This window comes from Quercus lobata, chromosome 2 (assembly GCF_001633185.2).
Source record: "Quercus lobata isolate SW786 chromosome 2, ValleyOak3.0 Primary Assembly, whole genome shotgun sequence".
Classification (NCBI taxonomy): domain Eukaryota; kingdom Viridiplantae; phylum Streptophyta; class Magnoliopsida; order Fagales; family Fagaceae; genus Quercus; species Quercus lobata.
This window is the reverse complement of record NC_044905.1, coordinates 92,532,669-92,604,757: the sequence shown is the minus strand read 5'-3', so window position 1 is coordinate 92,604,757 and position 72,089 is coordinate 92,532,669. Positions and strand designations below refer to the sequence as shown.

Below are 72,089 nucleotides of genomic sequence, written 5' to 3'. Positions count from 1 at the left end.
CGATACATTTCAACATCATATTTCAAAACCCTAGCTTACCTGCACCCACACAGCCTCGGACTCATTTCTAACCCTTATTCAACGAAAATATAGGCACCATTTTAGATGTCATGTGTAATAGCAAAGTCCTGCTTAGAGCCCAGGTTTCTTTAAAGTGATTGGTTTCCCCATAGGTTTAAGTCCGAGGACCATACGATACCTTGGTTCTGTCCAAAACTTGATTTCGATATTGATAAGTAGTTGGTTTCCCCATAGGCTTGAGTCCGAGGACCATGCAATGCCTTGATTCTATCCAAAACTTGATTTCGATATTGATAAGTAGTTGGTTTCCCCATAAGCTTGAGTCCGAGGACCATGCAATGCCTTGGTTCTGTCCAAAACTTGATTTCGATATTGATAAGTATTTGGTTTCCCCATAAGTTTGAGTCCGAGGACCATACAATACCTTGATTCTGTCCAAAACTTAGTTTTCTCATCCAAGTGGTTGGTTTCCCCATAGGTTTGAGTCCGAGGACCATACAATACCTTGGTTCTGTCCAAAACTCAGTTTTCTCATCTAAGTAGTTGGTTTCCCCATAGGTTTGAGTCCAAGGACCATACAATACCTTGGTTCTGTCCAAAACTCAGTTTTCTCATCTAAGTAGTTAGTTTCCCCATAGGTTTGAGTCCGAGAACCATACAATACCTTGGTTCTGTCCAAAACTCAGTTTTCTCATCTAAGTAGTTGGTTTCCCCATAGGTTTGAGTCCGAGGACCATACAATACATTGGTTCTGTCCAAAACTCAGTTTTCTCATCTAAGTAGTTGGTTTCCCCATAGGTTTGAGTCCGAGGACCATACAATACCTTGGTTCTGTCCAAAACTCAGTTTTCTCATCTAAGTAGTTGGTTTCCCCATAGGTTTGAGTCCGAGGACCATACAATACCTTGGTTCTGTCCAAAACTCAGTTTTTTTTGGCATGGGACCTTGGCTTTAGGGGAATTAGCTCCTTGGCCAAGCCTCTAGAACTATCCATGCGATTGACGCTACCAAGCGTAGCCCCTAGTCAAGAATCATAGCCCCTAGCGGAACTTTACACTAGAACTCTATAACCAACTATTAGAAATGATAAAGGAACTCTCTCGACCTACTGCCTATGCCAACACACAAGCCTTCCCACAGACGGCGCCAATTGTAAGGACACGATTTTGTAACGAACCGTAACAGTGTTGGGTTCGCACGTAAAAAGGCCCAAACAATATCATTTGTAGACAATACCTTGGTTCTGTCCAAAACTCAGTTTTCTAATCTAAGTAGTTAGTTTCCCCATAGGTTTGAGTCCGAGGACCATACAATACCTTGGTTCTGTCCAAAACTCAGTTTTTTTTTTGCATGGGACCTTGGCTTTAGGGGAATTAGCTCCTCGGCCAAGCCCCTAGAACTATCCATGCGATTGACGCTACCAAGCGTAGCCCCTAGTCAAGAATCATAACCCCTAGCGGAATTTTACACTAGAACTCTATAACCAACTGTTAGAAATGACAAAGGAACTCTCTCGACCTACTGCCTATGCCAACACACAAGCCTTCCCACAGACAGCGCCAATTATAAGGACACGATTTTGTAACGAACCGTAACAGTGTTGGGTTCGCACGTAAAAAGGCCCAAACAATATCATTTGTAGAGCATGGGTTTGAAAGGCTAGGCCTTGGTCACCAGGCGGTGGGTTTTTCGTGATATCCATACATGGTTAAGTCGTCTTCGCCCATGGAGTCTTTCTCCTGGAGGTGGGCTGGGAGGCTCTGGTTTTTGGCCATTTTTCCCAGCCCCTTTTTGGCGCACTAACTTTTACATTATATAGTCCTTCTTGGTTGATCCTATCCCTCCACTTGTTGGTCAGACAGGTGCTTACTTCTGTACCTGTCCCATCAGCTATCCCCTCTTACTTTTTTGTTTAGTCGCGCGGATCGAAGTTACACCGTCCAAGCGTCTTTTCTCATTAACATGATCAGGACGTTAGCCGGTGCATTTAATGCGGAGGGGACGTATTTTCTCTAAACCTTATTTCGCACCGTACCTCCATGTGGGCCCTATTCCACTCACATCCCCTTCAGGGGACGATTTGGGGATAGCCTTCACTAAGACGTTGCTCTTCTCATCAAAGCCTTGGAGTGCTGAGGACAGGGTTGTCCTCAGCTGTTCCCCTTAACCCCTCGGCCTTTGATCACTCGACCTCGGCACACTACCTCCTCGGCACGGGCCCTGAGCCCGGATAGAGCGTGGGCCGGATCATAAGCTTCCCGGCCCTACAGTGCCTATTTTATTAGATCCAAAAAACAAAAACACTAAAATGTTAATTGTCAAGTGAAATAGAAAAATTAAGTATGCAATTGCATATTGTAAAATAAGGGAAAAGTTAACGATGCTTGAAGGTTTGAATTAAAAAATAATTTTAGAAACTTTTTATGGAAAAAAAAAAGTAATTGATTTTTTTTTAATAACTTTTTGTATATATATTTTTTCCATGAAAGTGGCATCAAATTTTTTTTAAAACATTCAATTAACAAATGTCCTAAGAGCACAAATTAATTACAAATAAATTTTTATTCAACATGTTCAATATTGTTCATTGAATTGATAATTTGACTAGCACTCTACTAAAAAAAATACGAATCGTTTGGTTTGAGGAAGAAAAAAAATCAAGTAAAATCACAATGAGAAATTCGTATTAGTGGTTTTGAAGGTTTCATAATTTCCTTGAGATTTTGGGTTCGAAATTTTTTACTGACATCTTGAAGCCACCCTAAGGCTCCGTTTGGGAGGAGGGAATGGAATGGAATGGAATGGAATAAAAGGAATATTTTTAAAATATTCTTCCCTCCTCTTGTTTGGGAGTTTTAACGAAGGGAATGGAATGTCCATTCCCTCGTTTGGGAGTTTAAGTGGGAGAGAATGGAATGGTTAAGAGGGAATGCTCATTCCTCCATTTTCCCTCAAAACCTCAAATTTTTGTTCCCCCCAAAATTGGGAGGAATGGGAGGGAATGAATTTAGGTTTAATGAAATTTTTGTTAAAATCCCTAAAATACCCCTTTAATACAACCTTTTTTTTCTCATTCAGCCATAAGAAAAATAAAGCTATAATTCTTGCACAATATTGTCCGTCCTCTACAAAGTGAAGCTGCTGCCGCTGGTCTTTTTTTTTTTTTTTTTTTTTTTTGCTGCAATTTTCAGATATTGCTCAAACCAAGTATGTCTATTTTTTTTTTTCTTTTCGGTTGTTTGCTAGTCTTTTTTTTTTTTTTTTTTATAATTTTTATGAACTATTTGCTAGTGATTCATGAGAGTGATATATAGTGTTTTTGTACACCTAAAAACCAAAACAAACTACATTCTGTACAACTAAAAACCTTGAAAGTGAAAAGAAACGAAAAAACCTTGAAAGTGAAAAGAAACGAAAACTGCTGTTACCTGTACAGCTAAAAAAAAAATTGTATTTAGAAATTTGAAAGTGAGAATTGCTGGAAACTGCTGTGAATTTGAAACTGAGAACCGCTAGAGAACTCAAATTTGCTTTTTACTCTGTTTCCTCTTTGATTCTTCTGTTATTTACGAAGCAAGTGGTGTGTTACGTACACTTGCAGTTTTAAGTCAACCATCCAATTAGTTAATAGCTCCAAGGCTTCACCACGTGTATGGTTAAGAGGAAATGTCTACTGTAAGAACCAAGTACGAGGCCTATGGGCCTTGGATTACTATGGGCTCACAATCTATTTGTAGTGGGCTTGAAGGTTTCCTACTATGGGTCGTTCTCGGCAGAGACTCAAAGCAACGCCCAGTTTGATGTTCACTCTGTCACTCTTTTCTCTCCAAGTTTCTGAACCCCTTCCTCTCCCATCTTTCTTCTATTTATAGCCTAGGTTAGTGGGAAGATCATGATTACAGCCACCGTTTGTGCTATTGAAGGTCCAATATCATTTGATTTAAGTGGATGTTTAGGTGAGAGGGCGGTGCTGCATTTATGATCTTGGAACTTGATTCCATCTGGACCGATAATGCTCGGCAGCTCCGTCTCCCGTGCATACCACATTTTCCCGGGAATGACTCACGTACATGACCGGGAACGTTTGACCGAGTCCACCTTGGAACTTAATACCCTACACTTGTTTGTTATTTATGAATTCCCGGGAATGGCGTAAGACGACTGGACCTTTCGGCTGGGCCTGTGGCCAAAACTAGTACGGTACAAGGCCCAGGGCCTGTATGGGCCTGGGATCACCGTACTGTACAATTGGGGCAGGGCCCGGGGTCTGTTTGGGCCTAAGATCTCGGTGCCGTACACTTCTCATGGTGCTTTCGTTGGCCTTCTTAAAAAACCTGCCAAACAAGAGCCTTGCCTTCTAAACTGCTTACTATGTTACCTATTGGTATAGTTGGTCTGCTGGACCATCGGAATTTTCTTTTTTGAAAAAGGCTTTCGGAAATTTTCAAGCCTAGCTACTACCTTCACCATATAGAGTCTAATCTAATCCAAAATTACTGTGGACAAAACAGGGGATGAAAATTATTGAAGCATCCAGAGAATTACTCTCATCCAGAACTACCCTCAGTTGTACGTCTTTTCTCTTTCTTATACCCACATGTTATGTGCGACTTGAGTATAAAAGTGAAACTCCTCTCTATCTGTCTTTCACATGATAATATCACTAGTTGGGACCTATGAAACTTGTATTATCCCTTGGAAGTTTCCATCAATACAATAACTCTTTTGAGCCTCAGCCTAAGTGGGGACAAATCAGTTATGGCAGCGATTCCTAATCATGTGATGCAGGGAAGGGCTCTACTAGTCCATTTATGTGATAAATTGGACAAGATTAATAGAGATTTTCTTTGGAGCAGCACCAATGAAAAAAGAAAGATGCATTTGGTTGGATGGAGTAAGATTATAACAGATAAGGAAAATGGAGGATTGGGAATTCAAGCAGCAAGGGCGAGGAATATTGCCCTTTTAGCCAAGCTGAACTGGAGAATGAACAAAGAAAAAGAGGCTTTATGGTCTAGAGTGATTTTGGGGAAGTATTGTTCTGCAGATAGGAGAAGGTCGAGAAATCCGGATAAGTTGCCGGCATCTCCTAATTGGGCAGCCGTGAAACTGGGCTTTAAAACCTTTGAAGAAGGTATATGTTGGGGTGTAGGCAATGGTGAAAAAATAAATGTGTGGACTGACTGTTGGGTTAAGGGGCAATCCTTAAGGGAGTAGGTGCAAGGGCCACTGACTCGGCCAGAGAGTGAAATGGTTGTTGCAGATTTTATGTATAGTGGAGGTCGTGGTTGGAATTGGGAAGCTATCTCATTTGATCTCCCTCAAGGTATTAAAGACAAGATCCGAGCCATTCCTTGCCAACAAGCTAGAAGAGCTAAAGATATTATAATTTGGAAATTTTCAAAGGATGGTAATTTCTCCACAAAGTCAGCTTATGATCTTGCTAACTTGGAGCAGGAACAAAATCCCTCCTTCCAAGAGCAATGGATTTGGAAGTTGGACATGCTTCCAAAGATTATCAACTTCCTTTGGCTCATCATACATAACAGCATGCCTGTGAGGGATGTGCTTGCCTCAAGAGGGATTGATTGTGAAAGAAAATGCCCTCTGTGCAAGAATCATAATGAGTCAATCATTCACGTGTTGAGGGAGTGTGTTTTTGCTCGTGATTTCTGGCATAAAATCCGTGCACCTGTAGCTTTGATTGGATCATTTAACATTGATCTTTTGGACTAGCTTAGGGTCAATTGTCTTAGTAGAGTTACTCACCACTCTAATACTCCCTGGTCATACATCTTTCTTTTGCCTTGTGGTGTCTCTGGAAGCATAGGAACCGAGTGGCTTTTGAAAATGTTGCTCTAAACCCCAATCTGCAGAAACAATGCATAACTCAAGCGGTGGAGTATTTTTCTTGTGTGGGGAAAATAAAAATGCAAAGAACAAGGTGGTTGTAAATGTTAGGTGGAATAAGCCCCCAGTTGGGTGGTTTAAGCTAAATACTGATGGAGCTTCAATGGGGAACCCGGGCAAGGCTGGGGGAGGAGGACTTATAAGAGACAGTGTTGGTTTTTGGGTTAAAGGCTTCTCAAGATCCCTAGGAACTGGTACCAGCATGTTAGCAGAGTGTTGGGCTCTTAGGGATGGGCTGTTTTTAGCTATCCAACTTGGCATCCAAAATCTAGAAGTTGAATTGGATGCAAAAGTTATTGTGGATTTGATTAACTCTAACTCCCAAACTAATGCAGTGTATACTACTCTTCTGGTGGATTGCAGGTTGCTGCTAAGCCAAATTCCTCAAGCCAGGGTGAGCCATGTGTTTCGGGAAGCAAACCGTAGTGCTGATGCGTTTGCAAGGAATGGTAGCATGATGGAGGAAGAATTTTGTATTTTTGATTCAGCCCCAAACTTTATTAAGGAGTTTTTATGCTCTGATGTTAGAGCATTAGCATTGGGGAATGCTAATGTCAAATCTAAGGAAAATTTGGAATTTTAAGCCCCAAAACCATCTGCATTGGGGAATGCTAAATAGCAGTATTGCAAATATTTTTGTAATACTACTACAGTGTAATTCTAAACATAGAATTGCACTGTAACAAGTATTATAAAAAAAAAATAATATTTTATCTGACTCTCTCTCCTCTGTCTCTCATCTCTCGTCTCTGTCTCTCCATCGCTGAACCCAAAAACTATATCATGGCGAAACAGCTAGCACCATATCACGCCAACCCAAAAACCAACACCACGGCAAAATAGCCACCCAGCACCATATCACGTCAACTCAAAAACCGAAACAGCCACCCACAACCCAGCACCACAGAGCACAGCCAACCCAGCACCATATCACGCCATCGAGCATGGCGAAACCAACACGGTGACGCCATATCACGAATTCGCGATCCACGGATCATAACCATCAAGCATGGCGAAACCCACCGGATCACAACCATCGAGCACGGCGAAACCCATATCACGAATTTGTGATCCACGACCCACGATCCACAACTGGAGCAATGCAAGTATGAGCTCGTCATGGAGCGAATAAAGTTTTGGGTTTTATTGAAGCCGAGTTGTGAAATTTAGGATTTTTTGTTTGTGGGTTTTGTTGATTAATGCATTTTTGGTTGATCTATATGAAGTTTAGGGTGTTTGAGTTGATGGGTTATTGTTGGACTATTTCACCACCTCGTCGGAAATGAAGGCTCCGACAGAAGTTACAGATGGAAGAGAGCTGAAAATGAGAGAAAGGAAAGAAATGGGAGAGAAAAGATATAATTTTGAGATATATTATTTTATTATGTAGATATATTATTTTAATAAGTAAAAGACGAAAATAGAAGTTTGGGATGTAGAGGTATTGTAAAATAGTATGGTATAATGATAAAGTGACTTTTTAGAATCGTAAAATAGAGTAGCATTGAAATTTTCCAATACAAATGCTCTTAATGGGGTTAACTATTGTAGGCTATCAGCCACGAACTTAGCCATTTTGGCTTTCTAGTTGTTTTATTTATGTTCTTTTTAGAATTGTAAAATAGAGTAACATTAGAATTTTTCAATACAAATGTTCTTAACGGGGTTAACTATTGTAGGCTATCAGCTACGATCTTAGTCATTTTGGCTTCCTAGTTGTTTTATTTATGTCCTTTTAACCAAAAAAAAAAAAAAAAAACAAGCGCTACTTTCATCAATCCCAAAATTCCAAATCTCCAGCTGCCGTTGATTTGATTGAGCTAAATGAAAGAGAAATGGAATTCCGAATTGCAATTCAAAACTCAAATGCCAAAAATACACTTCAAAATCGGTAAAGAAAAATAGAAAACGTAGAAGCAAAACACACATAGGCACAAACATAATAAATAAAATCTGCATTTCATTCAAAATGTTCATCATTTTCCCTCATTTTCTCGCTAGCCAAACAGGAAAGAACAAAAAATAAACGATGCTAGATCTAAAAAAACAAAGAGAGAGAGAAAGGGGGAAATGGGTGAGGCTCAGATTGGGCTCTCCGATCAGGCGAGCGAAAGAGACACCGTCATGGCTGCAACAAAAACCGGTTGCCTAGATGTGATAAAAAAATTCACAACGAGACCATCCGGGTCGCCCCGCCAAACAAAACGGATCCTTTCAACAGTACCCGAATCTTCCACACTCTTAACATCAACAAAGCCATCGTCACAGCCCCTTTCATTACATGTGTCCCCAGAGAGAGAGAGAGAGAAAGAGAGAGTCATGAATCTGAAAAAAAAAGAAAAAAGAAAAAGAAACAGATACAAACACGAACACCAACAAAGCAGCAGAGAGAGAGAGAGAGAGAGATATGCTATTTATTAATTATTATTATTGTTGTTGTTGTTGTTTTGATATTGATCTTTGGGTTTAGGGTTTAGGAGAGAAGGGTCATGGGTGGTTGATTTGAAGGGCTAAGTAAGTTGATAGAAATCATTGGGCTCAGAGAGGGGCAACCACCCAACCATACACACTCTGAACCCTCTTTCTGAAACTGTTGAGAGTGTGAAGAAGAAGAAGGAGAGAAGCAAAGCCCTCTGATTCCATTCACTCAGGGCCTCGGTGTGTTATTTATTTACAGGGACTAGGCACATGAACTGAGTCATTTCCGTTTTTGGCCTTTGTTTCTGTTAGAGATATATATTAGACATATTACTTTCAAACGTTTGTGGTCGGATGTTAATTTGGGAAAAAAAAGGTGGGTGTTGTCGTCTTTTGCGTTTCTTCTCCTGAAAGTTGAAGCTACCAACAAATGTTACTATGCGTAATTGCCAATCAACATCATTCATTTCATCATTTGTATTAGTTGTTTCGCACTTATGCTAATGTTAATTAATACGACTTTTCCCATTAAAAACAAAAATTAATACGATTTTATTCTTTTTACAAACAAAGTTATCCAACATCTTCGAGTATCTTACTCCTTTTTGGGTCTATACATTCCTCCCAGTTCACATTTATCGAATAATTATATAAAGGAATCTCTTAGGATCTGTTTGGGAGTTTATAAAGGAATGGAATGGAATGGAATGGAATGATCATTAAAGGAATGGAATGGAATGGAATAGAATAGAATAAAATGGATTTAGTAAGGAAAGGAATGGAATGGAATGGAATATGATTTAAAAATCTTGTTTGGATGTTATAAAATAAAGGAATGGAATGGAATGGAAAGTAAGTAACACTGTTTGGGAGTAACATTGGAAGGAATGGAATGAAATCATTTTATAATAACATTACTATTATACCCCTCATTTTAAAGAACATAAAAAATAATCAATGAGAACTTATAATTGCTTTGAAATGCTTAGTATTTAGTGGATGATGTGAAATTAGTTAGCCACAATTGGGTCTGTGTTAGATTATTGAATCACAATATTGTTTTGTCAAGGTGAATAGATTGTATCACGCTAATCAATAATTTAACAGATGAAGATAATGGCATGAAAAATTAACAATAGTACAATTTCTTTATTTCAATTTGCAAATTTTTTTTAGGGGCTGCTAGTTTTAGATTGGATCTTTTTTGGCTGGTATGCTTTACAATGGATTTGATAATTTAATACATCTCCATCTCCCAATTTCATTAAGGAAAAAAAAAATTATTGTAGCTAAAAAACAAGTTATGTATATTTCTATGTTGTAAAGCAATTCACGCATCACATATTTATTCTCAACAAAATAAATATTGTCTAACAATGCAAACAAATATCTTTAAAAAAAAAAAAACTCCGGTAATGAGTCATGCCAAAACAAAACAAAATAACATAATCCATTCCAAAACTAAGGTTGGCCAAAAAATCCCACACTTTTTTTAATTTTTAGGCCTAGACATCAGTGTCAATAAGACACATTTAAGCTCATGATCTGGGCAACCAAAGAACATCTCTTTATATGTTGGATTTTCCATCAAAAATATGTAGGCCTCAGGCATAAAAAAAATTTATATTAAAAATAATCTACTCCAACTTATTAAAGTTCTAAACTACTATTATTTTAATTAAAATACTTTTCATTTTATTTTCTTCTCATTTTAAATTTTTTTTACTCTTGTTTTTTTCTTAACCACACACCTGTCCTTGTACACTAGCTTTAACATCTTAATAAATTGTAAACAAATGCATAAAATATATTATGTATATATTTTGTTTAGACAGAAAGGGAATTGACGTTGATAAATTATAACATAGATTGATGGATAGAAAAGGGAACTATCTTGGTCTGATATTGGTTTTGTTATTTGCATTGCAAGAATTCTGTTGTGATTTCATGAATAAGTAGTGGGCAATAAATTTGTTTGAATTATTTTTGGCTAAGAATATATTCAATGAAATGCCTTGATTTGAATTTGGGCAGAGTCATGTTACTCGGTCCTAGGCTGAATCATTTTCATGTTCAGCATTAATAGTAAAAAAATAAATTTCTATGCTAACTCAGTGTATGATTTTCTGCAACAGTGCATTACTTTCTAGTTTCTTCTCATTTAAATTTTTTTTTACTCTTGCTTTTTTTCTTAACCACACACCTGTCTTTTGTCTAAACTTGTACACTAGCTTTTGTAGATGTACGGCACCGAGATCTTAGGCCCAAACAGACCCCGGGCCCTGCCCCAATTGTACAGTACGGTGATCCCAGGCCCATACAGGCCCTGGGCCTTGTCCCGTACTAGTTTTGGCCACAGGCCCAGCCGAAAGGTCCAGTCGTCTTACGCCATTCCCGGGAATTCATAAATAACAAACAAGTGTAGGGTATTAAGTTCCAAGGTGGACTCGGTCAAACGTTCCCGGTCATGTACGTGAGTCATTCCCGGGAAAATGTGGTATGCACGGGAGACGGAGCTGCCGAGCATTATCGGTCCAGATGGAATCAAGTTCCAAGATCATAAATGCAGCACCGCCCTCTCACCTAAACATCCACTTAAATCAAATGATATTGGACCTTCAATAGCACAAACGGTGGCTGTAATCATGATCTTCCCACTAACCTAGGCTATAAATAGAAGAAAGATGGGAGAGGAAGGGGTTCAGAAACTTGGAGAGAAAAGAGTGACAGAGTGAACTTCAAACTGGGCGTTGCTTTGAGTCTCTGCCGAGAACGACCCATAGTAGGAAACCTTCAAGCCCACTACAAATAGATTGTGAGCCCATAGTAATCCAAGGCCCATAGGCCTCGTACTTGGTTCTTACAATTGGCGCCCACCGTGGGGCCCTCCTACAAAGCTGTGGTTCGACTGAGACTCAAACGAGGAGGATGTCTGAGGAGCGTGCACCAAGCGGCTCCATGGGATCTTCTCGGGGGTCAACATGGAGGGAGAGAAGGCAAAAAAGGCGGGAAGATAGGGAGCACTCAAGAAGGGAGGAAGGGTCCGGACAAGGAGAAGGATCGGCTCAGACACACTGGACGGTTTCGGACGTCTCGGCGCATCGGCGGCATGACGAAAGGGACCGAGAGCTGGAACGGTTACGCAGACTGGTAATGGACCTAGAGCTGGAAGCAAGGGTTCGGCGAGATGAAAGGAATCGCAACTCCCAGCAAAGGAAAAACCAGGGTGAGGCCTCCAGCCGGTCTAATACGCATCGGTCCCGAGACCGGTCGCGCTCCCAAGAGTCGCACCGGCAATCACGGGAACCACACAATCGGCGGAACCGCTCACGGTCGCACGGTTATGATCACCAAGGATCAGAATCACCGGAAGAACGACTACACCACAATGCCTCCATGGACGCAATGAGCCGGGCTCTACGGATGGCTGCCCGATCACCGTTTTCCGATGAAATTGAACGGGCTCCTATGCCGAGCAGATTCACACGACCACCATTCAATTCGTATGAGGGAAAGACAGACCCCGTGGAGCATGTTAGCCATTACATCCACATGATGTCGTTGCATGCGCACAACGATGCATTAATGTGTAAGGTTTTTCCCTCTAGTCTCGGTTCCACGGCGCTAAGATGGTTCAATGGTCTGCGGAAGGGCTCCATACACAGCTTTGCCGAGCTGATTCAGGAATTCGGCAGCAGGTTCGTGACATGTAGCCGGGTGCAACAGCCGGTTGACGCACTACTTTCCATGAAGATGAGGGTTGGGGAAACCCTTCGGAGTTATGCCAACCGATACTGGGAACTCTATAACGAGATCGGTGGAGGAAACGAGAAAATTGCGGCAAGCACCTTCAGAATGGGACTCCCTGAGGATTCTGAATTACGGGAGTCACTGACGAGAAGACCCCCCGAGGACATGAGGCAACTGATGAGACGCATAGAGGAGTACAAACGCCTGGAAGATGACCGGTTGCAAAGCAGGGGGAAAGCTCCTTTAGTAGGGAGATCTCGGCAAAACGTTTTGCCGGCAAAACCGAAACGAGACTTCAGAATGCAGGGACCAGAGGGGCAGATCGACGGGGTCAATGTGGTGTTTAAAGAGCCAGTGCACAAGATCCTGGAACGGATCAAAGACGAGCCATTCTTCAGGTGGCCGAACAAAATGGGGGGCGACCCATCTCGGAGGAACCAAAACTTATACTGCACCTATCACAGAGACAAGGGGCACACGACTGAACAGTGCCGGGTATTAAAAGATCATCTCGGACAGCTAGCAAGGGCCGGGTACTTAAAAGAGTTTGTAACAGATTCCGTTAACCGAGAAACCGGGCAGGGATCCCAACAGAAAAGGAATCCCCTTCCACCACCCCTGGGGGTAATCGAAGTCATCCATGCCGCACCAAGAAGGGCAGCAGCGGCTAAAAGGATACTGACTGTAGCCTGCGCGGAAGGAGAATCATCCAAGAAGAAGAAAAAAGATGGACGGCCGACCATCTCGTTCGGAGAAGATGATTTCGAGGGGACGGTCCAACCCCACGACGATGCTTTGGTGGTGACAGCCCGGATAGGCGGATTCCTGGTGAAGAGGGTAATGATTGATCAAGGAAGCGGAGCCGACGTCATGTACCCGGATCTCTTTGAAGGGCTAGGGTTAAAGAGCCAGGATTTGGCGAAGTATGACACGCCGTTGGTCTCGTTTGATGGGAGGGTTGTAATTCCCGAGGGGCAGATCTCTCTCCCAGTAAACATGGAAGGCAAGACAGTTATGGTTACATTTATAGTGGTCCGATCATTCGCACCGTACACCGCAATCCTGGGAAGGCCGTGGATTCACGCAATGGGGGCTGTCCCGTCCACCCTTCACGTAAAAGTGAAATTTCCTACCGAGAATGGAGTTGCCGTGGTGAGGGGGAATCAACAGGTGGCGAGGCAGTGCCTCGTCGCCGCGGTCCGGAGGGAGAACGAACAGCTCGGTCAAACCGAGGAGAACGAGAAAGAAAATTCATAGCAATTACAGAAACCCCAGGGGGAAGCTGGGGCGGACGTTGCCGAGGAGGTGCTGAAGGTAAGGATTCTCCCAGATGCTGACAAGTATTTCCAGATAGGTACAAGCATGAACGACCGGGAAAGGGTAGATATGTTGCTGTTCTTATTGCAAAACGTGGACGTTTTTGCGTGGAGCCCGTATGAAGTGCCCGGCGTAGATCCCGAGTTCATTGTCCACAGACTCAACGTGGATCCATTATTCCCCCCAAAGAAGCAGAAACCGAGAAGAGCGTCGAGGGAACACGTCGAGGCAGTAAACCTGGAGGTACAGCGGCTGAAGGATGCCGGAGCCATAAAGGAGATATTCTTCCCGAAGTGGTTGGCAAACACTGTCGTGGTGAAGAAGAAGAACGGGAAATGGAGAGTTTGTGTGGATTTCACAGACTTGAACAAGGCATGTCCCAAGGACCCATTCCCGATGCCCAAGATCGACCAGCTAGTAGATGCAACGTACGGGCATCCGAGGATGAGCTTCCTGGATGCCTTCCAGGGCTACCACCAAATTGCCTTGGCGCCCGAAGACCGAGAAAAGACTGCGTTTATCTCCCCGAATGCAAATTATCACTACGAGGTCATGCCGTTCGGATTAAAGAACGCCGGGGCTACGTATCAGAGAATGATGACGAGAATGTTCCGAGAAAAAATTGGATGCACGGTTGAAGTTTATATCGATGATATGGTGGTGAAAAGCAGAATTGAGTCGCAGCACACCGAAGATCTCCGGGGAGTGTTTGAGATATTACGTCGGTATAAATTGCGCTTGAATGCCGAAAAGTGCACTTTCGGAGTGGGGGCTGGTAAGTTCCTGGGGTATCTGATCTCTACTCGGGGTATAGAAGCTAACCCCGACCAGATAGAAGCCGTAAACCGCCTCAAACCACCAAGCAATCCCAAATAGGTGCAAGTGCTCACTGGAATGCTAGCGGCCCTGAACAGATTCATCTCCAAGTCTGCCGACCGTTGCCGGCCTTTTTATCAGCTTCTGAAAAAGTGGAAGGGGTTTCGATGGGACGAGAGCTGCGATGAAGCCTTTCGAGAGCTAAAGGAATATTTGGCAAAGGCGCCGAGGTTGACGGCCCCGGATCCCGGAGAGGATCTGTTTATGTATCTCGCTGTCACCGACCATGCTGTAAGTGCTGTGTTGCTAAGGGACCGGGGAGTGCAGATGCCGGTGTATTACGTGAGCAAAACCTTGGTCGATGCCGAGACAAGGTACTTGCCTCTCGAGAAGTTAGTTTTGGCTCTGGTGCACGCCACGAGAAAGTTGCCACATTACTTCCAGGCACACACAGTGTTCGTCCTCACCGAGTATCCGTTGCAGTCACTATTGAAGAGATCAGACTTCACAGGGCGGATTGCCAAGTGGGGGACTCGGTTGGGATCGTTCGACATAAGATACCGGCCTAGAAGCTCGGTGAAGGGACAGGTTCTGGCTGACTTCATCGCAGAGTTTACACCCAAGGATGAAGGCAAGATAATCTGTAGTACGGAGATTCGCCCATGGAGGTTATTTGTGGACGGTGCATCGAATGCTATGGGGGCCGGGGCTGGTATTGTCATTGTCACCCCGGAGGGTATACGACTGGAACACTCCCTCAGACTGGGGTTCAAAGCCTCGAACAACGAAGCCGAATACGAAGCCATGTTGGCCGGATTAAGGGCAGTATTACATATGGGCGCAAAGGACATAGAGATCTACTCTGATTCTCGACTGGTGGTTTATCAGATCACTGGGGACTTCGAAGCCCGGGACCCCAGAATGAAAGCTTATCTCGGCGCGGCAAAGCAGATTATCGGTCAGTTTGGAACGGTAAAGATATCCCAGGTAGCCCGGTCACAAAACAAGCACGCTGACTCTCTTGCCACGTTAGCCTCATCGGCTACCGAGGATACGCCAAGGCTCATCACGGTAGAACTTGTAAAGGAGCCAAGCATCCAGGTGAAGAATGTTCCCGACCAAGCCGGAGTAGAGATTGCGCAGGTGGCAGTAGCTGGTCCAAGTTGGATGAGCCCGATCATAGACTTCCTTGCCGAGGATAAAGTTCCGGAGAATGAGGCCGAGGCCAACAAGGTTCGGCGAATGGCTCCCAGATACTGGCTGTCTTCAGACCGGAAATTGTACCGAAGATCCTTTGCAGGCCCTTACCTCTTGTGCCTACATCCAGACAGGGTCAAAGAGCTTCTGACCGAGCTGCATGAGGGAGTGTGCGGCGGGCATGCCGGGGGACGATCTTTGGCACACCGAGCAATGACACAGGGGTTTTGGTGGCCACAGATGCAGAAGGATGCCGCCGAATACGTACGAAGTTGCGAACAATGTCAAAAGCACGCCCCAATGATCCATCAACCTGCAGGACAGCTAAATCCTGTCAGCAGCCCGTGGCCATTTGCACAGTGGGGGCTTGACATCCTTGGGCCTTTCCCCCGGGCAACGGGGAACCGCCGTTTTGTATTGGTGGCTGTAGATTACTTCACAAAGTGGGCTGAAGCAGAGGCCTTGGCTAATATCCGGGATTCTGACGTGAAAAAATTTGTATGGAAAAACATAGTTACACGGTTTGGGGTGCCGAATTCGCTAGTATCAGACAATGGGCTGCAGTTCGACAGCAATGCTTTCCGGAGCTTTTGTAGTAAGCTTGGCATCAAAAACAAGTATTCAACCCCGGCATACCCACAAAGCAACGGCCAAGCTGAAGCGGTAAACAAGACTATCTTGAACGGGCTCAAAAGAAGGTTGGACGGAGCAAAGGGAAGATGGGCGGAAGAGTTACCCAGTGTATTATGGGCGTACCGCACGACCCCTAGGAGATCCACGGGTGAAACCCCGTTCTCCCTGACTTACGGCTCGGAAGCAGTCATACCAACCGAGGTGAGCTTATGCAGTGCACGGGTCGCCGGGTTTGACCCCGTACAGAACGCCGACCTGATGATGGAGCATTTGGATTGGCTAGAAGAATGCAGGGAGGCTGCGACCATACGTCTTGCCGAGTATCAACAGAAGCTGGCCCAAAGGTACAACCGAAATGTAAAGAGCAGGGAGTTCATTGCCGGGGAACTAGTATTAAGAAGGGTAGTGGGGAACATGCGGGACTTGACTGCAGGGAAGCTCGCTCAGAGTTGGGAAGGACCATACAGAGTCACAGCTATTGCGGGTGCAGGGGCCTACTACTTGGAAGACCTTGATGAGAGGCCACTCCCCCGACCATGGAACGCCAACAACTTGAAGAAGTTCTACGCATAATCATCGGTGTAAGCCATTACTTGTATCCTATTGAAATTAAGAGCATGATGAATCCTTTTGTACAAGCTATTTATCATTCCTTAGCCGTGCGCCGGAAGAATCACCATCAAATCTAAAGACAGAAGCCTGACTCTCGGCTCGATCAAAATCGCCGAGCAGGTGGAAACCTACAAATAATAATCTAAGGACAGAAACCTGATCCTCGGTTCGATCACTATCGCCGAGCAGGTGGAAACCTACAGATAATAATCTAAGGACAGAAACCTGATCCTCGGTTCGATCACTATCGCCGAGCAGGTGGAAACCTACAAATAATAATCCAAGGACAGAAACCTGATCCTCGGTTCGATCACTATCGCCGAGCAGGTGGAAACCTACAGATAATAATCTAAGGACAGAAACCTGATCCTCGGTTCGATCACTATCGCCGAGCAGGTGGAAACCTACAAATAATAATCTAAGGACAGAAACCTGATCCTCGGTTCGATCACTATCGCCAAGCAGGTGGAAACCTACAGATAATAATCTAAGGACAGAAACCTGATCCTCGGTTCGATCACTATCGCCGAGCAGGTGGAAACCTACAGATAATAATCTAAGGACAGAAACCTGATCCTCGGTTCGATCACTATCGCCGAGCAGGCGGAAACCTACAGAATTCTCTAAGGACAGAAACCTGATCCTCGGATCGATCACTATCGCCGAGCAGGTGGAAACCTACAAATAATTCTCTAAGTACAAAAACCTGGCCCTCGGCTCGATTCCCGGTTCAGCCAAAGCCTAACCCGACCTTTTTTTTTTCAAATACTAAGTCAAAAAGCGCTCTCAAAATACGCTAAGCGCCGCGTAAAAGGTTCTCGGGGGGTACCATTACATTAAGCAGCCATAGCACTGGCGTGGTTCAAGCAAAAACACGAACAGAGATAATTTCATTCGACAAATTCAAACGGAAAAAGAAAACGGACTTCTAATTAAAGTAGAGCAATTGTTCGGTCACCACATCCCGGTGACATAGGCAAATAAAACCAACGAGATAAAACAAATGTTCGGTCACCGCATCTCGGTGACGTGAGCAAGTAAAACCAATAAAATAAAAATGAACAAGCAAAATAAAAGCAAAATTAGCGGGGAGGTTGGTTCGGCGGTATCACTTCCTGCTGGCCGGCCAAAGAAAAAGGCGGGGCCTCACCGAGAAGCTCCTGCACAGTCGGGATACTGGTGGCTTCCATTTCCTCAGGCTCAGCGTGAGCATCGATTTGCTCAACCAGCTCCCTCATACTGGCTGTCTCTTCCTCGTCAATCGCCACCGGGGTACCCTGAGCAGCAGGGGCGGGGCTCGGGAATGGGATTTGGCCGGGGTCTCTCAGATGCGAATCCTCAGGAACACCCATTGCCTGAAGGGCGGCAAACCACCCGGCCTCAAAGCCCATATTCCTAGCCCGAGCAACCACCGGCTCTACAGAGTTTTCGGCATCAGCAAAGCCGACATCATACCATTTCTGCTCCGCGGCTGCCAAGCCTGCCCTAAGGTCAGCTATCTCCTCGGCATTGGAGGTGTTTAGGCTGATGGCTTGGGCTAGCTTAAGCTCCGTCTCATTCTGCTGGGTTAGGAGCTCTGCACACCTTTTCTCGGCCAGGGACCGGTTCTTCTCGGCAGCTGCAGCCTTCTTCTCAGCAGACTCGGCGGCCTTCAGTTTTTCCTTAGCCGTTTTCACCGCCGCCTCGCGCGCCTCCTTCTCGCGCTCGCTCTCCTCAGCAAGCTCCCGTGCCCGAGCAGCCACAATGTGGGCCATTTGGGCAGCCTAGCAAGGACAAAAGTTAGAAAAAAGGCAAAAGGAAACCTGTATGAAGAACTAGAAAGACAAAAAAAAAATTACCGCAATGGCGTGCCACTCTAACCGGCGCCCTACCGACTCCTCGGATCCATCCTCGAAAGCATGCACATCCTCGGGAAGTTGGAGAGCTTCGGCCAAAGATTGGGCAATACGGCCGCCCTCGCCTTTATCCCACATCCGAATGCAGGCGGTTGACGGCAATGGTTTGCCGTCCAGAAGGATCTTCGGCTCCCACGCAGGAGCCACTTGGGAGGAGGACGCGCCCCCCGTGCCGGCTTCAGTCGGCGGCTCACGGATAACAATGCCACCTGTTGGACGGGGAGGAGTCTGGGCAGCGACCTCGACCGGGCAAGTGGAAGGTTGATCGGTGACCTTTTGCTTCTTCCGGGCACGTCCGGCCTGCGATGGGGGTGAAGGCTGCGGCACTTGACCCCGGCCCTCGGGAGGAGGGGGCTGATTGGATTGTCGGGCACCGGGCACAAACCGTTCTACCGACAGCACTTTTCTAGATACCATCTTTCCCTTAGGCCGGGCAGCTCTGGCTAAAAGGGCAGCCGCTTCTATCACTTGTTGTTGGTTCACGGCAGCAGGATTCTCGGGGATTGGCTGCTCTTGCGCTTGGTCTTGCTGTACGGCTTCGTGGGCTAACTCCCTGAGGCGCCGGGATGCTTTTTCCGCGGATTCGTCTCTCAAAGGGGCTAGCTCGTCTGCGCAAGTAAGCCGCCGGCCAAATTCCCTCGCTTCCCCGGTTGTAAGACTCGGCGGTAAAAAGTTCACGTACCGAACGTCTATATACGACAGCAGGGGGCTGTCAACTATCAGTGCCTGCTTGAACGGCTGCCAAGTAGAATAAACCGGATCCACACCGAGAATCAAATGCGAAGCCCGGAGTTGCCCGTCCCAATGCACGTATATCTCAGAGCGGAGGACGAAGTTTAAGTCTTTGGCGTGGACGACTCTGAGGTCCTGCACAAACACTTTGCCGTCTGCAAAAGATCAAATGACGCATTAGTCTCTAATCATAAAAATTCTTTTTACCGAGAGGAAGAAAATGAGAGGCGAAAGAAAGCAGTTATATGAAGGGGATGGAACGAACCCACTTCACGCGGCTTAAGGGGGCAAGGAAACTCCCCGGCAAACCAATTGCCGCTCACCCTAACGAACTCATTGGCGGAGTTCCTGTTCGAATCAGGTAGGCATGATATCAGCCGTACCCGTGCATCCCTTGTCTTTAGGTAATAACCGGTGGCTTTGCTCCCACAGAGCCTATACATTTGGTTAATGTCATGGTGGTCTAACTGTAAGTTAAAGGTGTGGTTCAACTTACTGACACAACTAACTACCCGGTAAAAGTTGGGGGGAAGTTGGTCCGGGCAAAGCCCGTAGTAAGTGAGTGTGTTTATTAAGAGGGGATCCACGGGGAACCTGACCCCACCTTCTAGAATGGACATCAAAGGAAAGAAAGCTATACCATGCCCTCGGTGGAGTTCAATATCGCTCTCATGGCAGTAGGCCACATCCACGTCATTGGGAATGTTAAATTTACTCCTAAAGGTGGCCAAAGCAGCCGGGGACTCTAGGAGGTAAGAGTAACCCATCTATAACGCCTAAAAATACAAAAGTAAACTCAAAGAAATGAAAGTTGAAAGGAAAAGGAAGGGGAAGAAAAACTTACTTTGGGTTCTAAGGAGGAAAAGAACACTGGGTAAGCAAGCGCACGGAAATGTGGTCGGCAGAGAAAAAAGAAAGCTCTAAAGATTGGCAGAGGAAAAATGGGATGCTGTTCAGAGGGAGGTTATTTATAGAGGAAAGAAAAATGAGTGGAGGAAGAAGAAGCGTCTGAATCAAGCATTAAATGGGCGCGGTCTACGAGCAGTCCAACGAACGCCAAGCACAACCAATCCGCACGTCGCTTCGGTTCTCGAACCGTCAGGCAATAATGACGACTGCGCCTGGCGCCGCGAAACGGCGCGTCTTTTGAGATAAGTATTAAATGAGAGATGACGGTCAGAAGTCCCAGGCTAAAATACTCCCGAGGTCAAAAGGTCCCATGCTGCTCCTTGATTCTTCTCGATGACCGAGTATGAATCAAGGGGGGGCTATTGTACGGCACCGAGATCTTAGGCCCAAACAGACCCCGGGCCCTGCCCCAATTGTACAGTACGGTGATCCCAGGCCCATACAGGCCCTGGGCCTTGTCCCGTACTAGTTTTGGCCACAGGCCCAGCCGAAAGGTCCAGTCGTCTTACGCCATTCCCGGGAATTCATAAATAACAAACAAGTGTAGGGTATTAAGTTCCAAGGTGGACTCGGTCAAACGTTCCCGGTCATGTACGTGAGTCATTCCCGGGAAAATGTGGTATGCACGGGAGACGGAGCTGCCGAGCATTATCGGTCCAGATGGAATCAAGTTCCAAGATCATAAATGCAGCACCGCCCTCTCACCTAAACATCCACTTAAATCAAATGATATTGGACCTTCAATAGCACAAACGGTGGCTGTAATCATGATCTTCCCACTAACCTAGGCTATAAATAGAAGAAAGATGGGAGAGGAAGGGGTTCAGAAACTTGGAGAGAAAAGAGTGACAGAGTGAACATCAAACTGGGCGTTGCTTTGAGTCTCTGCCGAGAACGACCCATAGTAGGAAACCTTCAAGCCCACTACAAATAGATTGTGAGCCCATAGTAATCCAAGGCCCATAGGCCTCGTACTTGGTTCTTACAAGAAGAAATAATGAGAAACAAACTCGATATGTTCCACATCACAGTGGAACTTCTTGGCGACCAGTGAAGAAGAAAGTTTCAACAGCTAGCGTGGTCTTCATCTTCTTCCTCCTTGTCAGTGCTTTGGTATTTCTAGGCTGGATTGATATTGTAAGTCTTTATTCTTATATATTCTTTAATCCTTACAGTAATTTGTCATCAGCCTTATAGCAACTGAACTTACACACAGATTACACAGTCGACCTACCATTCTATTTGGGTGACAAAAACTTGTAATGGAATTACAAAAAAGTTTGATAAGTCAATCACTTTTTCCTTAAGAAGCCTACGATATTGCTTTTGCAAATCCTTCTTTATAAATTATAATTTTATTTTCGTTCTTGCTATTGTTTTTTGGGGTATTTTTATCTTGTATTGCCTACACTACAATACTGGTGCTTATTTTCTTCATCTAAAAACAAATTCCATTAAAGTTTCCAAACCCCAAGATCCTAAAATTTTATATTTGAGACTTTATTCCCACAAAAACCTCGAATCCAATCTCCGAATTTACGCAAATACAAAATTTTTCAAAGAAATTAATCTTGAAGTTGGAATTTTTTAATTAGTAAGATACTCGAAAATGTTGGATAACTTTGTTTGTAAAAAGAAAAAAATCGTATTAATTTTTTTTTTTTTTTATAGGAAAAATCGTATTAATTAGCGTAATTGCGAAACAACTAATACAAATGATGAAATGAATGATGCTGATTGGCAATTAGGCATGAGTAACATTTGTTGGTGGCTTCAACTTTCAGGAGAAGAAACACAAAAGACGACAACACCCACCTTTTTTTTCCCAAATTAACATCCGACCACAAACGTTTGAAAGTAGAAACAAAGGCCAAAAACGGAAATTACTCAGTTCATGTGCCTAGTCCCTGTAAATAAATAACACACCGAGGCCCTGAGTGAATGGAATCAGAGGGCTTTGCTTCTCTCCTTCTTCTTCTTCACACTCTCAACAGTTTCAGAAAGAGGGTTCAGAGTGTGTATGGTTGGGTGGTTGCCCCTCTCTGAGCCCAATGATTTCTATCAACTTACTTAGCCCTTCAAATCAACCACCCATGACCCTTCTCTCCTAAACCCTAAACCCAAAGATCAATATCAAAACAACAACAACAACAACAATAATAATAATTAATAAATAGCATATCTCTCTCTCTCTCTGCTGCTGTGTTGGTGTTCGTGTTTGTATCTGTTTCTTTTTCTTTTATTTATATATTTTCAGATTCATGACTCTCTCTTTCTCTCTCTCTCTCTCTGGGGACACATGTAATGAAAGAGGCTGTGACGATGGCTTTGTTGATGTTAAGAGTGTGGAAGATTCGGGTACTGTTGAAAAGATCCGTTTTGTTTGGCGGGGCAACCCGGATGGTCTCTTTGTGAATTTTTTTTATCACATCTAGGCAACCGGTTTTTGTTGCAGCCATGACGGTGTCTCTTTCGCTTGCCTGATCGGAGAGCCCAATCTGAGCCTCACCCATTTCCCCCTTTCTCTCTCTCTTTGTTTTTTTTGATCTAGCGTCGTTTATTTTTTGTTCTTTCCTGTTTGGCTAGCGAGAAAATGAGGGAAAATGATGAACATTTTGAATGAAATGTAGATTTTATTTATCATGTTTGTGCCTATGTGTGTTTTGCTTCTACGTTTTCTATTTTTCTTTACCGATTTTGAAGTGTATTTTTGGCATTTGAGTTTTGAATTGCAATTCGAAATTCCATTTCTCTTTCATTTAGCTCAATCAAATCAACGGCAGCTGGAGATTTGGAATTTTGGGATTGATGAAAGTAGCGCTTTTTTTTTTTTTTTTTTTGGGTTAGAAGGACATAAATAAAACAACTAAGAAGCCAAAATGGCTAAGTTCGCGGCTGATAGCCTACAATAGGTAACCCATTAAGAGCATTTGTATTGAAAAATTCTAATACTACTCTATTATACGATTTTAAAAAGTCACTTTATCATTATATCATACTATTTTATAATATTTTTACATCTCAAACTTCTATTTTTCTCTTTTACTCATTAAAATAATATATCTCAAAATTATATATTTTCTCTTCCATCTCTCTCCTCTCTCTCATTTTCAGCTCTCTTCCATCTGTAACTTCCGTCGGAGCCTTCATTTCTGACGAGGTGGTGAAATAGTCCAACAATAACCCATCAACTCAAACACCCAAAACTTCATAGATCAACCAAAAACACATCAATCAACAAAACCCACAAACAAAAAATCCTAAATTTCACAACTCGACTTCAATAAAACCCAAAACTTCATTCGCTCCATGACGAGCTCATACTCGTACTACTCCGGTTGTGGATTGTGGGTCGTGGATCGCGAATTCGAGATATGGGTTTTGCCGTGCTTGCTGGTTGTGATCCGTGGATCGCGAATTCGTAATATGGTGTCGCCGTGCTCGATGGCGTGATATGGTGTTGGGTTGGCTATGCTCTGTGGTGCTGGGTTATGGGTGGTTGTTTCGGTTTTTGGATTGACGTGATATGATGCTGGGTGGCTATTTTGCCATGGTGTTGTTGGTTTTTGGGTTGGCGTGATATGGTGTTGGCTGTTTCGCCGTGATATAGTTTTTGGGTTCAGCGATGGAGAGACAGAGATGAGAGATGAGAGACAGAGGAGAGAGAGTCAGATAAATTTTTTTTTTTTTTTTACAATACTGCTACAATGTAATTCTATGTTTAGAATTACACTGTAGCAGTATTACAAAAAAATTTGCAATACTGCTGTTTAGCATTCCCCAATGCAGATGGTTTTGGGGCTTAAAATTCCAAATTTTTCTTAGATTTGGCATTAGCATTCCCCAATGCTAATGCTCTAACATCAGAGCATAAAAACTCCTTAATAAAGTTTAGGGCTAAATCAAAAATACAAAATTCTTCCTCCATCATGCTACTATTCCTTGCAAGCGCATCAGCACTACGATTTGCTTCTCGAAACACATGGCTCACCCTAGCATGAGGAATTTGGCTTAGCAACAACCTGCAATCCACCAGAAGAGTAGTATATGCTGCATTAGTTTGGGAGTTAGAGTTAATCAAATCCACAACAACTTTTGCATCCAATTCAACTTCTAAAGATTTTGGATACCAAGTTGGATAGCTAAAAACAGCCCATCCCTAAGAGCCCAACACTCTGCTAATATGCTAGTACCAGTTCCTAGGGATCTTGAGAAGCCTTTAACCCAAAAACCAGCACTGTCTCTTATAAGTCCTCCTCCCCCAGCCTTGCCCGGGTTCCCCATTGAAGCTCCATCAGTATTTAGCTTAAACCACCCAATTGGGGGCTTATTCCACCTAACATTTACAACCACCCTGTTTCTCTGCATTTTTATTTTCGCCACACAATAAAAAGACTCCATCGCTTGAGTTATGCATTGTTTCTGCAGATTGGGGTTTAGAGCAACATTTTCAAAAGCCACCCGGTTCCTATGCTTCCAGAGACACCACAAGGCAAAAGGAAGATGTATGACCAGGGAGTATTAGAGTGGTGAGTAACTCTACTAAGACAATTGACCCTAAGCCAGTCCAAAAGATCACTGTTAAATGATCCAATCAAAGCTACAGGTGCACGGATTTTATGCCATAAATCACGAGCAAAAACATACTCCCTCAACACGTGAATGATTGACTCATTATGATTCTTGCACAGAGGGCATTTTCTTTCACAATCAATCCCTCTTGAGGCAAGCACATCCCTCATAGGCATGCTATTATGTATGATGAGCCAAAGGAAGTTGACAATCTTTGGAAGCATGTCCAACTTCCAAATCCACTGCCCTTGGAAGGAGGGATTTTGTTCTTGCTCCAAGTTAGCAAGATCATAAGCTGACTTTGTGGAGAAATTACCATCCTTTGAAAATTTCCAAATTATAATATCTTCAGCTCTTCCAGCTTGTTGGCAAGGAATGGCTTGGATCTTGTCTTTAATACCCTGAGGGAGATCAAATGAGATAGCTTCCCAATTCCAACAACGACCTCCACTGTACATAAAATCTGCAACAACCATTTCACTCTTTGGCCGAGTTAGTGGCCCTTGCACCTACTCCCTTAAGGATTGCCCCTTAACCCAACAGTCAGACCACACATTTATTTTTTCACCATTGCCTACACCCCAACATATACCTTCTTCAAAGGTTTTTAAGCCCAGTTTCACGGCTGCCCAATTAGGAGATGCCGGCAACTTATTCGGATTTCTCGACCTTCTCCTATCTGCAGAACAATACTTCCCCAAAATCACTCTAGACCATAAAGCCTCTTTTTCTTGGTTCATTCTCCAGTTCAGCTTGGCTAAAAGGGCAATATTCCTCGCCCTTGCTGCTTGAGTTCCCAATCCTCCATTTTCCTTATCTGTTATAATCTTACTCCATCCAACCAAATGCATCTTTCTTTTTTCATTGGTGCTGCCCCAAAGAAAATCTCTATTAATCTTGTCCAATTTATCACATAAATGGACTGGTAGAGCCCTTCCCTGCATCACATGATTAGGAATCGCTGCCATAACTGATTTGTCCCCACTTAGGCTAAGTCTCAAAAGAGTTATTGTATTGATGGAAACTTCCAAGGGATAATACAAGTTTCATAGGTCCCAACTAGTGATATTATCATTTGAAAGACAGATAGAGAGGAGTTTCACTTTTATACTCAATTCGCACATAACATGTGGGTATAAGAAAGAGAAAAGACGTACAACTGAGGGTAGTTCTGGATGAGAGTAATTCTTTGGATGCTTCAATAATTTTCATCCCCTGTTTTGTCCACAGTAATTTTGGATTAGATTAGACTCTATATGGTGAAGGTAGTAGCTAGGCTCGAAAATTTCCGAAAGCCTTTCTCAAAAAAGAAAATTCCGATGGTCCAGCAGACCAACTATACCAATAGGTAACATAGTGAGCAGTTTAGAAGGCAAGGCTCTTGTTTGGCAGGTTTTTTAAGAAGGCCAACGAAAGCACCATGAGAAGAAATAATGAGAAACAAACTCGATATGTTCCACATCACAGTGGAACTTCTTGGCGACCAGTGAAGAAGAAAGTTTCAACAGCTAGCGTGGTCTTCATCTTCTTCCTCCTTGTCAGTGCTTTGGTATTTCTAGGCTGGATTGATATTGCAAGTCTTTATTCTTATATATTCTTTAATCCTTACAGTAATTTGTCATCAGCCTTATAGCAACTGAACTTACACACAGATTACACAGTCGACCTACCATTCTATTTGGGTAACAAAAACTTGTAATGGAATTACAAAAAAGTTTGTTAAGTCAATCACTTTTTCCTTAAGAAGCCTACGATATTGCTTTTGCAAATCCTTCTTTATAAATTATAATATTATTTTCCTTCTTGCTATTGTTTTTTGGGGTATTTTTATCTTGAATTGCCTACACTACAATCCTGGTGCTTATTTTCTTCATCTAAAAACAAATTCCATTAAAGTTTCCAAACCCCAAGATCCTAAAATTTTATATTTGAGACTTTATTCCCACAAAAACCTCGAATCCAATCTCCGAATTTACGCAAATACAAAATTTTTCAAAGAAATTAATCTTGAAGTTGGAATTTTTTAATTAGTAAGATACTCGAAAATGTTGGATAACTTTGTTTGTAAAAAGAAAAAAATCGTATTAATTTTTTTTTTTTTTGATAGGAAAAACCGTATTAATTAACATTAGCGTAATTGCGAAACAACTAATACAAATGATGAAATGAATGATGCTGATTGGCAATTAGGCATGAGTAACATTTGTTGGTGGCTTCAACTTTCAGGAGAAGAAACGCAAAAGACGACAACACCCACCTTTTTTTTCCCAAATTAACATCCGACCACAAACGTTTGAAAGTAGAAACAAAGGCCAAAAACGGAAATTATTCAGTTCATGTGCCTAGTCCCTGTAAATAAATAACACACCGAGGCCCTGAGTCAATGAATCAAAGGGCTTTGCTTCTCTCTCTCCTTCTTCTTCACACTCTCAACAGTTTCAGAAAGAGGGTTCAGAGTGTGTATGGTTGGGTGGTTGCCCCTCTCTGAACCCAATGATTTCTATCAACTTACTTAGCCCTTCAAATCAACCACCCATGACCCTTCTCTCCTAAACCCTAAACCCAAAGATAAATATCAAAACAACAGCAACAACAATAATAATAATAAATAAATAGCATATCTCTCTCTCTATCTCTCTCTCTCTCTGCTGCTGTGTTGGTGTTCGTGTTTGTATCTGTTTCTTTTTCTTTTATTTATTTATTTTCAGATTCATGACTCTCTTTCTCTCTCTCTCTCTGGGGACACATGTAGTGAAAGAGGCTGTGACGATGGCTTTGTTGATGTTAAGAGTGTGGAAGATTCGGTACTGTTGAAAGGATCCGTTTTGTTTGGCGGGGCGACCCGGATGGTCTCTTTGTGAATTTTTTATCACATCTAGGCAACCGGTTTTTGTTGCAGCCATGACGGTGTCTCTTTCGCTTGCCTGATCGGAGAGCCCAATCTGAGCCTCACCCATTTCCCCCTTTCTCTCTCTCTTTGTTTTTTTAGATCTAGCATCGTTTATTTTTTGTTCTTTTCTGTTTGGCTAGCGAGAAAATGAGGGAAAATGATGAACATTTTGAATGAAATGTAGATTTTATTTATTATGTTTGTGCCTATGTGTGTTTTGCTTCTACGTTTTCTATTTTTCTTTACCCATTTTTAAGTGTATTTTTGGCATTTGAGTTTTGAATTGCAATTCGGAATTCCGTTTCTCTTTCATTTAGCTCAATCAGATCAACGGCAGCTGGAGATTTGGAATTTTTGGATTGATGAAAGTAGCTCTTTATTACGAAGATGTATGGTTTATTTTTTTAATAAAGAGTTATATTTTTTGATAATCTTTTTATTAAAAAAAAAAAAAAAAACTCTTTATTTTTATAAAAAGTTGTGTTGCACCCACATTGATAGAGTAAAATTAATTCATTTTACCCGGTCTCTTTTCAAATCAAGAATTATATGAATTTTGACCAAATTTTGAGAATAGGATTTGAACCTACATTTCTCCCTTCAAAACATTAGAAGATTTTGAGTCTTTTGGGTTAATATTGCAAAATTTGAACTTAATTTGCATTATAGGTACTGTTTGAGCTTAATTGGGGAATTGAGGAAAGAGAAAGAATTTCGGCAACAGTGTTGCCGAAATTCAACAAAAGTAGGAGAGAGAAAGAGAAAAAGTTGCAGAGAGAAAGAAGAGGAATTTCGGCAACGCTGTTACCGAAATTCCTCTGCCCAAATTCCTATCCGTTCTTGTGTAAAAAAGTAATTGCGGCAATGCCTTTGTCGAAATAGGAAAAAAAAAAAGAAATTTTTTTTTGGTAGTTGTGGCAATGGCATTGCCGAAAATGGGGAAAAAAATTGAATGGAATTATGACAATGTCATTGCCGAAAATAAGAGGAAAAGAAAAATGTTGTTGCTGAAATTTGGGAAGAAATTTTAAAAAAAGTGTTACGTTCACAATATTTTTATAATACTTTCACAACAAATCACAGGTGATTAGTTATTATTAGTTCAAATTTGATTTTAACACTGAGATTACTTTTTTAATCTAATAATAACAACCTGTCACTTAAAATTTGTTGTAAAAATATTGTAAAAATTGTGTGTACCTATCATTTCTTAAATAAATAAATAAATAAATAATAGAATTGTGGTAATAGGATTGGCGAAATAGGTGTAGAAAATTTTCACCTATTTCGGCAATGCCATTGGCGAAAATTTGAGGAAAAAAAAAAAAAAAAAAGAGGTCCCATTGCCAAAATCCTTCTCTTTTTTTTTTTCTTTTTTTTTTTCACATTTTCGGCAATGGCATTGCCAAAATTGGTGAAAATTTTCTACACCTATTTTGGCAATCCCATTGCCACAATTCTATTATTTATTTATTTTTTTAAGAAATGATAGGTACATACAATTTTTACAATATTTTTACAACAAATTTTAAGTGGCAGGTTGTTATTATTAGATTAAAAAAGTAATCTCAGTGTTAAAATCAAATTTGAACTAATAATAACTAATCACCTGTGATTTGTTGTGAACGTAACACTTTTTTTTTAAATTTCTTCCCAAATTTCGGCAACAATATTTTTTTTTCCTCTCATTTTCGGTAATGACATTGCCATAATTCCATTCAATTTTTTTCCCCATTTTCGGCAATGCCATTACCACAATTACCAAAAAAAAAATTCTTTTTTTTCCCTATTTCGGCAATGGCATTGCTGTAATTGCTTTTTTACACAGGACCGGGTAGGAATTTGGGCAGAGGAATTTTGGTAACAGCGTTGCCGAAATTCCTCTTCTTTCTCTCTCCAACTTTTTCTCTTTTTCTCTCCTACTTTTGTTGAATTTCGGCAATACTGTTACCGAAATTTTTTCTCTTTCCTCAATTTACCAATTAAGTTCAAACAGTACCTATAATGCAAATTAAGTTCAGATTTTGCAATATTAACCCAAAAGACTATAGTATTAGGTGTCACAGGAATATATAACCCTCCTCTAATATGGGTTAGAACTTTCTCGGACAATAGAGTTATGAATAGTAGGATATGAATATATTATACCATATTATAACAAAAGGGCCATTTACCTATTCACTTGCGAGGATTTTTGCTTTTTCTGAAAACATGTTAGGCTAATCAAAATTGGTATTTAGACAAGATTACCAAAACTTCTCTGTTGGGATCTATTGACTAGTTAGGAGTAGATGAAGGTGAGACTAAGGGTTGGATTGCATTCTATATGTCTCCTTTGATAATCATTTTTATCAAAACCTACCTTCGGCTGTGAGCTTAATCTCACTAGAAAAATTATTCAAGTTTATGCGAGGAATCCTCCCTCCCGTGTGGGATCTATTGTAGGGCACACACCCTTTTTGAGAAGAAGGAGCACTCTACGTATAAAAGCGAATAATTTCTTAGTTCAAGGAGGATCATATTCACCAAATATTTAAGACCATATAAAAGGGATTAGATCCTATTAGTATCTATATAGTATATACTATTATCGTGCAAGATTTATTTTCTTTAGTTGCTGTCAAGCAAGTTTATTTTATATTTTTTTTGAATGAAATAAATTTACCTAAACTAAGGGTTGAATTGTTGATTCTCAATATATATATATATATATATATATATATATATAGAATTGTTTATTATGTTTGCAAACCATAATATGGTCATTTGGGGAATATATGATGATCCCACTTATTGTAATTAGACTATTAGAGTAATATTACTTACATCTGGTTTATTTTTTTGGGTAAACTAATATAACTTTCACTTTGATTTGTCATTAACATCATTTTTATGTAAAAGAGAAAGTTAATGGATATTTTAAGGGTACTAGTTTATGAAATATTTTTAGAAACATTTTTTATGAAAAAAGAGAAAAATAATTAATTATTGTAATGGTTTTTTTTACATTTCCTATTAAAGTAGTATAAAAAATTTCCTAAAATATATTATTAGCAATTGTATTAGGAACATCCTATAATTGGCCTTACTTAAATATAGTTTAAAACACCGAAAAATATATATACTGAAAATTTCACGTTGGATAATAGCATAGCTGTTAGTATCGTACGATACGCGATACATATCGTATCGTGTGTAAAAAGTTCCGTATCGTATCGGCGTATCATAAGTGCTCATGAATCGTACGATACAGTGTACATATCGTATGAATCGTATCGTATTGTAAAATCGTACGTATCGTACGATACATAGACAAATGCTTTAAAATAAGATTTTTTGTTAAAATTTGTACGTTTATTTGAATTTAACAAGTTGTTAGACTTATTTTTAACACACAATTATTAGTTTACTTCATTTTGCCTACTAAAATAACATATTTATAAGTTTTTTCCCCTCTCTCCTACGATTGGACTACATAATACACACTTATCTTTCACTTTAATATTTAAAATTTTATTTTAATTTTTTTTATCATTATTGTTACAAGTCCAAGAAACTAGAATGCCAAAAAAAATTTATTAAAATAAAAAGAATAAGAAGAGATAGTAAATGTTAATGACAAATGACGATGTAGAAAATTTTAATAAAGAAATAAATTTACAAAATTATAAACATAATGATAGCGTTGACTTAAATGGGGTTGACTAGGTAATTTGATGAATATGATGAAAATAAATTATTATTTTTGGGTCATTTGTAATATATTATCACTATTGAATTTAAGTAATTTGAATGTGTATGTTATGAACAAATGCTAATTTGATTTATTTAGTTAGCTTGTTAAATATTATTACATAAGTGATGAATAAATTAGTTATTTATTAAATATATTCAAAATTTATAATGAATATACCACTTATATATGTATATTTATAATATTTATAAATTTTATTAAGTGTTTGTGTATCTTATGATACACGATACGATACAATACGCGATACAAAAAAATTAAAAATCGATTCATGATACGATTCACATTTTGACAATTATGGATAATAGTCCAAAGGCTCTCATATTAGAGATGGGCTCCATGGGGTCCTACGTGTGAGGTCCATTCCTTAAGTATTTTCCTTTCATGCCCACTATACAACATTTTTCTTAATTGTTTTGTTATGTTTTTGTTGGGGAGAAAAATTTTCACCATTGTTTAATTAAGGCTGCATTTGTTTTGATTTCAAACCACTTCCGGAAAATGGTTTTTCGTAAAAATGTGTGTTTGGTAAGCACAGGAAAATAGGGTCAACGGAAATTAATTTCAACTTTGATCGAAAATTCCCCTCTTAAGCCAGAAATCAATTTCAGTTGCTATTTTACCTTCAAATGGATTTTGGAAAACACAGACAAAGAGAGAGAGAGAGAGGGAGAGAGCACACCCCTCTGGCCAGCCAAGCTTCGGCCAGAGAGATCACATCCAGAGAGAGATCGCACCCAGAGAGAGATCGAACCCAGAGCCCAGAGCCCTTCGACTTCGCACCCTTCGACTTCGCCGTTCGACTTCGACTTCGACTTCGAATCACACCCAGATCGCACCTTTCGACTTCGCCGGCGAACCCAGAGCCCAGATCACGCATTCGACTTTGTCAAGATCGCACCGAGACGGCATCGATCACACCGATCGCATGGAGATCGCAATTGGGAAATGGTTGGGTTTTGATAAATTTGACCGGATTTAATGAATTTTTTTTTGTTGGGTTTTGTTTATGTGTTTATCTATTGAGAAATGGTATTATATATTTGTTTGGAAGCTGAGAAAATGTGAGGAATAAGAAGAAAGTGTGTTTTCTATATTATTTTCAGTAACACAATCAAAAACTAGAAAATATTTTCCAAAATATTTTTTGAAACACAACCAAACACTTAAAAATATCTTTCTTTCTCAAAAATAGCATTTTCAAAAAATAAATATTTCCCGATAAATATCTTATATAAACCAAACACAGCCTAAAATGGCATGTTTATTGGTGCACAAGGATCCAAGCACTAATACAAAATGATGATGCGGATAGGCATGAGTGACATTTGTTGCCGGCTTAGCTTTTGAGAAAAAAACCACAAAGACGACAACACCCTCCTGAGTGACATTCTACAACAAACGTTTGAAATTTGAAATGAAGGCCAAAAACGGAAATTGGTCAGTGCCTGTTCCTACTCCCTGAAAGCAAATAAAAACAAACACAGGCCCTTAGTCAAAGAACCAAAGGGCTTTGCTTCTCCTTCTTCTTCCTCACACTCTTAACAGTTTCAGAAAGAGGGTTCAGATTGCGCATGGTTGGGTGGTTGCCCCTCTCTGAACCCAATGATTTCACCAACTTGGCCCTTCAAATCAACCACCCAAGACCCTTCTCTTCCAAACCCAAAACCCAAAAAAAGAAAAAGAAAAGAATATCTCATATCTCTCTCTCTCTCTCTCTCGGTGTGTGTGTGTGTATATGTATGTATGTGTATCTGTTTCCTTTCTTCTTTTCTGATCTATGATTCTTTCTTACTCTCTCTCTCTCTCTCTGGACACAATAGTGAAAGAGGCTGTGACGATGGCTTTGTTGATGTTAAGAGTGTGGAAGATTCGGGTATAGTTGAAAGGGTCCGTTTTACTTGGCGGGGCGACCCGGATGGCCTCTTTGTGAATTTTTTATCACATCTAGGCAACCGGTTTTTGTTGCAGCCATGGCGGTGTCCCTTTTTGCTTGCCTGATTGGAGAGCCCAATCTGAGCCTCACCTCCTTTCCCCTCTTTCAGATCTATCTCTCTATTTTTTGTGTTTTCTTTTTTGGTTTGAAACCCAGTAGATCTAGCTTTTATATTTTGATCTTTCCTGTTTGGTTACTGAGAAAGTGAGGGAGAAGCTCCCGATGAACGTTTAGACTAAGAAAAGTACAATTGTTTCATTTTGCATTCAAGAAAATGATAAACATTTTGACTGAAGTGGAGATTATATTATATGTTTTGCTTTGCTTCTGCATTTTCTAATTTTCTTTACCGTTTTATCATAGTGTTTTTTGCATGTGAGTTTTGGATTGGAATTCGGAATTCCCTTTATTATTATCTTTATTTTAGCTTCATCAATCAGAGGCAACTGGAGATTAGGAATTGATGAAAGTAGCTCTTTTTACGAGGAAATAGGAAATGTACACATTATTCATACATTGTGAGTGTGGGATTATGTGCATCAAAAGAAATGTACATAATATACTTTTTTTTGGCTTGAGGGTCTCATTGCTTCATTAGTTTTTGTTCTTAGTTTATCGACATTTTATTTGGTTAGTAAAAATGTAAGTGTAAATCAATGATCCCGAAGTATTTTTGGATTGTCACCAAAAGTTTGTAATTTAAATTGAACTTTTCCTTCAAGTTTCACATCACATTTGTCACAAAATCTATGTTGTGGATTTTGAACTAAAGAGTAGACCAGTCAGCTTGAATACACTATATTGTATTGCATCCTAATTTGAGTAATGCTTTGCTACCAAAAAAAAAAAAAAAACTTACAACATTTTTCATAATAATTAAATTGGTAACCGATTTTGATTTGAGTTTACCACTAATAACGCATCGCTTTCGCTTTCTTTGGGTGGGAATTGCCCTAATCCACTAGCCGGACAATTTGAAATGGTAGTGGTTTTTTTTTTTTTAACAATCAAACATTACATTGAGACCGTATTTTTCATAAAAATTAATAAAGTGAAAATTATAGTTGTGGGATCCAATAATTTAAGGGCCAAGTCCAGTTGCTCCTGGAAGATCCGAAGGCTCAATCCGAGGAGAGCTGTGGCCCAAGCTCTACAATACAGAGCCCAAAACAGTTTTTGGGAGGCAGCCGAGGACAGTTTAGTCCTCGGCAGATCTAGAATCCCATCGGAATACAGGGGCAAAACTGGTATAGGGACGAATTTGTAAGGAGATCCAAAATATCTTGGGGAAGTTATCCTTACTACCCTTCCAGATAAGACCCAGCGCCTGACGGAGCCGTACCCTGCAGCTTTATCAAACCATCCCCAACAATTATGGGATTGGACTGATGGGACAAATGTCAGTTTTTGTAAAGATTGACCCTACACGTGGACGAAGGACAACGAATGCAAGCTAGTATAAAATAAGAAAGTAAGTAAATCTGAAGGGAGGCCCATCCCACCTCAAAAAGAGAGAGACTACATGGGGAAGAACCTCTCAACGACTCCGGACTTCACTGAAGAAAGTCCGTCGTGGGGTAACCAGAAGAAGGCCTCAATAGTCCTCGGATCAACTCCGAGGAGATCCATGCCATAGGGCGCGACACCTTAGGACTTAAATGTTCAAACCCAACTCCTTTTTTTACATGAATTCCTCTAAAGCCATGACCGGGCATCGCCCCTTGACCAGCGGCTAGCTTTTCAAGCCCACTCTCTACAAATCATATTGTGAGGGACCTTTATTATGTGAGCCCAAAAATGTTAGTGGACCGCAAAGGAATCGTGGCCTTACAATTGGCGCCGTCTGTGGGAAAGCTTGCGCGCTGGCGTAGGTGGCGGTGGAATTAACTCACGCGCCAAGCAGAAATTTCTGGGATCTCCTCCGTCTCCGGCGACATATAGTTGTTGCTCCGACGTAAGCTTCTGCTAGGGGCTACGCCTCGCAGTGCTAAGGGCGCGGGCGTCTCTAGGGGTTTCCAGCCTCAGGCCGACTTTCCCCGCCCTGGTGTAGGGGCTCGTGGTCGAAAAACAAAACAAGTACATAAAAAGATCGTAAGTTTTGGACAGAACCAAGGCCTTGCATGGTCCACGGACTCAAGTCTATAGGGAAACCAAGTACATAAAAAGATCATAAGTTTTGGACAGAACCAAGGCCTTGCATGGTCCTCGGACTCAAGCCTATGGGGAAACCAAGTACATAAAAAGATCGTAAGTTTTGGACAGAACCAAGGCCTTGCATGGTCCACGGACTCAAGCCTATGGGGAAACCAAGTACATAAAAAGATCGTAAGTTTTGGACAGAACTAAGGCCTTGCATGGTCCTCGGACTCAAGCCTATGGGGAAACCAAGTACATAAAAGATCGTAAGTTTTGGACAGAACCAAGGCCTTGCATGGTCACTCAAGCCTATGGGGAAACCAAGTACATAAAAAGATCGTAAGTTTTGGACAGAACCAAGGCCTTGCATGGTCCTCGGACTCAAGCCTATGGGGAAACCAAGTACATAAAAAGATCGTAAGTTTTGGACAGAACCAAGGTCTTGCATGGTCCACGGACTCAAGCCTATGGGTAAACCAAGTACATAAAAAGATCGTAAGTTTTGGACAGAACCAAGGCCTTGCATGGTCCTCGGACTCAAGCCTATGGGGAAACCAAGTATATAAAAAGATTGTAAGTTTTGGACAGAACCAAGGTCTTGCATGGTCCTCGGACTCAAGCCTATGGGGAAACCAAGTACATAAAAAGATCGTAAGTTTTGGACAGAACCAAGGTCTTGCATGGTCCTCGGACTCAAGCTTATGGGGAAACCAAGTACATAAAAAGATCGTAAGTTTTGGACAGAACCAAGACCTTGCATGGTCCTTGGACTCAGGCCTATGGGGAAACCAAGTACATAAAAAGATCATAAATCTCAAGATCCATCCGAAAAGAACTTCTCGTTAACAGTTGGGTCAATCCCTTAATTGCACGGGTTCCCCGGTCTACCCTTGGATTCCCCGTGCCAAAGGGAATGATGCGATACGGTACAGCATATTACCCAAAAGCACAAAGTCCTTCGCTACTCAACTACCGTCTCGGACGAATTGTTTAGAGTTTATCGTTCTCGGGAATTGGTCTAGCGTGCATCGCGTAGCACTCAACAGCTATCTCGGTTAGTTCCATGAATTTAATCTATTGAGGATTACCATTATTATACTTGATAATATTTGCGAGTTTAAACTAAAGGATTTGTGTTAAAGTATTCTTCTGCCCAGAATATTATTAAAGGCAGGCTTAGATTTAATATTCAGGCCCAAAGTGGTTGTTGCAAAAAAGTATGTATAAAGAAATAAACGCATTTTTTATTAAGACAAAAGAACAGTACAGTGTACAACAAAAGCTGAAACAAGTTTACATTAGAGTTAACTGCGTAAGCAAAAGAAAAGTACAAAAGAGTGAAGATGATGCCGAGCAGATATCTCAGAGGAGAGGTTGGCTACTGTTCCAAGATGTCGTCTGAGGAAACTATTCCTCGACGCTTCTACATGCCCATAACTCAGGCAGCCAAAGAACCTGACCTCAGGCTAACACCATCTACAGAAAAGATGCAGGGAGCCGGAAGTCGGATAGAAGGGTTTTGAGGGGCTATTGTGGGGCCCAATAATTTAAGGGCCAAGCCCAGTTGCTCCTGAAAGATTCGAAAGCCCAATCCGAGGAGAGTTATGGCCCAAGCTCTACAATATAGAGCCCAAAACAGTTTTTGGGAGGCAGCCGAGGACAGTTTAGTCCTCGGCAGATCTAGAATCCCATCGGAAGACAGGGGCAAAACTGGTATAGGGACGAATTTGTAAGGAGATCCAAAATATCTTGGGGAAGTTATCCTTACTACCCTTCCAGATAAGACCCAGCGCCTGACGAAGCCGTACCCTGCAGCTTTATCAAACCATCCCCAACAATTCTGGGATTGGACTGATGGGACAAATGTCAGTTTTTGTAAAGATTGACCCTACACGTGGACGAAGGACAACGAATGCAAGCTAGTATAAAATAAGAAAGTAAGTAAATCTGAAGGGAGGCCCATCCCACCTCAAAAAGAGAGAGACTACATGGGGAAGAACCTCTCAATGACTCCGGACTTCACTGAAGAAAGTCCGTCGTGGGGTAACCGGGAGAAGGCCTCAATAGTCCTTGGATCAACTCCGAGGAGATCCATGCCATAGGGCGCGACACCTTAGGGCTTAAATGTTCAAACCCAACTCCTTTTTTTACATGAATTCCTCTAAAGCCATGACCGGGCATCGCCCCTTGACTAGCGGCTAGCTTTTCAAGCCCACTCTCTACAAATCATATTGTGAGGGACCTTTATTGTATGAGCCCAAAAATGTTAGTGGGCCGCAAAGGAATCGTGTCCTTACAATAGTAATAATAAAATATAAATAAGTTTTTAAAACTATACAACCTAATAGTAGCATTGAGATTTTGTTTTTAAAGCATGAGTTTGATTAAATAGATGTTAATTAATTTTTAAATTGCATTTCTTTTATTTTTCTAGTCGAATTAAGATTTTAACAAACATGCTTAAGCATTTTGATGTTCTTTGTGGATGCATATAAAATGACGATTTTTTTTTTCTTTTTTGGTGGGGGCGCCAAAATAAGCTCAAAGGCTCAAAGCCCAAAAAAGTTTAGTTTTTTATTTTTATTTTTTGGGCTTGCCAAACGCACTCAAATCAAATATGCCGAAAAAACAAAATGTTTAATTTGCAAGCAACAAAATGGATCCAATGACATTTTGTTCATATTAATTAATGATATAAAGGGGAAAAAAATCCATGACCTTGAGCGCCCCAATCCCATGTATTTTCAATGGAAAATCGAAGTAGTGCGGTTTAAAAAGTAAATAATAGACCTATTTGAGATTATTTATGAACTTGAACTTGAACCACCACAAAGTCAGCTTGGAACACTACATAAGTTGACGGTCCATAATAAGGCCTATGCGATGGCCACAAACACAAAACTAAACACTGATTAGAGATGTTGTATCTGCCACAAAATTTGGATGGTTAACCTAAGTTAAAACAAATAGGTTGGCTGTATCTAAGGCATCCTGACCACATTCAACAAATTTAACAGGTTTCTAAGGGGATTGTTTCCCTTCAGCAAAGCTCAAAATGTGGGATTGGTCAAATGTTTGCCCAAAATAATCATTAAAACAATTAATCCTATTATCCAACCAAAAACAAAACTCAAAGTTGCCATTTTTTCCCCTAAACTCCAACAATCAAAAACCTTAGTTCTTATGGAAAGATGTATAATAAGAGATTTCTTAATCCATTATAAACTCCCAAAGAATGAGGCAAGAATGGATCAACTTCCAACATCCAATTTTACACTATTCTGAATTGGGGTCAATCCAGTTGAAAATATGGTGTTCGTGTGTGGGGTGGCACTAGTAGAGTCCTTTTTTGGGCCACACAAAAAGAGTAGACCCTAATGATATTTGTATTCTGTTGTCAAGCAAGATTTATAGTCTTTAGTTGTTTTTAGTCAAGGTTTTTACATACCAACCAACGAATTTATTTAAACTGATCCTATTGAGGGATAAAAAAGAAAAGAAAAAGAATAATATTAAGGATACACCAGTTTTCACATTTTTATTTTATTTTATAATTACAGATATAGTTTGTTGTAAATTGATTAATACCACTCTTACTCAAACCTATCATTAATACTAATTTTATTATGCACTAATTACAACAGAGTTAAAAAAGATGTGAAAATACTCAAAAGAGTAGTGTTACAGGTATTCCTTAATTAACTTTTTATGTTTATAAACTTAATATTAAAGAAAAAAAAGGAAAAACATTTTTTTTAAAAATTTTTTTGGAAAAAGTTAAAAAAAAAAAAAAAAATACTACAAGTTTTCCACAAAATTACTATCATATCCCAGCTCACAAGAATCCAAGGATACGCATTGACAAGAACACCCTCCTCTTCCACACCACACCGGCCTCGAAGGATAAACAAGTAAGGGTAAAAATGGAATAATAGTACAAAACCAAAGCAAATGGAAAAGGATAGGGGTTCAAAGGAAAAAAATATAAGTAGAGGATGGAGGGAGAGGGTTAGGGTTCACTCTCATTAGTTTAAGAATGAGGCTCTGCTCTCAGAGAGGCCGCGGCGTTTTGAGGGTGGTTGCCCTTCTCTGAATGCTGCCGGAGCCGATGATTATCTTATCTAGCCTCTGTTACCAAACCGCCCTCCTCTCACATACACACACACAAACAAACATATATACATATATATATTTATCTCTACTCTCTCTCTTTCTCTCTCTCTCTCTCTCTGATCTCTGTCTCTCTGACTCTCCATCTAACTCTTTCATTATGAGGCGGTGATGATATTTTCAACTTGATGACCAGACGATGGGAAAAAAATGGGTACCCGTTTCTTGGCGGGGCGACTCCGAGTTCGAGCTACTGTGGGAAAATGACTTTTATGCCCTTTTCCCACAGAGCTTGTCTCTTTGTTGCAGCCATGGCGGTGTGCCTTCTTTTTTCTCTCTTGTCTGAGAAAAGGCGAATCTGAGCCTCCCTCCCCTCCCCCCTCCACCCATTTTTATTTTTCTTAAAAATAGATTTAGTTTTTTTTTTTTTTTGGCTGATCTCGTATTTTTCTTTGATGGGTTTTTAAAACTAATCAGGATATGTTTGTTTTAGATTCAATTCAATAATATATATTTCTTGTTGTTGTGGAAAATGAATTCAATGGTATTGAAGTTTTTGAAGTCGTTTTAGGAATTAGGCTGATTCGAAGTCCAAACACGACCTTAAAATGGATCTGATGCGTACATACTGACTTATCTGGTGAAAACAAAATTGCTGGAGAAATAGAATTTAATTGTACACTATTTGTGTTTTATTGGGTAATGCAACGAGGGGCTGAATTTAATTGAAAAACCTAATGAGCTTTACCTGAGTTGAATACAATTATATTTACTCTAAATGTAAGTTGATATACCAGAAAACTTGGAGATTACAACATTTTTAGTGAACTTTTAGAAGGACTAGTAGACATTGATTTCACTCTCAGGAGTAAAATTTACCTAGTTAAATGCCAAGAGATTTATAGCTTAATTGGGTTGAAATTCCTCCTCCGCATTTCCAAATTATAATAAGAAATAAAATTATGGGTTGCTCCTATGAAAGACAGATTAGGTGTGTGGAATGAGGCTGCATTTTGCAACATTCAAACTAGGATGAGGGTAAAGTAGTTGAGATGGCTTTGAACAACAGAGAAGGCATAATAAGATAAGGGATGGAGCTTTCTAAGAGATGTAATGGCTTTCAAATCCAATTGGATACATCAATGCATGTCTCTCCCATTTTTAATTTTAATGTAATGAAATTGTAGAGAAAAGCTACTGGTTTTTGTTGTTGTAAGATGTATCTATTATTATTGCCAAATGCTATAAACGCTAAAAATTTTAGAGGTAAGAGAGAAGCTATCAAATTGTAAAGATTTGGATAAGATAGAAGTAATAAAATCTGATTCTTAGTGATAGAATATGTTTGTAATTCAAATCCATCTTCTCATATTAATTCAAATGTTATAAATACGACCTTACCCTGTGACAAGCTTGAAGTTCAATTTTTATTCTAGTTGTATGTTCTAACCATCATAGACCAACAAAATCAGTGAAGCAGAGAGTTCACCTTGGAGGTGACAAAGATAAGCATCCAAAGATAGCGGGTGATGAAGAAGAGCGGAGAGCTCCAGTTAACGGAGCTGTACCATGACTTTTGGTATGGATCATGGTGATTTTCTTAGGATTTCCAGTCATAATTTGAACTTCTGTAATTGAACAGTGATACTTTAATTATCTTGATTGATATGTAGGTGGAGACAAAGATTCTAAAGAACAAAGATAAAGAAAGTAGGCAAGATCACCATTGAGCAATTGCGCACAATTGCTACTCTGGAAAGCCGGCAGATTTAAATTGCACAAGTATAGAATTAGCAATGAGAGTTATAGCAAGGATGACAGCTAACATGGGCATTGACATTGACCCTCCAGTTCTTGAACCCAAAATGAAGGAACTTGTGTAGATCCCTTTGTTTTATATATATATTGGGGATGACAGAAGATGATTGCTTCACGGTTGCCCTTCCCTAATAAAATTTCGACTGAAATTAAAACATGGAATAGGCCAACACTTTGAATCTCTTTTAAACATTTTCCTGAAGTCTAATTAGTGATCTCATATTGAGGTTACTTAGTTGATGATGGTCTGTGTTTGTGTCTGATTGTGTTTGTTAAGGCCTGAGTTTGACTTGACCTGATTGTTTTTCATCTTGAAATTTCACAATATATCAGGAAATATTGGTACAAAAGAAAGAATAGAACCATGGATTTAGAGGGAGCTGGGAGCTATCTTTCGGGACCTAGATTCATCTGTTATTGCTCATGTAGCCCCCTCACATTTCATTGCAAACCTTGAAAAAAATATCAATTTCCATTTTGATTCCATTTGCCCTTTTGTGGCCTCTCTTGCATGACAGAACCAGTATGTTTTGGCATGTATTAAGGTACAAAATCTGGATACAATTGATAACCTGCCTTAGAAGTTTCACTAATTTAGACAATCTTGGAAAACATTGTTTTTGGGAATATATAGAGAATTTTTTGGCTACACATTGCAAATCTTTGAATTCTTTTAGTTGGGAAAGAACTTTTGGCTTCCTTAATGAGAAATTTAGTTGAACACTATGTTGGCATCTTTGCAAATCTGTGCAGCATTAGTTGAAACTTAAAAGAGCTTGGATTATGGAATCTAATGAAAAACAAGAAGTCCATCTTTTGGTACGTAATATTCAAATTGCATCTATGAGCAACGATCTACATTAGCACACTAGCAGTGTAGCGCTCCACTTACACTAATTGAAGTTAATTAAATTCCAATATTTCATTCTTTTAGTCATTTTTATGATAATCTTTTCCGTTATACTGTATAGAAATGGAGTGACAGCATTGTCTTATCATATTGTCGTCTATTGTGACTTCTTCTTCTTCTTTATTGTTTTGTTTCACACGTGAAAAGCTCTTTTATCTCCAGTCACCCACATGAATAAAAGATGTGTAAAACAAGTAGTTAACTTTTCACAATTCTTTTTTATTATCTAGGTAGACAGTGGACTCAAGTATGTATTATTAGTGACTTGGCTTTAATATGCTTCTAAAAGAATTTTTAACAATTATTTAAAAAAATAATATTTTTTGCTATAAAACAAATTTTATAAGTTTTGAAAAATTTAATTAATTAACATACATATTCCTGCCCCACTAGTGTCATAATTTTTTAAAAATTGCCTTATCTCCATATTGTATGCTTGTATTTGTGTCTATACTTCCTAGGTCATGGTGGAAATTGTAGCTATTGGTTATTTCTAAAGTTGACTTTGGTGGAAATTGTAGCTACTGGTCATTTCTAAAATTATAACTTAGCTTGATTACCAGAAGAAAAACCAAATTTGGAGTTGACTTTGCTAAAGTGCCTCCATTCTCTCTCAAATGAATTCTGATTGCATGTTTCAATTATAATTATTTATATTGTGTAGCTCTACTCAATTTAGACAATTATATATTACTTTTGCTCATTTTTTTCTTTTGTTTTTTCACTCTTGGTTTGGTCGCTAGGAAATTGTGCGAAAAAAGAAGAAGGATAGAATTGGGCTGACAGAAAATTGTGAGATAGAAGAAAGAGAAGATTGTGATTTTAGTATTTAAGGTTAATTGATATTCTACTCAATTACTAGATCATTAGATAGCTTATGTTAATTACTTTTAGTATGATTTGTTTTCAGCTTAACAATCTTAATTTTTATTATTATTATTTTCACTTGCGTTGGCACAATAGTGTGCCAAGTGCCAACTAACATAAATTTAAGCTTCCCATCCCTACTTCCACTTTAAGCCTTATGGTTGAGAATTCTATGCAAGGTACCCCTAATTAAATTGACTTTACTCAAATCTTCCCACGGATGCTTTAGATTGTGATGTAGCCCAAAATTTTTATATATATATATATATATATATATTCTTTCTTATATGAGTGTTGTTTCAACTTGCAAATGAAAGATCAATTTATCAAGTGGAGGAGATGATGATTCCACTTAATTACAAAGATCTGATAATGCAAGCGATATTAATTCACAACTTCTACAACTATGGAGAATAAAAAATTATAGATTTACTATAGAATTGGATTTAATTACAGAGTAGCAAAAGAAAAAAAAAATACTTTTTTTGATAGTTCAAAAGATATAACGGGGTAAGAGATTTGAATTTTGAATGTTTATATATATGTAAAAATACTAAGATGTATCAGTTGAGTTACAAGATTCTTGATTTAAAAATTACACTTACAATAATGGTTTTGTGATATGAACAATATATTATGAAACATTCACATACATTTAGAGAAACAAATTTGTTGAACATTGTAGTTCATTATGGTACTTTTCTAGTATAATTGCCATATTGGTACTAACAAAACAAGTACACATCAAAAAAAAAAAAACAAAACAGGTAAGAGGGCCCTAGGCTCACATCTGGGTCAGATGAAAGCTTCACCAAGACCCATTCTCCGGGACTGTATTGGTTATTCTTTTGGGCCTATTTACTCAACACACACCTATATATCTCTGCTTCATTCAGTTTGTAGTGTTGTACGTACCTATATTCCCAAGATTGACTGGAAGAATCAGGACTCCACCACTGTTGAAGTTGATGAGCAAATTCTTTTTCTTTGATAAAACCACAAAGACCATGAATATCTTGGTGGAATTCAACCTTATTAATGGTCAGAATTGCTGAAGGAATGAGATGGATTGCTTCTGAACTTGAATCTATTCCCAACGCCATCCTCATGGTCATCATTGATGCAATTGTCACAACATTTTCAAATCCAAGCTCCAACATCTTCTGCCTGTTTTCAAAGTAGTGAATATATTCTGAAGAAACAGGATCATCTGGGTTCACAAAAAGGTAAGGAACCCAATTAGATAATGCAACGAAAATTTCATGTGCTTGCGCCACATGTTGCCGATGACCCTTTCCAGAACGGCTGAGGCTTGCCTTGTCAACACTCTTTGACTTTGTAAGGTGGTTCCCAAAGCTCACAATATTATTCTTGATCCACCTCGCTATGAGGTCAGAGCAGAATGGTGGATTAAACAGATAAGTTTCTATCAAATGACCCTAGCTCCTTGGCCATTTCCTTTCCTGCAAGCAATGCCATAGCTTCCCCTAGAGAATATTGTCCAGCCAGCCAGACACTTGCACCTCTAGACGAAGTAACCATGTTACGAACGTAGTTTATTGCAAGGTAGAGCAAGACCTTGAGATCCATGGGGGTCATGGTAAAGAGTGTACACTGCTTTAATCAAACTGGCAATAGTAGATCTTACGTGATATCTATTGTTCCTGCAAAGAGATTATAAGATTAGGGTCAGTTCGATATAGTTTGAGCCTAAGTCGATCTAAAAATTTATGCAAGGTCTTTATATTTAGGATAAAACTTAAATTTTCTAAGAGCAATTAAATTCAATCCATTCAAGTATTTGAAATCAATTGAAAAATCTAATTTACTCCTCCTAAAATATTGCACCTAAATTTTACTACTATGAAGGCCAACAAGACTTTCTCTCTCCTGCTGAGGGAGAGAGAAAAGTTTTTTTCCTCTATCCCTCAGTAGGAGTTTTGTTTCTCTTGCCTTGGTACAAGCCCTTTCTCCCTCTCCCTATTTGGGTATTTTCTAAGTCTTTGTAGCCTTCAAGGTCTCCTCAGCAACATGGATCAAGCTACCACTGGAGGACTTCTGCATTTTCATCTCACCACGTTTGAGGATGATGAAAGCTCCACTCCAGCCATGAGATCGAACATCCTAGAGGAGCGCGTGCGAGCTTTCAAGTCCACTCCAAGATCTGCCTGGAAGATGGGTTTGGATCTAAGGTATGTAGATAGAGGAATAAAGATCTTCCAGTTTTATTTCAGATCTAGTCTTCAAATGGAGTGGCTTCCTTCCTTTTGTTTTATTTGTGGTGTTTTGGGTTTTGGTGGGTTTCTTTGATCTGAGTCTCAAGATTTGTCCAATTGGAGGAAGGGGGTTTTTGAGAAACATTGTGCTGCTTGCCAAGGCAGGTCGGAGGAAGAAAGAAGAGAGGAAGATACCGGTTATCAAATTCCGGTGGCTGTTAGTCCGGTGAGCTTGGGTACGAAGAAAGACAGTTGTTCAACTGTGCTGTTAGTGGTTTGCTCCTTGAGCCCAGCACCCTCCTCTGTTGAGCACTCACGTGTTTCCCAATGGTCCTTTGAGGCCAAAAATCGGTTTTGGGCTTTCAAATGTTCTCTTCCTTGGCCCAAGGACTTCCCAGCCCTGAAAACCACAAGTAATATCTCTCCTTTTAATGAGCCCACCACTAGAGCCCAAGAAAAGAGACCCCAAAAATGTTAATATGCAAACTCAGAAATATTGCTGGGTTCTCGGGTTCATTGAGGAGAGTGGTGTGTAATTGTTTGTGATTTTCTCCCAGTGTTTGTATGCTTTTTCTGTTGTAACTCTTTCCAAGTTGAATGAATATTTCATGCTTCTTATCCAAAAAAAAAAAAAAAAGTTTTACTACTATGTTTACTAAATAAAGTTATTTAATACTAACCAGGATAATTGAATATATATTACTTAATGAATTAACTAACCAAGCCAAGGATAATTTTACATATCAAATAGTTAGGAAAACAATTACATTGGCGGATAATAAATAACTATGAGATGCATCTGGTGTAATCAATCTATTCAATGGTACTTGTACCCCCATCATTTTGCATGGGCCAAAATCCGAATGAGTTAGAAGAATGCACCAGAATTCAACATCAACCCAGAAATTAATGAGCTTGTGAGCTTTTTTGGGGTCCGCCTTACAAAGAGTATTGTCAAGCAAATCTCTTTCAATTTAGAGAACTTTTATTTATTAATTTTTGTTACTTTCTAATATAGGTGGAATCATTTTGAAGCCTCCTTAACGTGTATAAGAACATTTGTTAACATATTTCTTACTCCTTTTACACTACTACATATTCTCTTTGTTCTAAATTTTTAGCGCAATATTCCATTTTTGGATGTATCAAAAGGAATTTGAAAAGTAATTAAAAAAAAAAAATTCCTAATCCCATTTTACGAAAGTTTTAATCAAGGAAACCATCAAAGGGTACCCAAGTGGTAGACACATTAGTCTGGGATGTAACATAAAACTAGAAGTCCCAGGTTTAATCATATCATTGTCATTTCATGGGATTTTCAAGAAGTGAATGTTCTGTCCGGATGGGGCGTAAAACATGGGTTATGCCCACCAATAATAGATCTCCACGTCAGCTAAGTGAATATAATATCTCATTTAATCCCAAATTTGTTACACCTCTGTTACACGTGAGTTGCTAACAATATATCTCTCTTTTCTTTTTCTTTTTCCTTTTCCTTGGATCTAATATAACGTTTGAATCTCTCTCTTCTTTCAGTATTTATCTTTATCCTTTTACAATGGCAATTGGGTTGACTGGATTTTGGGTGTGGCTGAAGTGTTCACTCGGAGTTTGATGTGGTGGTTGATGGCAATTGGGTCCTTGGCCGATACGGTTGAATCAAGGCCATTTGGTGTTTTTTGGGTTTCTTTGTGAAGAACATGAGGATTTTCCTTTTGGTTATCTTGGCTACCAAACACTGAATGAAGATGAAAATTTTTTAGCTTTCCCTTTTAATTTTCTAGGCTACCAAATATAGAGTGGAGAAAATTTATGTGGCCTTTTCCTAATGATTTACTTAGCTACCAAACACAATCATTAATAATTTGTATTTTAAGAAAAAAAAAATCAAAGAAAATCACAAACTATCGGAATCACCATGGATCGGAATTCGTGGTGGAGTTTTATTACTCCACCATCACTTAAGCCACAAACATTGACTCTCAAACCCAAAACCGTCTTATCCCTCTCATTCAATGTGATCAAACCCATAACCTCAAACTCTCACTCATTAGAGACCGAGCGAGGGTCTATAAGGTGGCTTTAAAAAAAACGCTGCATCCATCGGATGTCCAACAAAGGACCCAGCACCAACCATGACCATCTTCCTCATCATTTTTGTTTTAACTTATGTATTTTCTCATTTGGGTTTTGTCTAGTTTTTGAAACAAGCTGATGGGTTTTTGTTTTTTATTGATATTGGTGTTTCTATAGATTTTGGGTTTGGTTACTTCTATGAGAAGAACACTAGAAATGAGATGGATCTTAATTTTTGTTTGTAAATTAGACTCATTGGAGTGACGGTGCTTGGATTTCTTAGACAGGTTTCATTTTCTTGAATTTTCCACTTCATAGTGGTGTGGTGGCTTTGGTGTTTTTTTTTTTTTTTTTTTTTGCTCTGGAAGTGACTCCATTGGCTTTCGTGGTGGCATGTGTGTTGGGGTGGGGGTGGAGCCGTGGAGGTTTGGTTTGAACGTGAGGAGGAGGGTTGTGTTTTGAATTTGATATTATAAGCTGTTGTTGTATGCGGGTGCTTAATATTCATATTTTGGTAAAGTGCTGACATGGCACTATCTCATTGGAGGGCATATATACTTGGGTTTACGCCAAGTCCTGACTGAATTTAAACTCATTTTCAAAATGTCAAATGAATATGGATGAACGAAATTGTTTAGCCAAAAGTTAGGATATCACTTCCTTAATTATATTCAAAAAGTAAATAAAAATTAAGGATGATAAATAGAAAAACTTATACCTTAACATTTAAAAAATAATGCATTAAATGATGTTCCATTGAATTTTGTAAAGGTATAAGTGTATTGTCCTTATCTATCAAATTGTATGACCCAACATGAATGATTAAGGGATAAATTTATACCTAATAATGCTTTTTCTTTCAAGATTAACAAATTTGAAATAGATATAATTAACAAATTTAAATTATATTAATAATTCAACAACAAATTTATATTTTTCTAATTAGTTGTTTGTTTCAATTTGTTCAAGTGATAAAGACTCCCTATTTTGTGTGATATAGGTTTAAAATCCAATTTCCTTTTTAGAATCTAGCCTATACTTCAAAGGGCCTGATTAACAAGTGTAGTGGGCCTTTTTGGTTAAATCGGGCTGGGCTGCCTCCTACGGTACTAAGCCCAAATATTTTGAGTAAGGGAGTTGAGATCGGTTCAACTGCAATTCAATTTGGTCCGGCTTGTGTGCAAACTATGCCTCGTCTGCCAGGAGCACACTTACGGCGGGCAGAATTGTTTCAGATGAGTTGTGGCAGACAGATATGTAATAATAAGATAAAATAAAGTACTTTAACATCTTTATTAAGGTAAATAGATAATCCCTACTTAAGAAAGGATAATCACAGTTTAACAACAATTATTTTATAAGAAAAGTAAGGGAAACAAGTGGGTAGTATATGGGTTGATTGAAAGAGGAAAGAGATCAGATTAAATCTGATCCGTAGGACCAAAACTAGTGAGGGAAGAACGCCTCTTCTCAAAGTGAATAATCTCTCAGGGAGATCTTGCCGTGGAAATTAATCACTTTGAGGGAAGCAGACCTGAATGGTTGATATACAAGAGAACCCTTTGTTTCCGGTAGAGAGCAGGACTTTCAGAGGGAGAGAGAGAATCAACCTATTGGTGCATGCCTGCCGCTCTAACTCTCTATCTGTTTCTTTCCTTCTCTTCTAATATTCCCCTTTCTTATCTTTTTTCTTACTACTTCTTTTTCTTAATACTTGTTTTCTATTTCCTGGTTTTCAAATTCCTAATACCATAATGCTTGTGTCGTCTTGTTTCCTGTACACGGAGATGGCCTTTTTATAGTGCCTGCCATGACCGAATTTTACTATTTTGGCCCTCAACCACCTTTGTTTGGTCTGGGTGTACTTGCCGACCACCACTAGTCCGTCTGTGTGCCACTCCCCATCGCTTAACAAAAGAAAACTATTTTGTTTGTTTGTTTGTTGTGGCACCCTTTCTTGTTATGGTGTGGGTGTCATCTCTCTCTCTATCCCTCATGGCATTCACCCAGAGGTTTCAACTCAGTTTTGCTTCTTTTGGGTGGTATGTCATCCTAACAGGATACTTCCCCCAAAAGAGCCTGAGCAGGAACTTAAAAATAGGTTTTTCCCTCTCCCCACCGCCAAACCATGCCCTCTTACCTAACCCATGACCTCACCGTGTCCTGTATTGGCTGGGTACAGGCTGATGAGGTATGGGCCTTACACGTGCCTCTCTTTCATGTATGTCCAAAATCTGTCTGCTGTTCATGCGTTTGCTATGGTTGGCCTGCACAGTCTACCGTCCGTTTTTGACTATTTTCTGGTTCCCCTTTCCTTTATGGCTTGACCTACATAGGGGCTGGGCCTTGCTTGACGATGAGCTTTGCTTTTCTTCAGCCCACCATTTTTCCTGCTACCATCTCTTGCCATACCACTCTATCATTCTTGTTGTTTGCCTTAATCCTGTTGGGCCTCTTTGGGCCTGTCGTTTATTCTTCTCCCAATGGCCTAGTACGGCCATTGGTTCTTTTATTACATCACTGGCTCCTATGTCCCATTTGTTTTCCCTTGGGCGTCTTGGGCCCATTTGCTTTCCTTGGGCTTACTTGGCCCTTTTCCTAACTTTGCATTCCCATGGGTTTTTACTGAATTCTTTGGGCTTCCTCGGTCTAATTACATTATCCCTCATCTTTGGGGTTCATGGGCTTTCCATCAACCCCTTACTTTCTTTGCTTTCATTAATTTGAGCCTACCGTGGCCCATTCTCACTTTTCCACATCATATACTACCCATGGCTTGCTTTTTTTTTTTTTCTCTTTCTGGGCTCCTTTAAGCCCATTTACCTTCTCAAGGCCCAATTGTTTATCTCATGGGTCTGTGATTCATTATTTCTGCCACTTGAGCTTAATGGGTTTTCTATTCATTTGCTAACTCTTTTCTGTCCGTGTTGCTGGGCTTTTCCTTTCCACTTTGGCTTCCAAAATGACTATCAACAACAAGTATCATTAGGGCATTTGTTAAAGGAAAATTTTGATATCAATATTCCATAAATCACTTTCGTGAAAAATATAAAAAAGCTGTGAAATAAAACAATTATTTTTTTCTTTTCCTATAAAAAATTTCTTAAACCATTACCATTAGGACATCCATTAACTGAAAATATTTTCTAAACTAGCACTCTTATGATATCCATTAATTATTTCTCTTTCTTTATAAGAAGTGATACGTTCACAATATTTTCATAATAAATCGTAAGTATATTATATTATTTGTTTTAATTTGAACCTCTTATTGAAATCACGTTTTTTGCAAACTTCATTCTCAAAAAAAAAAAAAAAAAAAAAACGTTTTTTGCAAACTTATGATAATAACTTTATGATTTTTTGAGAAAGTATGGTTATGAAAAATGTATTAAAAATACAATTAAGTTTGCATTGACTACCCCCCCCTCCCCAAAAAAAGTTTACATTGACTAAACTAACACCTTACCCATCAGCACTATCGCAGCTTAAAGGAGGGGTAATGATGGAAGATGGCCAACAAGAGAGGCTAGTGATAGTGGGCAAATATAAATAAGGTCCAAAAACCAATCCAAGGGTTCTCAATGAGGTTCTGCTCTCAGAGGAAGGGAGAGAGGGGTGTAGATTTCTCTGAAATCTGTAACCCCTCTTTTCTCTCTGAATGCATGTGGAGCCGATGATTTCTTTATGTTTCAATCATCTTCATCTTCTTCTTCTTCTTCTTCTTCATCATCATCATCATTCATCATCTTCTCTCTGCTTTGTCAAAATAATAATAATAATAATAATAATGAGGCGGTGATGATATTTCAGGCGGTGTAATCGGAAAACGAAAAAGGTCATCCCGTTTCTTGGCTCGGCGACTCAGAAAGAAACCGTGTGGGTGGAAAATGACTGTTATGCCCTTTTCCTCACGCAGCTCCTCTCTCTTTGTCGCAGCCATGGCGGTCCCTCTTTTTCTTCTCCGAGAATACCCCTAACCTGAGCCTCTCTTTCTCTCTCACACACACACACACACACACCCACATTTTTTTATTTCTGGGTGTAGCTCTATTTTTTGCTATTGTTTTCACTTATTATGAGTTATGACTCTCGGAAAGCATAGAAAAATTAAGAAGGAAAATAAATAAACGCTCTTCCCCTAATTTTCAAATTAGTCCTAAATTATTTTGGGTGTTAAAAATGTAGGGTTTTCAAAATTTTATCCAATAAAAATTTATTAGGTGAGTACAATATTTTCTATTTCATTGTTAACAAAAATCATGATTTTGGAAATTGGCAACGTTGGAATTGTTAAAATTTGATTTTGAATTGAATGATTAAATCCTGTTTAATTAGAGGACAATTACCCTTTACCCATAGTGAGCCGGAGGTGTAATTAATTGAGGGTTTGAAGGTTAAGTAGAGGAAGTAAAGAAATTAGGAACCATCAATATTAACAGCCAAAAAGTGACATGGATGATTTCACTGATTTGGTTCAGACGTGAAATGAAAAAGGGTCAAATGCCTAACATTAATCACTCTCTCCAAAATATTGATATGGGTAAGTCTGTATATTAATCACCTCTCTCAAATCTGCACAAAAGTGAAAGATTGTGCACTTGGTACGACTTTTCATTGTCTTCTATATATGATGAACCCAAAAACCCAACACAGTTATTGGAGAAATTGTGGATAAAAAATTGATATAAATATTTTCCATTCAAATCAATATCTTATCTTATGGTATGAGCTAAATGTCAGTCAATATTTACTACAGTATAGACTCAAGATAAAAAAAGAATAAAAAAAAAAAAAGCTGGGAGAAACTGAAAGTTACAGGCACATGCCAGACTAAAAATTGATCATCATCTTAGTTTAACGTAGACAGTAAACTAAGCACCATGGTTGCCATCAGAGAAAGATCCATCTTAGCAACATTGGCAAATGATATCCTTGCACTTGGCTGAGGTGCCTCAGCAACAGGTGAACTAGCAGTACTGATGTTGGCCACAGGAGGAAGAGGTGGGTCAACAAAATCTGCAGAATCCAGCGGTGGAAGAGGTGCCACTGCCGGTGGCTGTACTTCGGGGGGAGCCAAGCTTAACAGAAAACCAGCTTCAACTGGTAGGATGTTGTATTCGGGCTTATCTGTATTGGTACATGGGCTTCCCGCAATACCTTCCTACATAGGTGGAATCATTTTGAAGCCTCCTTAACGGTGTGTATAAAAACATTTGTTAACATATTTCTTATTCCTTTTACCCTGTTACATATTCTCTTTGTTCTAAATTTTTAGTGCAATATTCCATTTTTGGATGTATCAAAAGGAATTTGAAAAGTAATTCAAAAAAAAAAAAAAAAAAAAATCCTAATCCCATTTGACGAAAGTTTTAATTAAGGAGATCATCAAAGGGTACCCAAGTGGTAGACACATTAATCTGGATGTAACATAAAACTAGAAGTCTTAGGTTTAATCATCATTATCATTTCATGAGATTTTCAAAGTATCATATGAATATGTGAGTCCAGATCCTCTGCTCCATTATATACTATATAAATAAAAAACATGTCATATGTCCATCTAATTTATTAAATGCTAAATTTATGCTTTTTATTAATTTCAATTTCCTAAATTATATAAATCAATAACCCATCATATTTAGGTAATTGAAATAATAGAAGACATAAATTTAGCATTTAATAAATTAGATGAACATGTGACATATTTTTATTTATGGAGTATATATTGGATCAAGAAGAGTGAGACAAAAGATTTGAACTCTGAATATGGAACAACAAAATTGTTTAGCCAAAAGTTAAGATATCATTTCTTTAATTATATTCAAAAAGTAAATAAAAATTAAGGATGATAAATATAAAATCATGCTGCCGGAGCCGATGATTATCTTATCTGGCCTCTGTTACCAAACCGCCCTCCTCTCACATACACACACACAAACAAACATATATACATATATATATATATATATATATATATATTTATCTCTACTCTCTCTCTTTCTCTCTCTCTCTCTCTAATCTCTGTCTCTCTATCTCTCTATCTCTTTCATTATGAGGCGGTGATGATTTTTTCAACTTGATGACCAGACCATGGGAAAAAAATGTGTACCCGTTTCTTGGCGGGGCGACTCCGAGTTCGAGCCACTGTGGAAAAATGACTTTTATGCCCTTTTCCCACAGAGCTTGTCTCTTTGTTGCAGCCATGGCGGTGTGCCTTCTTTTTTCTCTCTTGTCTGAGAAAAGGCGAATCTGAGCCTCCCTCCCCTCCCCCTTCCACCCATTTTGATTTTTCTTAAAAATAGATTTAGTTTTTTTTTTTTGGCTGATCTCGTATTTTTTTTTTGTGGATTTTTTTTTTTTTAAATAATTAGGGTATGTTTGTTCTAGCTTCAATTCAATAGTATTTTTTGTTGTTGTTGTGGAAAATGAATTCAATGGTATTGAAGTTGAAGTCTTTACCGTTTTAGGAATTAGGCTGATTCGAAGTCCAAACACGCTCTTAAAATTGGATCAGATGTGTACATGACTTGTCTGATGAAAACAAATTTGCTGGAGAAATAGAATTTAATTGTACACTATTTGTGTTTTATTGGGTAATGCAACAAGGGGCTGAATTCAATTGAAGAACCTAATGAGCTGTACCTGAGTTGAATACAATTATATTTACTTAAATGTAAGTTGATATACCAGAAAACTTGGAGATTACGACATTTTTAGTGAAATTTTAGAAGGACTAGTAGACATTGATTTCACTCTCAGGAGTAAAATTTACCTAGTCAAATGCCAAGAGATTTATAGCTTAATTGGGTTGAAATTCCTCCTCCGCATTTCCAAATTATAATAAGAAAAAAAATTATGGGTTGCTCCTATAAAAGACAGATTAGGTGTGTGGAATGAGGCTGCATTTTGCAACATTCAAACTAGGATAAGGGTAAAGTAGTTGAGATGGCTTTGAACAACAGAGAAGGCATAATAAGATAAGGGATGGAGCTTTCTAAGAGATGTAATGGCTTTCAAATCCAATTGGATACATCAATGCATGTCTCTTTCTTTTTTAATTTTAATGTAATGAAATTGTAGACAAAAGCTACTGGTTTTTGTTGTTGTAAGATGTGCCTCCTTATCTATTATTATTGCCAAATGCTATAAACGCTGAAAATTTTAGAGGTAAGAGAGAAGCTATCAAATTGTAAAGATTTGGATAAGATAGAAGTAATAAAATCTGATTCTTAGTGATAGAATTTGTTTGTAATTCAAATTCATCTTCTCATATTAATTCAAATGTTATAAATACTACCTTACCCTGTGACAAGCTTGAAGTTCAATTTTTATTCTAGTTGTATATTCTTACCATCATAGACCAACAAAATCAGTGAAGCTGAGAGTTCACATTGGAGGTGACAAAGATAAGCATCCAAAGATAGCGGGTGATGAAGAAGAGCAGAGAGCTCCAGTTAACGGAGCTGTACCATGTCTTTTGGTATGGATCATGGTGATTTTATTAGGATTTCCAGTCATAATTTGAACTTCTGTAATTGAATAGTGATAGTTTAATTATCTTGATTGATATGTAGGTGGAGATAAAGATTCTAAAGAACAAAGATGAAGAAAGTAGGCAAGATCACCATTGAGCAATTGCGCACAATTGCTACTGAAAAGATGGCAGATTTAAATTGCAAAAGTATAGAATTAGCAATGAGAGTTATAGCAGGGATGACAGCTAACATGGGAATTGATATTGACCCTCCAGTTCTTGAACCCAAAATGAAGGAACTTGTGTAGATCCCTTTGTTTTATATATATATTGGGGATGACAGAAGATGATTGCTTCACGGTTGCCCTTCCCTAATAAAATTTCGACTGAAATTAAAACATGGAATAGGCTAACACTTTGAATCTCTTTTAAACATTTTCCTGAAGTTTAATTAGTGATCTCATATTGAGGTTACTTAGTAGCTGATGGTCTGTGTTTGTGTCTGATTGTGTTTGTTAAGACCTGAGTTTGAATTGATCTGATTGTTTTTCATCTTGAAATTTCACAATATATCAGGAAATATTGGTACAAAAGAAAGAATAGAACCATGGATTTAGAGGGAGCTGGGAGCTATCCTTCGGGACCTAGATTCATCTGTTATTGCTCATGTAGCCCCCTCACATTTCATTGCAAACCTTGAAAAAAATATCAATTTCCATTTTGATTCCATTTGCTCATTTGTGCCCTCTCTTGCATGACAGAACCAGTATGTTTTGGCATGTATTAAGGTACAAAATCTGGATACAATTGATAACCTGCCTTAGAAGTTTCACTAATTTAGACAACCTTGGAAAACATTGTTTTTGGGAATATATAGAGAATTTTTTGGCTACACATTGCAAATCTTTGAATTCTTTTAGTTGGGAAAGAACTTTTGGCTTCCTTAATGAGAAATTTAGTTGAACACTATGTTGGCATCTTTGCAAATCTGTGCAGCATTAGTTGAAACTTAAAAGAGCTTGGATTATGGAATCTAATGAAAAACAAGAAGTCCATCTTTTGGTACGTAATATTCAAATTGCATCTATGAGCAACGATCTACATTAGAACACTAGCAGTGTAGCGCTCCACTTACACTAATTGAAGTTAATTAAATTCCAATATTTCATTCTTTTAGTCATTTTTATGATAATCTTTTCCGTTATACTGTATAGAAATGGAGTGATAGCATTGTCTTATCATATTGTCGTCTATTGTGACTTCTTCTTCTTCTTTATTGTTTTGTATCACACGTGAAAAACTCTTTTATCTCCAATCACCAACAGAAATAAAAGATGTGTAAACCAAGTAGTTTACTTTTCACAATTCTTTTTCATTATCTAGGTAGACAATGGACTCATGTATGTATTATTAGTAACTTGGCTTTAATATGCTTCTAAAAGAATTTTTAACAATTATTTAAAAAAATAATATTTTTTGCTATAAAAAAAATTTTATAAGTTTTGAAAAATTTAATTAATTAAAATACATATTCCTGCCCCACTAGTGTCATAATTTTTTTAAAATTGCCTTATCTCCATATATATTGTATCCATGCTCGTATTTGTGTCTATACTTCCTAGGTCATGGTGGAAATTGTAGCTATTGGTTATTTCTAAAGTTGACTTTGGTGGAAATTGTAGCCACTGGTCATTTCTAAAATTATAACTTAGCTTGATTACCAGAAGAAAAACCAAATTTGGAGTTGACTTTGCTAAAGTGCCCCCATTCTCTCTCAAATGAATTCTAATTGCATGTTTCAATTATAATTATTTATATTGTGTAGCTCTACTCAATTTAGACAATTATATATTACTTTTGCTCATTTTTTTCTTTTGTTTTTTCTCTCTTGGTTTGGTCGCTAGGAAATTGTGCGAAAAAAGAAGAAGGATAGAATTGGGCTGACAGAAAATTTTGAGATAGAAGAAAGAGAAGATTGTGATTTTAGTATTTATGGTTAATCGATATTCTACTCAATTACTAGATCATTAGATAGCTTATGTTAATTACTTTTAGTACAATTTGTTTTCAGCTTAACAATCTTAATTTTTATTATTATTATTTTCAGTTGCGTTGGCACAATAGTGTGCCAAGTGCCAACTAACATAAATTTAAGCTTCCCATCCCTACTTCCACTTTAAGCCTTATGGTCGAGAATTCTATGCAAGGTACCCCTAATTAAATTGACTTTACTCAAATCTTCCCACGGATGCTTTAGATTGTGATGTAGCCCAAAATTTATATATATATATATATATATATATATATATATTCTTTCTTATATGAGTGTTGTTTCAACTTTCAAATGAAAGATGAGGAGATGATGATTCCACTTAATTACAAAGATCTGATAATGCAAGCGATATTAATTCACAACATCTACAACTATAGAGAATAAAAAATTATAGATTTACTATAGAATTGGATTTAATTACTGTGTAGCAAAAGAAAAAAAAATTACTTTTTTTGATAGTTCAAAAGATACAACGGGGTAAGAGATTTGAATTTTGAATGTTTATATATGTAAAAATACCAAGATGTGCCAGTTGAGTTACAAGATTCTTGGTTTAAAAATTACACTTACAATAATGGTTTTGTGATATGAACAATATATTATGAAACATTCACATACATTTAGAGAAACAAATTTGTTGAACATTGTAGTTCATTATGGTACTTTTCTAGTATAATTGCCATATTGGTACTAACAAAACAAGTAAGAGGGCCCTAGGCTCACATCTGGGTCAGATGAAAGCTTCACCAAGACCCATTCTCCTGGACTGTATTGGTTCTTCTTTTGGGCCTATTTACTCAACACACACCTATATATCTCTGCTTCATTCAGTTTGTAGTGTTGTACGTACCTATATTCCCAAGATTGACTGGAAGAATCAGGACTCCACCACTGTTGAAGTTGATGAGCAAATTCTTTTTCTTTGATAAAACCACAAAGACCATGAATATCTTGGTGGAATTCAACCTTATTAATGGTCAGAATTGCTGAAGGAATGAGATGGATTGCTTCTGAACTTGAATCTATTCCCAACGCCATCCTCATGGTCATCATTGATGCAATTGTCACAACATTTTCAAATCCAAGCTCCAACATCTTCTGCCTGTTTTCAAAGTAGTGAATATATTCTGAAGAAACAGGATCATCTGGGTTCACAAAAAGGTAAGGAACCCAATTAGATAATGCAACGAAAATTTCATGTGCTTGCGCTACATCTTGCCGATGACCCTTTCCAGAACGGCTGAGGCTTGCCTTGTCAACACTCTTTGACTTTGTAAGGTGGTTCCCAAAGCTCACAATATTATTCTTGATCCACCTCGCTATGAGGTCAGAGCAGAATGGTGGATTAAACAGATAAGTTTCTATCAAATGACCCTAGCTCCTTGGCCATTTCCTTTCCTGCAAGCAATGCCATAGCTTCCCCTAGAGAATATTGTCCAGCCAGCCACACACTTGCACCTCTAGACGAAGTAACCATGTTACGAACGTAGTTTATTGCAAGGTAGAGCAAGACCTTGAGATCCATGGGGGTCATGATAAAGAGTGTACACTGCTTTAATCAAACTGGCAATAGTAGATCTTACGTGATATCTATTGTTCCTGCAAAGAGATTATAAGATTAGGGTCAGTTCGATATAGTTTGAGCCTAAGTCGATCTAAAAATTTATGCAAGGTCTTTATATTTAGGATAAAACTTAAATTTTCTAAGAGCAATTAAATTCAATCCATTCAAGTATTTGAAATCAATTGAAAAATCTAATTTACTCCTCCTAAAATATTGCACCTAAATTTTACTACTATGAAGACCAACAAGACTTTCTCGCTCCTGCTGAGGGAGAGAGAAAAGTTTTTTTCCTCTCTCCCTCAGTAGGAGTTTTGTTTCTCTTGCCTTGGTACAAGCCCTTTCTCCCCCTCCCTATTTGGGTATTTTCTAAGTCTTTGTAGCCTTCAAGGTCTCCTCAGCAACATGGATCAAGCTACCACTGGAGGACTTCTGCATTTTCATCTCACCACGTTTGAGGATGATGAAAGCTCCACTCCAGCCATGAGATCAAACATCCTAGAGGAGCGCGTGCGAGCTTTCAAGTCCACTCCAAGATCTGCCTGGAAGATGGGTTTGGATCTAAGGTATGTAGATAGAGGAATAAAGATCTTCCAATTTTATTTCAGATCTAGTCTTCAAATGGAGTGGCTTCCTTCCTTTTGCTTTATTTGTGGTGTTTTGGGTTTTGGTGGGTTTCTTCGATCTGGGTCTCAAGATTTGTCCGATTGGAGGAAGGGGGTTTTTGAGAAACATTGTGCTGCTTGCCAAGGCGGGTCGGAGGAAGAAAGAAGAGAGGAAGATACTGGTTTTCAGATTCCGGTGGCTGTTAGTCCGGTGAGCTTGGGTATAGAGAAAGACAGTTGTTCAACTGTGCTGGCAGTGGTTTGCTCCTTGAGCCCAACACCCTCCTCTGTTGAGCACTCACGTGTTTCCCAATGGTCCTCTAAGGCCAAAAATCGGTTTTGGGCTTTCAAATGTTCTCTTCTTTGGCCCAAGGACTTCCCAGCCCCGAAAACCACAAGTAATATCTCTCCTTTTAATGAGCCCACCGCTAGAGCCCAAGAAAAGAGACCCCAAAAATGTTAATATGCAAACTCAGAAATATTGCTAGGTTCTTGGGTTCATTGAGGAGAGTGGTGTGTAATTGTTTGTGATTTTCTCACAGTGTTTGTATGCTTTTTCTGTTGTAACTCTTTTCAAGTTGAATGAATATTTCATGCTTCTTATCAAAAAAAAAAAAAAATGTTTTACTACTATGTTTACTAAATAAACTTATTTAATACTAACCAGGATAAGTGAATATATATTACTTAATGAATTAACTAACCAAGCCAAGGATAATTTTACATATCAAATAGTTAGGAAAACAATTACATTGGAGGATAATAAATAACTATGAGATGCATCTGGTGTAATCAATCTATTCAATGGTACTTGTACCCCCATCATTTTTCATGGGCCAAAATCCGAATGAGTTAGAAGAATGCACCAAAATTCAACATCAACCTAGAAATTAATGAGCTTGTGAGCTTTTTTGGGGTCCGCCTTACAAAGAGTATTGTCGCAAATCTCTTTCAATTTAGAGAACTTTTATTTATTAATTTTTGTTACTTTCTAATATAGGTGGAATCATTTTGAAGCCTCCTTAACGTGTATAAGAACATTTGTTAACATATTTCTTACTCCTTTTACACTACTACATATTCTCTTTGTTCTAAATTTTTAGCGCAATATTCCATTTTTGGATGTATCAAAAGGAATTTGAAAAGTAATTAAAAAAAAAATTCCTAATCCCATTTTACGAAAGTTTTAATCAAGGAAACCATCAAAGGGTACCCAAGTGGTAGACACATTAGTCTAGGATGTAACATAAAACTAGAAGTCCCAGGTTTAATCATATCATTGTCATTTCATGGGATTTTCAAGAAGTGAATGTTCTGTCCGGATGGGGCGTAAAACATGGGTTATGCCCACCAATAGTAGATCTCCACGTCAGCTAAGTGAATATAATATCTCATTTAATCCCAAATTTGTTACACCTCTGTTACACGTGAGTTGCTAACAATATATCTCCCTTTTCTTTTTCTTTTTCCTTTTCCTTGGATCTAATATAACGTTTGAATCTCTCTCTTCTTTTAGTATTTATCTTTATCCTTTTACAATGGCAATTGGGTTGACTGGATTTTGGGTGTGGCTGAAGTGTTCACTTGTAGTTTGATGTGGTGGTTGATGGCAATTGGGTCCTTGGCCGATACGGTTGAATCAAGGCCATTTGGTGTTTTTTGGGTTTCTTTGTGAAGAACATGAGGATTTTCCTTTTGGTTTTCTTGGCTACCAAACACTGAATGAAGATGAAAATTTTTTAGCTTTCCCTTTTAATTTTCTAGGCTACCAAATATAGAGTGGAGAAAATTTATGTGGCCTTTTCCTAATGATTTACTTAGCTACCAAACACAATCATTAATAATTTGTATTTTAAGAAAAAAAAATCAAAGAAAATCACAAACTATCGGAATCACCATGGATCGGAATTCGTGGTGGAGTTTTATTACTCCACCATCACTTAAGCCACAAACATTGACTCTCAAACCCAAAATCGTCTTATCCCTCTCATTCAATGTGATCAAACCCATAACCTCAAACTCTCACTCATTAGAGACCGAGCGAGGGTCTATAAGGTGGCTTTAAAAAAAACGCTGCATCCATCGGATGTCCAACAAAGGACCCAACACCAACCATGACCATCTTCCTCATCATTTTTGTTTTAACTTATGTATTTTCTCATTTGGGTTTTGTCTAGTTTTTGAAACAAGCTGATGGGTTTTTGTTTTGTTATTGATATTGGTGTTTCTATAGATTTTGGGTTTGGTTACTTCTATGAGAAGAACACTAGAAATGAGATGGATCTTAATTTTTGTTTGTAAATTAGACTCATTGGAGTGACGGTGCTTGGATTTCTCAGACAGGTTTCATTTTCTTGAATTTTCCACTTCATAGTGGTGTGGTGGCTTTGGTGTTTTTTTTTTTTTTTTTTTTTGCTCTGGAAGTGACTCCATTGGCTTTCGTGGTGGCATGTGTGTTGGGGTGGGGGTGGAGCCGTGGAGGTTTGGTTTGAACGTGAAGAGGAGGGTTGTGTTTTGAATTTGATATTATAAGCTGTTGTTGTATGCGGGTGCTTAATATTCATATTTTGGTAAAGTGCTGACATGGCACTATCTCATTGGAGGGCATAAATACTTGGGTTTACGCCAAGTCCTGACTGAATTTAAACTCATTTTCAAAATGTCATATGAATATGGATGAACGAAATTGTTTAGCCAAAAGTTAGGATATCACTTCCTTAATTATATTCAAAAAGTAAATAAAAATTAAGGATGATAAATAGAAAAACTTATACCTTAACATTTAAAAAATAATGCATTAAATGATGTTCCATTGAATTTTGTAAAGGTACTATATAAGTGTATTGTCCTGATCTATCAAATTGTATGACCCAACATGAATGATTAAGGGATAAACTTATACCTAATAATGCTTTTTCTTTCAAGATTAACAAATCTGAAATAGATATAATTAACAAATTTAAATTATATTAATAATTCAACAACAAATTTATATTTTTTTAATTAGTTGTTTGTTTCAATTTGTTCCAGTGATAAAGACTCCCTATTTTGTGTGATGTAGGTTTAAAATCCAATTTCCTTTTTAGAATCTAGCCTATACTTCAAAGGGCCTGATTAACAAGTGTAGTGGGCCTTTTTGGTTAAATCGGGCTGGGCTGCCTCCTACGGTACTAATCCCAAATATTTTGAGTAAGGGAGTTGAGACCGGTTCAACTGTAATTCAATTTGGTCCAGCTTGTGTGCAAACTATGCCTCGTCTGCCAGGAGCACGCTTACGGCGGGCAGAATTGTTTCAGATGAGTTGTGGCAGATAGATATGATAATAATAAGATAAAATAATGTACTTTAACATCTTTATTAAGGTAAACAGATAATCCCTACTTAAGAAAGGATAATCACAGTTTAACAACAATTATTTTATAAGAAAAGTAAGGGAAACAAGTGGGTAGTATATGGGTTGATTGAAAGAGGAAAGAAATCAGATTAAATCTGATCCGTAGGACCAAAACCAGTGAAGGAAGAACGCCTCTTCTCATAGTGAATAATCTCTCAGGGAGATCTTGCCGTGGAAATTAATCACTTTGAGGGAAGCAGACCTGAATGGTTGATACACAAGAGAACCCTTTGTTTCCAGTCGAGAGCAAGACTTTCAGAGGGAGAGAGGGAATCAACATATTGGTGCATGCCTACCGCTCTAACTCTCTATCTTTTTCTTTCCTTCTCTTCTAATATTCCCGTTTCTTATCTTTTTTCTTACTACTTCTTTTTCTTAATACTTGTTTTCTATTTCCTGGTTTTCAAATTCCTAATACCATAGTGCTTGTGTCGTCTTGCTTCCTGTACATGGCAATGGCCTTTTTATAGTGCCTGCCATGACCGGATTTTACTATTTTGGCCCTCAACCACCTTTGTTTGGTCTGGGTGTACTTGTCGACCACCACTAGTCCGTCTGTGTGCCACTCCCCATCGCTTAACAAAAGAAAACTATTTTGTTTGTTTGTCTGCCGTGGCACCCTTTCTTGCTATGGTGTGGGTGTCATCTCTCTCTTTATCCCTCATGGCATTCACCCAGAGGTTCCAACTCAGTTTTGCTTCTTTTGGGTGGTATGTCATCCTAGCAGGACACTTCCCCCAAAAGAACCCGAGCAGGAACCTCAAAATAGGTTTTTCCCTCTCCCTACCGCCAAACCATGCCCTCTTACCTAACCCATGACCTCACCGTGTCCTGTATTGGCTGGGTACAGGCTGGTGAGGTCTGGGCCTTGCACGTGCCTCTCTTTCATGTATGTCCAAAATCTGCCTGCTGTTCATGTGTTTGCCATGGTTAGCCTGCACAGTCTGCCGTCCGTTTTTGACTATTTTCTGGTTCCCCTTTCCTTTATGGCTTGACCTACATAGGGGCTGGGCCTTGCTTGACGGTGAGCTTTGCTTTTCTTCAGCCCACCCTTTTTCCTGCTACCATCTCTTGCCATACCACTCTATCATTCCTGTTGTTTGCCTTAATCTTGTTGGGCCTCTTTGGGCTTGTCGTTTATTCTTCTCCCAATGGCCTAGTACGGCCATTGGTTCTTTTATTACATCACTGGCTCCTATGTCTCATTTGTTTTCCCTTGGGCGTCCCGGGCCCATTTGCTTTCCTTGGGCTTACTCGGCCCTTTTTCTAACTTTGTATTCCCATGGGCTTTTACTGAATTCTTTGGGCTTCCTCGGTCTAATTACATTATCTCTCATCTTTGGGGTTCATGGGTTTGCCATCAACCCCTTACTTTATTTGCTTTCATTAATTTGGGCTTACCGTGACCCATTTTCACTTTTTCACATCATATACTGCCCATGATTTACTTTTTTTTTCTGTTTCTGGGCTCCTTTAAGCCCATTTACCTTCTCAAGGCCCATTTGTTTATCTCATGGGCTTGTGATTCATTATTCCTGCAGCTTGGGCTTAATGAGTTTTCTATTCATTTGCTAACTCTTTTCTGTCCGTGTTGCTGGGCCTTTCCTTTCCACTTAGGCTTCCAAAATGGCCATCAACAACAAGTATCATTAGGGCATTTGTTAAAGGAAAATTTTGATATCAATATTCCATAAATCACTTTCGTGAAAAATATAAAAAAGCTGTGAAATAAAACAATTATTTTTTTCTTTTCCTATAAAAAATTTCCTAAACCATTACCATTAGGACATCCATTAACTAAAAATATTTTCTAAACTAGCGCTCTTATGATATCCATTAATTATTTCTCTTTCTTTATAAGAAGTGATACATTCACAATATTTTCATAATAAATCGTAAGTATATTATATTATTGGTTTTAATTTGAACCTCTTATTGAAATCACGTTTTTTGCAAACTTCATTCTCAAAAAAAAAAAAAAAAAAAAAAAAAAAAAAAACGTTTTTTGCAAACTTATGATAATAACTTTATGATTTTTTGTGGAAGTATGGTTATGAAAACTGTATTAAGTGTGTGTTTGGGTTGGACTTGTTGCGTTGTGTTGCGTTTCTTTTTTTTTTTTTTTTTTTCACGCGTTTTCATTTGGAGTATTGCGGTTACTGTTCAATGAACAGTAACCGCAATTGTTGACTTTCTGCAGTAAACAGTGCACATATGCACTGTTCACGGAGCCACAAATTACACTTTTTATCAACTTTTTCATTAAAAATGGGTCCCACGGTACTATTCACACATTTAAAAATTATTTTGCTAGTAGTGTTTTTAGTTTTAAGTTTTCAGTTTCAGCAAAATAAGTTCTATCCAAATAGACCCTAAAAATACAATCACCCCACCCCCACCCCTCCAAAAAAAGTTGGCATTGACTAAACTAACCCCTTACCCATCAGCACTATCGCAGCTTAAAGGAGGGGTAATGATGGAAGATGGCCAACAATAGAGGCTAGTGGTAGTGGGCAAATAATATAAATAAGGTCCAAAAAACAACCCAAGGGTTGTCAATGAGGTTCTGCTCTCAGAGGAAGGGAGAGAGGGGTGGAGATCTCTTTGAAATCTGTAACCCCTCTTTTCTCTCTGAATGCATGTGGAGCCGATGATTTCTTTATGTTTCAATCATCTTCATCTTCTTCTTCTTCTTCATCATCATCATCATCATTCATCATCTTCTCTCTGCTTTGTCAAAATAATAATAATAATAATGAGGCGGTGATGATATTTCAGGCGGTGTAATCGGACAACGAGAAAGGTCGGCCCGTTTCTTGGCTCGGCGACTCAGAAAGAAACTGTGTGGGTGAAAAATGACTGTTATGCCCTTTTCCTCACGCAGCTCCTCTCTCTTTGTCGCAGCCATGGCGGTCCCTCTTTTTCTTCTCCGAGAATACCCCTAACCCTGAGCCTCTCTTTCTCTCACACACACACACCCACATTTATTTATTTATTTCTGGGTTTAGCTCTATTTTTTGCTATTATTTTCACTTATTATGAGTTATGACTCTCGGAAAGCATAGAAAAATTAAGAAGGAAAATAAATAAACCCTCTTCCCCTAATTTTCAAATTAGTCCTAAAATTTTTTTGGGTGTTAAAAATGTAGGGTTTTCAAAATTTTATCCAATAAAAATTTATTAGGTGAGTAGAGTATTTTACAATATTTTCTATTTCATTGTTAACAAAAATCATGATTTTGGAAATTGGCAACGTTGGAATTGTTAAAATTTGATTTTGAATTGAATGATTAAATCCTGTTTAATTAGAGGGCAATTACCCTTTACCCATAGTGTGCCGGAGGTGTAATTAATTGAGGGTTTGAAGGTTAAGTAAAGGAAGTAAAGAAATTAGGAACTATCAATATTAACAGCCGAAGTGACATGGATGATTTCACTGATTTGGTTCAGAAGTGAAATGAAAAAGGGTCAAATGCCTAACATTAATCACTCTCTCCAAAATATTGATATGGGTGAGTCTGCATATTAATCACCTCTGTCAAATCCGCGCAAAAGTGGAAGTTTGTGCACTTGGTATGATTTTTTATTGTTTTCTATATATGATGAACCCAAAAACCCAACACAGTTATTGGAGAAATTGTGGATCAAAAATTGATATAAATATTTTTCCATTCAAATCAATCTCTTATCTTATGGTATGAGCTAAATGTCAGTCAATATTTACTACAGTATAGACTCAAGATAAAAAAATAAAACCCAAAATAAGCTGGGAGAAACTGAAAGTTACAGGCACATGCCAGACTAAAAATTGATCATCATCTTTAGTTTAACATAGATAGTAAACTAAGCACCATGATTGCCATCAGAGAAAGATCCATCTTAGCAACATTGGCAAATGATATAGTACTTGCACTTGGCTGAGATGCCTCAGCAACAGGTGAACTAGCAGTACTGATGTTGGCCACAGGAGGAAGAGGTGGGTCAACAACATCTGCAGAATCCAGCGGTGGAAGAGGTGCCGCTGCCGGTGGCTGTACTTCGGGGGGAGCCAAGCTTAACAGAGAACCAGCTTCAACTGGTAGGATGTTGTATTCGGGTTTATCTGTATTGGTACATGGGCTTCCTGCAATACCAAAAATGGTAATATGTTAAGCATTGCATGCACCATCAGAGGGAAAATGTGTTATCTCCAATGCATGAGATACCTCCATACTGCATATAAGATTACATTATTTACTAGCACCCACTAGCCTCATGACCTAGTGGTGTAAAGATGCATTTGTGAGAAACTCTAGTTGTGTTACAGAAGCATAAGATTAAGAATCCCCCAAATGAAGATGGTATGAAATGAATAGAATTTAAGGTTGTAGGAGCACATACTGATATAATTACTGGCAGTTCCTGGGTACTCAGTTATGATCCCATCAACTCCAATTCCAGTAACAAAAGTAGCAATCTCCACAATGGGATCTGAGAAATAGTCAAATGCGAGTGTGATGTACTCGTTCCTCAAAACATAGACAAAGACCGAGATATTTGCCTTCTGAAACTCCTCAACAACACTTGTGAAATCCGTGGTGAAGAAATCTGTGACTTCGATGATGGTTGCTCTTGTTACAGCAACTGCATCAGCATACTTCTTGATTTCCTCCACCGACTGTTTGGGTGCGTCACCTACTTTCTCTTCGATATACAGCACCCTTTTGTAAGTTGGAACACTTTTAAACTTGGACAACACTGAAGTGTCATCGGATTGGATCAGTACTGATTGGGTGGATTGCTTGTCAAAGGTGGCATTGCTCAAGGCAGTGGTAACAGAACCTACAATGTCAAGCCCCTTCTTTGATGCTAAGTAGGCAGCATTCTGAGAAAGACAGGTAGGTATTGGTATAAAATATATAAATAGAACTATAGAGCTGAAACATGATAGGGAATAGGCTACATATATATGGCTTTGGATTGAGGTGAAATAATGAACAATGATGCTTATGAAGAAGCCTAGAGTTAGAGCAGAATAAAAAATTTCTCAAAAGGGAAAAAAGAAGCTTACCTGAATGTTGATCAAAATTCCAGAAGCTCCCTTTGCTTTAGCGAACTCCAGAAATTCAGCAAGGGTCACAAATTTACCAGAATTCTTATATGCTGGGTTTCTTGGGAAGTCCTTGAAAACAGTAGCTATTTGAGCTGCAGTATGAGTATTTTTAAGTGTAAGTGGTATCAAAAGCTTATAAAACTTGAAATTTGAGAAAGTACGAAAAAGTTCAGAAGAAGTTTACGTTTCAAGGTTTGAATCTCACTCCATGTGAGATCAAATGAAAAAACTCCAGCATTAGGTTGAATTTCTTGGACAACATTCGACCTAGAAATGAAAGAAGATATCACAGTGGTTGATCCCATAAGGTCCGCTGAATCCAAGCAGAAGGCAACTCCATCTTTTGACATTTGAACTGAGCAGTCTATTATGTCCGCACCATCATCCACTGCTTGTTGATAAGCAAGATCAGTGGCGCCAGGGTAAATCCCACTTGCTCCATTTTTAGTTATAATCAAAGGATTTCCTGAAAAGGCACAAAATTGTTTTTGCACAATTAAAGCTTGTTCTTCCTTTAACTTAGCTATAAACTTTTAAAGGTTGTAGCATGTGCTTAGAGAAAGATTTAAGATAAGTATCACACCTTTGGCAGGTTTAACCTGCTTGTTATTGGCAAAGCATCCTACAGCAGAAAGAGCAATGGCAGGGTCAGATCAGAACCGAAAAAACATTAGAATAACAATTTATATCCTGCTCTAGTGATTTGAATTACCATCACTGGATTTTCAATTTTGATGAGTAAATATCTTCTAGAGATATATATATATATATATATATATTATTTGTCTGTTTAGTAACAACATTTTCTTTTTAGCTTTTTAACTTATTTACTAATGTATAGGTTCTTAAAACCTTGCCTTTTCCAAGTATAACTATACTTTAACCTTCCAGCAAAGAAACTTTCAGCAAAAAGCTACATTCAATTGCACTCTAGATTCAGTATTGGGCTTGTATAGCACTTCAAAGAAAATGGGGGAGAAAAATATGGTGATGGCATATGATAGTTAGTCCTCACCAATGGCTTCTGATGCTGTAGGTGGGAAATCAGTAAGCACCCCGTCAACAGAGAACTGAGAATTATCAATAAAATGCAGGTATTCCTGTGATGGATCATAGCTATAATTATAGCTTGAGATTAAATCATTTGAAAAACCAGAAGCATATACTTCTAGTCCTTGTTTATGAGCATCAGATACAAGGGTGGTAGGAGCCCCCAAATACTTGTCTGCCTTAACTGACAATATGTATTCTTTAGGGACAAGGATCCCAGATGCATATGACTTGATGGAGGCAAGATCCTCCAGCAGTGAACTGTACTTTTTGTTGGTTGTAGGTTCAATCTCATCTGCACCGAGGACCTGGAAGATGAGCTTTGTCTTGATTTTGTTCACTTTCCCAACCATGCTCTTCAAGAAACCAACCTCAGGAGATGAAATGTAATTGATACCCATAAATCTCAGTGCCTTTTGAACAAATGTTGCTGGGCTTTGTTTGTGTTGGGTATAGAATGTATCATACTGCATACCAAACACCAAAGCTATTTTAGAAAATAATGAATGATGCTTGTGGATTTCATGTTTGAATGAAAGAGAGAATTCTCATTCCCTAAAGGAAATAGGTTACCAATAATTAGTTTAGAGAGAGACCTGAACATTCAACCAAAACTGGGCCGGTTTAATTCCTGTGACATCTTCAACAGTAGATATAGGTGCTAGCAAATCGAACATACTTGATCGAGAGAGTACATTCTGAACCACTGTTAAAAAAGATCATTACAAAGCAAATATATAAATATATATATATATATATGTATGTATGTATGTATGTATTTTTTTTAAAAGGTCACTTTTGAAGCTATGGATTAAGTTCTTTATTGCTACAAGCTTTTCATTTGATTCATTATGAAAGATATCATGTATTCTGTTTTTTCTGTTGATTCTTCCTACTTCTGAAAAAGCCATCAATTGTAGTAATTGTGTTTCTGCATAGCGTGGACAGTGTGAAGTAGATTTGACTTGTTAGGAGGAATTGCAAAAAGTAATTGTAAATTTGAATTTCTTTTTCGGTAACTACAAGTGTTAAATTACCGATTGTTCTAAAAGTTTAAACTATTGAAAAATAGTATACTTAATTATTTAATCACATACTTTTAACAATAGTAACAAACATTTTTCACAACTTCTAACATGGCATGCGATTGGTGCATAAAAAAAATAGCGTTAATAATAGACTTAGATGAAAATGATATTTCGATGATAACGTTTCCTCCATTGTAAGCAGTTGTTCAAAAAAAGATTGATTAAAACTAAGATAATGTGACATGCATCATCTATATAACTATGTTACTAAAAAGGAAGTACCAGAAGCTAAACCCCTCATTATTATCATACAAGGAAATAGGAGAAAGTCAAGGTGTTTGGAGACTTACATGATACATTGCTGAAGAGCTGATCACTTGTATAATCCAAAGAAAACCACCCCGACACTTCCTTTCCATTGACAGTGTAGTTCTTTTTATCTTTTGGGAATATAAGGTTTATATTTGTTGAATTATCAAGTGTGACACCCGAAAGGCATATACCAATGCCATCTTTTGTTAGTTGTAGATTGCAGAGCGTAGCCGTATCTGGCAAACTTAAAGTCTGTGTCATTTGATTCGCAAACGAGCTGGACTCAGGAAACATTCCTGTGAACCCGCCTCTCGCTATCACAATGGGCCGTTTACCTGGTAAAAGAATCACAGAATGTATCGCAAATTCAACCTGGTATGAACTATATAAATATGCATGATAGGGAACATAACCAATGAGTTTTAGATCAAATGACATTTTCTAGCGTTTCCAAGAGATATGTCTCGGTTCAAACCCTGCTTCCTTAGAAACATAACTTTGTCTAAAAGTCTTGGGGCTAAGTAACATAACTTTTGCCATTCTTCACAATAAAAACATACTGTTTTCAATTTAATTAGTAAAGATTCTTTTTTCTTTTTTCAAATTTATGCAAGTTGCTACAGCCATTGATTAGTTTGAGCCTCAAAGATGAATTTTGCAATTACAAAGATCCTTCATTTTCTAGAAATACAGATCTTGGAACTTGCTACATTGATCCTATTTCCAATTAATGGATTGTACCTTTTCTTCTTTCTTAGATTGTAGCCTTTTTTTATTTTTTAAACATAGCACCAAAATCAAATAAGAGAATTCGTAAAATCAAATCCTTACCACTTAAAGTCAGCCATTTCTTTGATGTAGAGTTCTGCCCTAAAGCTGAATGTATCAACAAGGAAATGAAAAACAAGCACCTGATCATCTTGTTCTGGTTCTGTCATAGATCCAAAAGTTAGAGTTGATGAATGAACAACATCATAAAGAAAGATTAAAAAAAAAAAACAAGAATAGAAAGAAAAGAAAAGAAAATGATATGATAATGACTAACACATTACATTTTCACAAGTTGGTCGAGTAAATTTGTGTGTTAGAACACAAGGACGTTAATTTAGCATCCTTAATAGTAACGTTTAACGTTTATTACATATTAATGCAGTCAGTTTTAATTACTTCTGTTTAAGTTTGTTTATTTATTGGCTTCAGAAAATCCCCCACAAAGATTATGGTGGATAAAATCACCTATGATAATTCAACTCCAATATTTATTTCATCTCAAAAATTCAACACCACAATGCATCAATATCTTACATGTTTCCCCTATATTAGAATGGACTAAAAATATTCAAAACACCAAAACTTCAAAAAAAAAAAAAATGTTTAGTACTTCTCACAAAAGATAACATTGAATTTATCTGAATTCCATCATTCAAAAACACATTTACCCTTTTAATTTCTTTCTTGGTTTCCCTTTTTTTTTAAGGCTTTAATCAAATCAGTTAACATTTTTTTTTTATAAGTACATTAATTAACAAAAATTAAATAAACAAAAAAAAGACAGACATACAGACAGACAGACAGACAAAACAATGTAAAGCAGACCCAATTGAACTTACTTGAATGCTGTAGATTATATGGAGGAAATAAACATTCCCTGTCAAGTTTCAAAGGAAAAACTCTCAAGGGAATGTAATAATTATGTAATAGAATTAGAAGAGAGGAGAGAAGGAGGTAAAAAATAACATGAATATTTAAGAGAATTTCTACTTCTCAAAGTAATTCTTGTTTCTAAAAACTCCCATACAGTTCCCGAATTAATAGCTTTTTTTGGCTAGGATTTGATCTTAAAAGGAGGTCGACCCGTTTTTGCTCTGAAGTCCTTATTAATTTGCTATTCTTGTTCCTCCTTTTTAGAGACTAAGTTGTTTTTACGTGTTGTTTCGCGGGAGAAGAGACAGCTCAAAACCTTAACGGCTTAAACGGTTTTTTTAAATATATTTATTAATAAAACCCCCTAAACATTGTGTAAAT

General features: G+C 38.5%; 4 protein-coding genes across 4 annotated transcripts; all 4 read right to left on the bottom strand.

The window, feature by feature from the left end:
• Positions 1-17,404: 17,404 nt before the first annotated feature.
• Positions 17,405-20,780, bottom strand: LOC115977223 (uncharacterized abhydrolase domain-containing protein DDB_G0269086-like). The gene is made up of 3 exons (XM_031098952.1): positions 20,146-20,780; positions 18,513-19,456; positions 17,405-18,437 (listed from the first exon to the last, which is right to left on the bottom strand). Exons 2-3 carry the CDS (start codon positions 18,984-18,986, stop codon positions 17,757-17,759), a joined length of 1,155 nt encoding a protein of 384 aa, XP_030954812.1. The 5' UTR covers positions 18,987-19,456; positions 20,146-20,780; the 3' UTR covers positions 17,405-17,756.
• Positions 20,781-44,054: 23,274 nt separating this feature from the next.
• Positions 44,055-44,790, bottom strand: LOC115973848 (GDSL esterase/lipase At4g10955-like). Its single transcript, XM_031094089.1, has 2 exons — positions 44,724-44,790; positions 44,055-44,584 (listed from the first exon to the last, which is right to left on the bottom strand). The coding sequence occupies exons 1-2, from the start codon at positions 44,788-44,790 to the stop codon at positions 44,055-44,057; spliced, it is 597 nt and encodes a 198-aa protein (XP_030949949.1).
• A 13,021-nt stretch (positions 44,791-57,811) lies between these two features.
• LOC115973847 (GDSL esterase/lipase At4g10955-like) lies at positions 57,812-58,547 on the bottom strand. The gene is made up of 2 exons (XM_031094088.1): positions 58,475-58,547; positions 57,812-58,341 (listed from the first exon to the last, which is right to left on the bottom strand). The coding sequence occupies exons 1-2, from the start codon at positions 58,545-58,547 to the stop codon at positions 57,812-57,814; spliced, it is 603 nt and encodes a 200-aa protein (XP_030949948.1).
• Positions 58,548-66,212: 7,665 nt separating this feature from the next.
• Positions 66,213-71,837, bottom strand: LOC115957429 (glycerophosphodiester phosphodiesterase GDPDL7-like). Its single transcript, XM_031075671.1, has 10 exons — positions 71,675-71,837; positions 70,896-70,995; positions 70,103-70,399; positions 69,321-69,430; positions 68,690-69,191; positions 68,258-68,296; positions 67,859-68,140; positions 67,633-67,766; positions 66,963-67,446; positions 66,213-66,705 (listed from the first exon to the last, which is right to left on the bottom strand). Exons 2-10 carry the CDS (start codon positions 70,981-70,983, stop codon positions 66,404-66,406), a joined length of 2,238 nt encoding a protein of 745 aa, XP_030931531.1. The 5' UTR covers positions 70,984-70,995; positions 71,675-71,837; the 3' UTR covers positions 66,213-66,403.
• Positions 71,838-72,089: the final 252 nt, after the last annotated feature.

Bases quoted from the DNA above. Each gene is read 5' to 3' on its own strand.
- LOC115977223 (XM_031098952.1), bottom strand. From the start codon at position 18,986: ATGGTATCTAGAAAAGTGCTGTCGGTAGAACGGTTTGTGCCCGGTGCC. The intron at 18,438-18,512 runs GTAATTTTTTTT...TGTCCTTGCTAG, and splicing joins TAGAGTGGCACGCCATTGCG to GCTGCCCAAATGGCCCACAT.
- LOC115973848 (XM_031094089.1), bottom strand. From the start codon at position 44,790: ATGGATCTCAAGGTCTTGCTCTACCTTGCAATAAACTACGTTCGTAAC. The intron at 44,585-44,723 runs GTGCAAGTGTCT...CTGACCTCATAG, and splicing joins CATGGTTACTTCGTCTAGAG to CGAGGTGGATCAAGAATAAT.
- LOC115973847 (XM_031094088.1), bottom strand. From the start codon at position 58,547: ATGGATCTCAAGGTCTTGCTCTACCTTGCAATAAACTACGTTCGTAAC. The intron at 58,342-58,474 runs GTGTGTGGCTGG...CTGACCTCATAG, and splicing joins TACTTCGTCTAGAGGTGCAA to CGAGGTGGATCAAGAATAAT.
- LOC115957429 (XM_031075671.1), bottom strand. From the start codon at position 70,983: ATGATCAGGTGCTTGTTTTTCATTTCCTTGTTGATACATTCAGCTTTA. The intron at 69,192-69,320 runs GTCTCTCTCTAA...TTTGGTATGCAG, and splicing joins AGTTTTGGTTGAATGTTCAG to TATGATACATTCTATACCCA. The intron at 68,141-68,257 runs GTGTGATACTTA...GTGCCTTTTCAG, and splicing joins GCAGGTTAAACCTGCCAAAG to GAAATCCTTTGATTATAACT.